General features: G+C 39.8%; 1 protein-coding gene across 12 annotated transcripts; it reads left to right on the forward strand.

Annotated features, from left to right (window-relative positions):
* Positions 1–18,351: 18,351 nt before the first annotated feature.
* FMR1 (fragile X messenger ribonucleoprotein 1) lies at positions 18,352–60,717 on the forward strand. Of its 12 annotated transcripts, none has more exons than XM_081081310.1 (17): positions 18,352–18,724; positions 30,470–30,522; positions 34,337–34,430; positions 37,016–37,087; positions 37,366–37,514; positions 38,577–38,670; positions 38,759–38,875; positions 39,869–40,039; positions 40,132–40,210; positions 46,608–46,717; positions 47,389–47,526; positions 48,031–48,093; positions 50,341–50,427; positions 52,841–53,036; positions 54,585–54,767; positions 55,906–55,988; positions 58,209–60,717. In XM_081081310.1, exons 1-17 carry the CDS (start codon positions 18,674–18,676, stop codon positions 58,368–58,370), a joined length of 1,902 nt encoding a protein of 633 aa, XP_080937436.1. In that variant the 5' UTR covers positions 18,352–18,673; the 3' UTR covers positions 58,371–60,717. The 12 variants fall into 12 exon arrangements, with proteins under 12 accessions (XP_080937436.1, XP_080937440.1, XP_080937443.1 ...); XM_081081314.1 differs by having other exon boundaries at positions 58,260–60,717; XM_081081317.1 differs by having other exon boundaries at positions 54,621–54,767; positions 58,260–60,717.
* The last annotated feature ends 3,173 nt before the right edge of the window (positions 60,718–63,890 follow it).

Here is a 63,890-nt window from a genome sequence, read left to right on the forward strand (position 1 = left end):
CTCTCTCCCTCTGCCTTCCTCTCTGAAATCAATAAAAATATATTAATAAAAATAAAAATAAATAGGTCATGAACCAAACATCTCTGTTCTCCATCCATCCAGTCCCCTCACACCTTCTTTTGTCTTTGCCTCCTCCCCCACCTCACACACACACACTCTGCTGGGGTCTTTAAAATGGGGTCAGGATTTCTACTTCAACCAAGGGTAACACTTCCGCACAGCCCACCTTCCCCGCCCATCTCTGTCCCCAGTTCTGTGGGGTCTCTCCCTCCCTCCTCTCCATCTAACTTGGTGGGCCCTACTCTGCCCCCTCCTCCTGAAACCTCCTGCCTGCAGCCTCCCCCTTTCTCCTCTGGGGGCGGAGCTCCCCAAAGGCTGTGCAGGGTGGGACAGGGTGGGGCTGTGTGGGGCAGGCAAAGTGGTGAGGGTGAAGCAGTGCAGGGCAGAGCTGTGCAGGCCAGTGTGGTGGTGCAGACCTGTGCAAGGCAAGCCCAGGAAGGGCCTTGGAGGAGAGCTGGGGTGACGGGTCACAGGGAGGAGGAGGGAGGGACATGGAGCCTGTCTTGTGGGAGAGGCACCAGGCTCGATGACTGTCCCCATCCAGCAGCTTGGCTAGGCCCCTGAACAGCTGTCACCCTCAGCCCCTCACTGCCTCCTGCTTCCTTTCAAGTTTTGGACTCGGTTTCTCTGACTCAGCCCCACTCCGCTCTCTGCTGCATCCCCCAGAGCCCAAGGCTGCCCCTTGGCCTCAGGCAGGCACACCTGGCCCATCCCCCGTAATGGTGCTACCCACTCTCCTGGAGTAGTTAGTGAAACTTAACAAATAAAAAGAAGCAGTTCTGAAGATTATAAATTGTGCACTGAGAACACCAAAGGCTGCGGAGGGTTGTGTAGTCCATGGCTCTCAGATCACATGTAGCAGCCTATGGTGCCACCTGGTCCCTCCTGGTCCCCACCCGCCTCCACCTGGTGCTTGCTCCACACCCTGGAAGCTTCCTGAGGGCTCTCACCTCACACCTCACTTTCTAGTCCAGTCCACCAGCACCCACAGCAAGCTAACCTATTGGTTGGAGCATCTGCCCCCTGGTGGTCAGTGTGCATCATAGTGACTGGTCAAGCAGCCAAACTCTGGTCAAGGGGACAATTTGCATATTAGGCTTTTATTATATAGGATACTTAGAATCAGTCCTCCTGTCTCATAGTGGCCTCAGTCCTTGAAACACATTTGCTTGATATCTCTACTCCAAATATAAGTTATTCCTAATAGGCTTCTCATCCATTGTGAAACACAGAATTATGATGGGTCTTTTTCCCATTGGTCTTCTGGACATGCTTAAATTCCAACTGTGAAAATACCTTAGGCTCATACCAGTACATTTTTATCTGATTGGTACTACTTACAACTGCAGTAATTAAATGTAACGTTTAGTTTGTCATGTAACATTTTTTTCCTCCAACATTTCCTTAATATTTTGATAATTTTTTATGTTGGAATAATTTCCATTTACAGAAAAATTAGAAAGACAATACAGCAAGTCCTCAAATAACATTTTTCTTTATATATAATTTTGTTATAATGTTAATAGGAAAAAATCAATTTCTAGTCAGGGCCACTGTCTGTATGGCTTTCACATTCTCTTCATGTCTGCGTGGGTTTTCTCTGGGGACTCTAGCGTCCTCCACATCCCAAAGATATGCATATTAGGTTAACTTGTGTGTCTACATTGTCCCAGGCTGAGTGAGTGTAGATGTGTGTGAGCAGCCCTCTGATGGAAAGGCATCCTGTCCAGGGTAGATCCTGCCTTGTGCCCTGAACTACTGAGAGAGGCTCCTGTCATCCATGACCCTGAACTGGAATAAACAGTTGGAAAATAACCATATGACTTGCTTTTATCAATCTTTCCTAAATGTATGTATTGCTCACATTTATTTCAGTGATTAATATGAGAAGTTTTTTTGGCCTTTGTTTAGAAGTTTGGTAATGTTTTGTGATAAAAAAATGTCAACTAGCCTATGATAAAACTGGTTTTGCTATGTTGTTTTGATTAAACTCAGTTTCTAAGACCATGTGAATGACATTAATGAGGACCTACTGTATAGGGTTCCCATATAACCCTCGCCCAGTTTCCCTTATTGTTAATATATCACATTACCTTGTTATATTTGTCACAACTAAGAAACCAACTTCTGTATGTTACTAGTCACTAAAGCACAGATTTCATTTGGATATCTATAGTTTTCCTTCTACCTTCCTTTTTCTCTTTGAGAATCCAATCCAGGATTATCTCCTTTGGTCTATTAGCATTCCTCAGTCTTTCCTTGTCCCTTTAATTTTAAAATGGTTGAAATATTTTTATGGCAGTTCTACATGAAGAGTCTAAACGCTCCTTTGTCTAGGACTCTAGATAGTAAGGTTATAGACAATTTTCTTCCCATTGATTCTGAAAAGACAGGTTTGCCAATAAAGAGGGTGTAAGAAAGGTTGTTGCTTCATAATAAACAAACACAGATTATATTTCTGAGGTTGGACTTTTCTTTACTCCTTCAAAACAGGCAACAATTTCATAGAGGCCAGGAACAAATATCTCTATACTTTACTCACACCTTTTGCTTGACTGACTAGTTTAAAATTATGAGCCAAGAGCTCCCCAGCTATTATTATTCTACAGTAGATATTGAGGATGCAAAGTGTGGTGCTCACAGCTCACTACATACCCAGCACCATTATTATCTTCTTCCATAAGAAACCCAGTTTTGTTTAAAGCAGCAATGTGTCTGGCTTAGAAAGGTAATCCTCAGGCTTCCTTGCGGCTATGTGTGGTCATATAACATCATCCTAGCCAATTATATCTAAGCAGAAGTCTACTGGTGAAGCTTCTGAGAAATCTAGTACTTTCCAGGTTAAAAAAAAAAAAAAAAGGAGTATCTTCCATGTGCCTTGTGTACGCTATCTCCTCTATTTTTCTGCATAAAATGTAAACTAAGGTCTGAGAGAAAGAGCAGTCAATTTGCAAGCATGGGAGTGTCAAGACTTGTAAGTGGGAAGCAGAAAGAGCCCACACACAACCTTCACAGTGCTCGTCTCCAGACTTCTTGTTACATAAAAATAGTGAAAAAAATATATAAAAAATAAAACCATTTACTTAAGTTAATATCTGTCAGGTTTAAGTGATACGTAAACAATTTAGTCATACTGATAAATAGCCACATTTGTAGCATGTACTGACCCAGTACTGCAGTAGACAGTAATAATCAGTAACCACTCTAATCTCTGAAAAATCAAGATGAGAAAAATGCCAGGAGATTGGACATAGGCAATATTTCACATTTCAGAAATGGACATAAGGACCTCCAAGAACTCTAAACATGATTCTCACTAGACGTATTCATGCTTCCAAAGGACTTTGCTTGCAGCTCTTCAGGTTAAACTTCACTTAACATTGGCAGCTTATCAAGCCAAATGAATGATCAAACCAGTTTAGAAACATTTCTCTGCCCCAGTATCGTGAGCCCTTTTTGGAGTGACCCTTGGTGTGAGAAGAACAAGCCAATCATGTGTACTGTTTCCCAGAGTGAGAAAAGTTCTGGGTGAGTTTGTGGCTCATGATGGCAATGCAAGTAGAGGGCTAGGTCCATAGGCCAGCTGATACAATACTTAACTTTGTTCAGACATTGGTTAAACTCTTTACAGAGATATCACATTTGATGTACACAATGCTCCAATGAGGTACATACTATTATTATCCCCATTTTACAGATAAGAAAACTGAAGCACAGAGAGAGCAAATAACTTGCCCAAGAAGACTGGCTAAAGGAGAGTATCTTGTCCCTAATTCAGAAAACTTTAGAAATATATTATTTGATCAGTTCCCTCTTTGCAGCATTGGGACATTGCTATACACCTTACCTCCCTGAAAATTGCCCTTTTCTCATGCTACTAGCCACTGGCACTTTGAACTTAACACAAAAACAACATTCCCTCCACATCTCATGTAACACATGTGCATAACAAATGGCAATCAACAAAGCTCTAGTCCTTGGTATTTCAACATTAAGACTAGTAAACTTTGCTTTAATTCTTTGAATAGGGGGTATCAGCATTACTCTTTCACTATAGCCAAACTTATACCTGTTTCTCCTATTGTTTACCTATTAGACGGATACCTTGATTTTGTACCTCAGGTTGCAAATAGGTTAGATGCTCCATAAGTTAGAAGTGCATATGGGTGCGGTTATAGAAAAGCTACCTTTTAAAGGCAATCAAATAGAGGTTTATTTTTCTTACACAAGAAGTCTGGTGGAAGGTGGCTGCTAGCAATCATTCAATGATGCTACTGAGTCACATACAAGGAGGAACTGGATTGTCTGGTATCAGGGCAGGAACTAGGGAGCGGCTTTCTCCCAGATGGAGGTGCTCACAGCAGTCTTTGTTCCTATGCTGGGACCTCCACATCACAGGCTGACTGGCAGCCATTTCTGTTTGCTCCACCCTGGTGCTTCTGTAAGACCCCACCTCATCCAATTTATAGCCCCACCCAAGCTGTGTGCAGCAGCTTTTGCATAAATGGACTGCCTTGCTCAGGCTAAAACCTGTCAAACAAAGTGAAGCTGGGAAAGGGAGCCCCAAATCCTATATAATAATCTTATATAATAACAGGCTAATATGCAAATTGTCCCTTCGGGAGTTCAACCTGGAGATGGGGAGTTCGATCACTCACTATGATGTGCACTGACCACTGGGGAGTGGCACGGAACATGGCGGGTGACCAGCAGCGGCAGCAAGGTGCTGAGGGAAGGAGGAGACGGGGAGGCCAGGAACCGCACAGTGGTGGCGTGCGGGTGGTGAGGAAAGGAGGAGGTGGGGAGGCTAGAAGGCAGGGAACTGGGGAGGGGGGGACCATGTGGTGCAGTGGTAGAACATGGGTGGCAAGAGGAGGAGATGGGGAGGCAGAGAGGCAGGGAGGCAGGGAGCCTGATTAGCCTTGATCGCTGGCCAGGTCTAGGGACCCTACCCATGCACAAATTTCATGCACCAGGCCTCTAGTGCAGTGATGGTGAACCTTTTGAGCTCGGCGTGTCAGCATTTTGAAAAACCCTAACTTAACTCTGGTGCCATGTCACATATAGAAATTTTTTGATATTTGCAACCATAGTAAAACAAAGACATATTTTTCATATTTATTTTATATATTTAAATGCCATTTAACAAAGAAAAATCAACCAAAAATAATGAGTTCATGTGTCACCTCTCACACGTGTATCATAGGTTTGCCATCACTGCTCCAGTCTATCAATAAAAGGCCCAAGACCTGGCACCAACACCACCCTGCTTTGCTTCACAGCTGGGCCTCGTCTGGGCACTTCCAAACCTGATACAAAGAGGAAAAACCTGCAGATCACTCTGTAGCTCCTGCTGGGTGGCCCCAGACAGTGGCTAACTTTGCACCTCCCTGGAGACCCAAGAGCCAGTGTACCCAGTGGTCAGTGTCAGACCATACCAGATTACAACTCTACACATGCATATGCTACACACTCAAGGGGCAGCCTCACTGAAGCAAGTCCTGCTCCATAGGGGTGTCTCCTGCACAGCAGCTCTTCCATTGTAGACACAGCTGGTCCTCACAGCCAATTGGCCTGGAGGTCAATTCCTCCCAGTGACACCAACAGCAATCAAGTCTTAACTACAACAAGACTGCTCACAGCCCACAAAAGGGTGCACCTAGAGCTCCCAGCTCAGGTGACTAGGTAGGCTGAGCCACTGGGCCCTATAGAACACCTACTACACAAGGCCAGTCTACCAACTTAAGGAGACATAACAGCTCTACCCAATACATAAAAACAAACACAGGGAAGCAGTCAAAATGTGGAGAAAAAGAAACATGTCACAAATGAAAGAAATGGAAGAAAGCAAACCACTCGATATAGAGTTCAAAACCACAGTTATAACTTACTCAAGGATCATCTAAAAACTTCCAAAAATGAAAAGGGACCAGAAATTAAGCATACACTCACTGAAATAAAGAATAATACACAGGGATTCAACAGTAGAGAATTCTGAGAATCAAATCAATGCTTTGAAATATGAGGAAGCAAAAAACACCCAGAAAGGAAAAAAGAATCTAAAAATATTAAGATAGTGTAAGGAGCCTCTGGGACAATTTCAAGCATACCAACATTCACATTATGGGGGTTCCAGAAGAAGAGAGAGAGCAAGATATTGAAAATCTATTGAAGCATACATATGTCGTAGAATATCATTATTAATACTGCTCCTAGGGCAATGGAAACTAAAGAGAAAATAAACAAATGGGACTACATCAAAATAAAGAGCTTCTTCACAGCAAAAGAAACCATCAACAAAACAACAAGAAAACCCACTGCATGGGTGAACATATTTGCTAATGTTATCTCTGATAAGGGTTTAATCTCCAAAATTTATAGGGAACTCATACAACTTAACAAAAGGAAGGTAAATAATCCAATCAAAAAATGGGCAAAGGACCTAAATAGACACTTTTCAAAAGAGGACATACAGAAACCCAAGAGAGATTTGAAAACATACTCAAAGTCACTAATCATCTGAGAGATGCAAATCAAAACAACAATTAGGTACCATCTCACACCTGTCAGAATGGCTATCATCAACAAATCAACAAATGACAAGTGCTGGAGAGGATGTGGAAAAAAGGAACCCTCCTTCACTGCTGGTGGAAATGCAGACTGGTGCAGCAACTGTGGAAAACAGTATGGAGTTTTCTCAAAAAATTAAAAATGGAACTGCCACTAAATCCAGTAATCCTACTTCTAGGAATATATCCCAAGAAAACAGAAACACCAATCAGAAAGGAGATATGCACCCCTATGTTCCTAGCAGCACAATTTACAATAGCTAAGATTTGGAAACAGCCTAAATGACCATCAGCAGATGAATGGATTAGAAAACCATGGTACATCTACACAATAGAATACTACGCTGCTGTAAAAAGTAGGAATTCTTACCATTTGCAACAGCATGGATGGAACTGGAGAGCATTATGCTAAGCGAAATAAGCCAGTCAGTGAAAGATAAATACCACATGATCTCACTCATTTGTGGAATATAAAGAACATTATAAACTGATGAACAAAAATAGATACAGAGGCAAAGAAGCATCAAACAGACTGTCAAACTAAAGTGGGAAGGCAGGGGAGGGTTGGAGGGGGTAAGAGATCAATCAAAGGACTTGTACGCATGCATGTAAGCATAACCAATGGACACAAGACACTGGGGGGAGAGGGGGGAGGGCATGTGATGGAGGATAGGGGAGGCCAGGGGGAGGTCAATGGGGAGAAAAGGAGACACATGTACTACTATTTGTAATACTTTAAAGAATAAAAAAAAAAGAAAAAAAGAAAAGCTATTTGAAGAAATAATGACAGACACCTTCCCCTACCTATTAAAAGAAATAGATTTACAGTCCAGGAAGCACACAGAGTCCCAAACAAGAGGAATCCAAAGAGAACCACACCAAGACTCATCATAATTAAAATGCCAAGGGTTAAAAACAAAGAGAGAATCTGAAAAGCAGCAAGAGAAAAGCACTTAGTTACCTACATGGGAATGCCCATATGACTGTCAGCTGATTTCTCAACAAAAACTATACAGGCGAGAAGGGAGTGGCAAGAAATATTCAAAGTGATGAATAGCAAGGACCTACAACCAAGATTACTCTACCCAGCAAAGCTATCATTTAGAATTGAAGGTCAGATAAAGAGCTTCACAGACAAGAAAAAGCTAAAGGAGTTTATCACCACCAAACCAGTATTATATGAAATGTTGAAGGGTATTCTTTAAGAAAAGGAAGAAGAAGGAAGAGATAAAAAAAATATGAACTAAATGGTAACAAATATATGCCTATCAACAATTGAATCTAAAAACCAAAATAAATGAATAAGAAATTTAATGAACAGAATAAACTGGTGAATAAAATATAATCAGAGGCATGGGGATGGAACAGACTGATGATTCTCAGAGGGAAGGAGGGTGGGGGACGGGAAGAGATTAAGCAAAGATCTTATATGCATACTAGAGGCCCAGTCCACGAAATTCATGCAAGGGTAGGGTTCCTAGGCCTGGATGGCGATCAGGGCCGATCTGTGGGGTGACTGGTGGATGATGGGGGCCCCCGCTTGCACCCGCCTGGGCCTGGCACTGCCCACTCTCCAATTGCCCCACCAGTCGCCCCAGGGATGGCAACTGGCAGGCGATCAGAGGCCCTTGTTCACACTCACACCCACCTTGGTCTGGCACTGCCTGCTCACCAGCCTCGTCCCCTGCTGCTACTGTCGGTTGCTGTCTTTGGGGCAACTGGCAGGGTGTTCGAGGCCCCCACTCACACCCGCTTTGGCGTGGGGGCATCCGCTCACCGGCTCCAACATCCCTCTGCCATCCTGCTCTTGTCAGGGCTCATTGCCGACGACCGCCATGTTCCATGCCACCTACTGGTGGTCAGTGCACGTCTAACTCCCAGTCGTTGGAACCTCTGCCCGTGGGGACAATTTGCATTTTAGCCTTTTATTATATGCATACTAGTATATGCATTACCTATGGACACAAACAATAGGTTGGTGAAGGCCTGGGGCAGGGTGGGAACTGAGTGAAGGTGGGGCAATGAAGGGAAAAAAGAGGGACATTTGTAATAATCTCAACAATAAAGATTTTTTTAAAAAAGAAAAAAGTTGAGCAAATAGAAAAGTAATATTTTTTCTTAGACACACAGAGAAAACTGCTAGCCCAAAATGTGGAGGAGAGTCAAGTGAATACAAAGAATCATAGCAGAGATCTGATTAAGGCAGAAGCTGCTGGAGCCAATTATTGCAGAAACACTTAAAGGGTGATTTTGATGAATTACTTCAAGGTAGGCATGGAGTAGGCTGAGAGCTGAAAACACCTGGGGGACCAACCTTAGGAGGAAGCCTACATTTTCTTAGGTTTTGCCTCCAGGAAGCCCACCAGGTCCTCACAGTGAAGATCAGAGAAAAATTCTCTCATGTTTCCTTTAGGAGTCTAGGAGGTGGTGCAAAACAATTGTTTTTTTAAAATATAATTTTACTTATTTCAGAGAGGAAAGGAGAGGGAGAGAGAGAGAATATCAATGATAAGAGAGAATCATTGAACGGCTGCCTCCTGCATGCCCCCTACTGGGCATCAAGCCCACAGTCCAGGCATGTGCCCTTGACCAGAATCAAACCTGCAACCTTTTAGTTCACATGACAACGCTCTATCCACTGAGCCAAACTGGCTAGGGCAGCAATCATTTTTTCAATATATCCGGTGTTTTCCATAATAAAGGCCTATTCTCCAAAGGAAATACCTTACCAGAACCCTTCCTGAGAGAATTTGTAACCATTAGATATACCTGCAAGAAATGTTCAAAGTTGTTTAAGAAGTATAATGACATAGGTCGACACTCAAATCTACATACTAAAGAAAGGGAGGACTTTTGAGGTGGGAGAAATGAAAGTAAAATAAACTCTTATGTTGCTTAATCATAATTAATCTAATCCTATATAATAAAAGGCTAATATGCAAATAGACTGAACTGAGGAACTGAACAACTGGTCACTATGATGTGTGCTGACCACCAGGAGGCACACACAGAACATGGTGGGCATCGGCAGCACACAGCAGAGTGTGAGACATGGCCGGCGTTGGCTGCAGTAGGATGGTGGAGCAGGTGAGTGGGGGCACCAGGCCAAGGCAGGGCTCTGGTCTCTATCATCAGGGTGAGCCTCTGGTGGTTACTTAAAATTCTCTGCTATCACACACTGCAGTCCTGCCAGGTGCATGCACCCACTGCCGGCACTTGAGCTGCTGCTCACACCTGCTGTAGGGGCAGGCCCCTGCTTGCACCTGCTGCTGGTGCTAGCTGATCACTCTGCACCGTCAGTGGGTGTGAGCTCTGGGCCTGCACTGTCAGTGTGTGGGAGTGATGGTGGGTGCAGGGCTGCTGGCAGACAGGGGACTGGGGGCTGTGACAGGAGGGGCCAGGCAGGGGCGTGGAGGATGGGCCAAGACCCTACCCCCCATGCCCATGGCAGCCTCGTGGCCCACAGTTCCTTTCAAGTTGCACAAATTCATGCATTAGGCCCCTAGTAGATATATAATAGCAACAATCTATTGGTTGTTATAGTATAGGTATAAGTGAAATTAAATGACAGGATGGACAGGAGACAGGAACTGGCAACACTCTGTAACAGGTATCTGCTCTGCCAATGAAGCAGTATAGTGTTATTCAAAAGTAAACTTAAACGTAAATATATATTGCAAATTCTAGGGAAACCACTAAAATTTTTAAAGAAGCATAATTGATATCCTCAGAGTGGAGAGAACATAGAATCATATACCATCTTTATTAAAACCAGAAAAGGCAGAAAAACTGAGGAAGATTTAAAAAGAAACAATGTTAAGAGCAAGAACAATGAACACAAAACAGTTACAAACATGGTAAAGTGGGCCTAGCCAGCTCAGCCAAGGGTTCCACAAGCCTGAGTGAGGGCGGTGAAGGATGGAGAAATGACAGACAAAGAGAATAAACTGGGTCTAGGTGGATCTTCCTCTGCCTGGCTGAAGTCACAGAGAGAGATCCAGAGGCAAGCTGAGCCTTTATTTTATAGCCAGAGGTAAACAAGGTAGTGGTCACCATAGTTACAATGTTCTTAAGAGTTTCACTTGTTTTGGCAGCACTTGCTGCACCTCCCACAGCCCATTAGCTTCCCAGATAAGATCTAGGGAGCGTCATAAGGTCAAGCCTAATTACGCGAAGAGGACTTGCCCTCTAAACTGGGACTTGTTTGTGGCTTTGCCAACAGGTCAGTCCGAGGCTTAATCCTATAGCCGCACCCTATAGTATACTAATTTAACTATATCAATAATTACTTTCAATGGGCAAAATATATTTAAAAATAAAACAAAACTATATATTGTCTCTAAGAAATCCACTATAAATATAAGACACAGCTAGATTAAAAATGAAAGGATGGAGAGATACAAACCATGCTAACAGTAATTAAAAGAAAGCTGAAGTAGCTATTTTTATTTCAGATAAATCAGACTTCAGAACACAGAAAATTATCAGGAATTAAAGGAGGGCATTATATAATGATAAAGAGATCAATTCTCCAAGAAGGTATAAAAATTCTTACTGTATATGCACCCAACAACCAAGTATGGAATACATGAGGCAAAAACTGATATAACTACAAGGAGAAATAGACAAATCCATTGTTACATTTGGAGACTTCAATACCCCTCTTTCAGTAATTGATAGATTGAGAAGGCAAAAAATCAGTAAGAATATAGCTAAACTGAATACAGTGGGGCCTTGACTTACGAGTTTAACTCTTTCTGAGACCAAGTTCATTAAGGAGCTTGTTTAAGGAGCTTCAAACTACTCTATCAACTCAATGCAAAAATTCGGCCAAGAGACAGCTGGTATCTCAAAAAACCCATTAGTTGGGACACTCGTAAGTCAAGGCCCCACTGTAGTTCCATCAATCAACTTGATCTAATTGACACCCACAGAGTACTTCATCCAACAACAGTAGTATACATATTCTTCTCAAATTCATATGGCACATTTATGAAGACAGACCACACTCTGGTCCATAAAACATACCTTAAATTTAAAAGAACAGAAATCAGAAGAAGAAAGATGGCTGCCGACAGGAAGGCAGACTGCAAGACAGTGTGAGAGTGAGAGAACGAAAGGAGAGTGTGTGGACGTACTGAGAGTGTAAATTTGTGGGTGAGCGATAGCTATACTCCAAGGGACTGCTGGAGACTACCGGATCAGGCTCCCCTAACCGGGCAGCCTCCACTTCTGCCGAAATCTCTCCCGGAGTGGCCAGCTCTGCTGCAGAGACCCCGCCGTCTTGAGTGGCTGTTACCGGACGCATATACATCCAGGATGGATGGAACTTGAGAGCATTATGCTAAATGAAATAAGCCAATCAATGAAAGAAAAATACCACATGATCTCACTCATTTATGGATAACAAAGACCATTATGAATTGACGAACAAAAATAGATACAGAGGCAGAGCAGCATCGAACAGACTGTCAAACTACAGCAGGAAGGCCGGGGAGGATTGGTGGGGGGGCAGTAAGAGATCAACCAAAGGACTTGTATGCATGCCTATAAGCATAACCAATGGACCAAGACACTGGGGGGTAGGGGAGGCCAGGGGAATGTGATGGGGAGGGGGGGAAGGAGACATATGTACCACTCTTTGTAATATTTTAAGGAATAAAACAAAATTTAAAAAATTAAAAATAAATAAAAGAACAGAAATCATACAATATCTGCTCTAAAACACAATGAAATTGAACTAGAAATCAATAACAGAAAGATAATTGGGAAATCCCCAAATATTTGGCGATTATAAATGCGTTTCTAAATGACACATGGATCAATGGAGAAGTTTCCAAAAATTTTAAAAATATTTTGAACTAAATGAAAAAAATACAACTTATCAAAATGTATGGGGTGCATCAAAAGCAGTAAAAGGGGATTGATATGTCAGCAATGAACAATTGGAATTTGAAATTAAAAACACAATACCTTTCCCAATAGCATCAAGGAAACCATCGACAAAATGCAAAGGGAAACCACTGAATGGGAGAACATATTTGCCAATGATATATCTGATAAGGAATTAACATCCAAAATTTATAAAGAACTCAACACCAAAAACAAACAAACAATCCAATTTAAAAATGGGCAAAGGACTTGAATAGACACTTCTCCAAAGAGGATGTGCAGATGGCCAATAGGCATATGAAAATATGCTCAACATCACTAATCATCAGAGAAAAGCAAATTAAAACCACAATAAGATATCACCTCACACCTGTCAGAATGGCTATCATCAATAAATCCACCAATGACAAGTGCTGGCAAGGATGCGGAGAAAAGGAAACCCTACTGTACTGTTGGTGGGAATGCAGACTGGTGCATCCTCTGTGGAAAACAGTATGGAGTTTCCTCAAAAACTTAAAAATGGAACTGCCTATGACCCAGTGATTCCACTTCTGGAAATATATTACAAGAAACCCAAAACACTGATTCAAAATAATATATGCACCCTTATGTTCATTCCAGGGCTATTTATAAAGCTAAGATTCGGAAGCAGCTCAAATACCCGTCAGTAGATGAGTGGATAAAAAGCTGTAGAACATTTACACAATGGAATTCTATGCAGCTGTAAAAAGAAGGATCTCTTACCTTTTGCAACAGCATGGATGGACTTAGAGGTATTATGCTTAGTGAAATAAGGCAGTCAGAAAAAGACAAATACTATATGATTTCACTTACATATGAAATCAAATGAACAAAATGAATAGACTCATAGATACAGAGAATAGACTGAAAGCTGTCAAAGGGGAGGGGGGATGGGAGTCTGGGTGAAATGCATGAAAGGGTTAAGTAGAAAAAAAAAACCCTCATAGACAGGTACAACAGTACAGTGATTACCAGAGAGAAGGGGGATGGGAGTAGGTAAAAGAGGGTAAATGGGGGATAAATGGTGACAGAAGGAGACTAGACTTTGGATCGTGAACACACAATACAATATACAGATGATGTATTATAGAATTGTACACCTGAAACCTATATAATTTTATTAACCAATATAATCTCAATAAATTCAATTAAAAAGAAGATCAGAACAGGGAATATATCAAAGAAGATATTCAGAGGGCTAATAAGCATATAAAAAGATGCTCAACATAAAGTCATTAGGGAATTGCAAATTAAAACATTAAGATTCCAGGAGACACCTATTAGAATGGCCAAAATTCAAAACACTGACAAACAAAATATGAGGATATGGAGCAACATGAATTCTCATACATTGCTGGTGGGATTATAAAATGGTACAGCAATTTTGAAAGAGAGTTTGCAGTTTCTTACAGAACTAAACATACTCTTACCATATGACCTAGCAGCAGTTCTGTACCTTGGCATTTACCCAAAAGAGTTGAATACTTATGTCCACAGAAACTTCACATTAATGTTTATAGTAGCTTTATTCATAATTGACAAAAAACTGGAAGCAATCAAAATATCCTTTATAAATTAATGGATCAACAAACCATGATACATACAACAGACAATGGAATATTATCCTATATAATAAAAGACTAATATGCAAATTGTCCCCTTGGGAGCTCAACCGGGAGACCAGGAGTTTGATTGCTCGCTATTATGTGTGATGACCACCAGGGGCGGCACAGAATGAAGGAAGGCCCCAGCCTGCAGCCAGCAGCCAGGGAAGGAAGGCCCCAGCCGGTAGCTAGAATGCCCCGACCAGCCCTGATGGCTGACCAGGCCTAGGGACCCTATCTGTGCACGAATTTCATGTACTGGGCCTCTAGTTCCCCAATAAAAAGAAATGCACTACGAAGTCATGAAAAGACATGAAGAAACCTTAAATGCATATTGTTAAGTGAAAGAAACCAATATGGAAAGGTTACATACTGTATGATTCTATTTTATGTGACATTCTGGATAAGACACATATATGGAGACAGTAAAATCTCAGTGGTTGCCAGGGATTAGAGGGTTGAGCTAATGACTAAGTATTTTTAGGGTGATGGAACATTATGCTTTTGTCCAAACCCATACACTGTACAACACAAAGATTGAATCTTAATGTAAACTATGGACTTTAGTTAATAATAATGTATTGACATTGGCTCATCAATGATAACAATTATAGCACAGTAATGCAAGATATTAATAGAGGAAACTGGGAGGGAAGTGTCAGGAAACTGATATGGGAACTCTATCTTTTCAATTTTCCTATAAGTCTAAAATTGTTTTAAAACTTAGAGACGATGTAATTTTTTTCTACTATCTAGTTCAAAGGTGATGTCAAAGTAAGGCAAAATAGACAGAGAATGTGCTATGAGAGAAATGAAGCTTTAGCGGGGTCCTACAGGGTATGTAAGATTTCTAGAGTTAGAAAGGACAAGGAATTTTAGCTGGGATTGAGGCATGAAAAAGACTCAGAGGGCAAATTGAGGAGCAGGAAATATAACACAGAATAAATCAATGCAAAGACAACAGGCAGCAATTTGATGGAGGCAAGGAACCAAGGCTTACAGGCATGGAAGTGGACTTGACCAGGGCTTTGTCCTCAACACATATACATTCAATAAATATTGAGTAAGCACCTACTATGTTCCAAATATTGTGTTGTAGTAGGCACTGGGGACAAGCAGTGAATAAAAGAAACAAAAAGTTCTGTTCTCACTGAGTTTACATTCTAGTGAGAAGAGACAGACAGAACCTGCCTGGTGTTTTTAAGAAATAGCAAAGAAGCCAGTATGGCTGGAATGGAATGGAGGTAAAAGGTGAGATAGAGGAGATAATTGAGGCCAGTATGTGAAGAGCACTAAGACCAGAATAAATAAGGACTTTGAGTTTTACCCTGAGGCATTGAGAGAACTGGAGGGTTCTGAGTGGCCAAGGGTCTTGACTGAATAAGGTCACCCTCTATTCTGCTGAGAGACCAGCGAAGTTGGTGCAGTAATATAGGTAAGAGACAATGGGGGCTTAAACCATGGTTTTACCAGTTCAACCAGTTATAAATAGATTGTGGACTCTGAAAGAATTTGCTGATGAATTAGATGAGTGAGAGAAAGAGAGTCAAAATGAATCAGTTTTAGGCCTGAGCAACTAATTCCAAGAAGAGGTTGCCAGTGACCGAGAGAAGGATATGGGAGGAGCAGGGTCACAAGCAGGGTTGAGCCTGAGTCTGAATTCAGCATTCAGTAGAGCTATCTTGAAATGGGGCATTTCAAGAGCTAGAGATTAGAGAGAGGCTGAGATGCAGAGTTAAGTGGGCAAGACTAAGTCACAGTATATACAGGTATCCAGGATAGTCATGTTGATTCACTGGACATTTCATAAAATCAGCCACATTGTATGTGCCAAAGATACAAAGGTGAACAAGATATCTTTCCTGACCAGAAAGAAGTCACAGTCCAATTAGGGAAATATAAATAAGTGATCCTAGTCCAATAAGCATAATAGTAGAGGTAGTCAACATCTACTGAGTCCCTGCTATATGCCAAACAGTATGGTGAGGAAGCAGGGTGTATGAATAAAATTCTATAAGATCATAAAAGAAATTCTTACAAAGGTTCATAAAGACATTCACAAGGATTTTCACCATACTGTGACATCAGGGAGTTGGCAGTGACCTAGACACCCATCACCAGGGAAATGTATTAGTAAAATCTATGGAATACACAGCAACAGTTATAAGCAAAAACCAGGTGTATGCACAGCAATGTGGATTAGCTCAAGAACATAGTGCTGAGTGGAAACAGTGGGAAACAGATTTACAGTTCAAAGCTACCTCTATAAATGTAAAAGGCATACACAAAAAACAGTGCATGCCTTAAATTTTCAAAGATCTATATCAAACATATTTCAATTGGTGTCTAGAAAAAGAATGAGAGTGGGGATTGGGAAGGTTGAGGAAAAATAATATTTACAATATAAAATAATATAAATAATAGAAAGGCCTTGCAGGGATTGATGATACTGTGCTGAGAATTGAAGAGCAAAGTTAGCTAAAATCTCTGCACCTGAGTTAAAATAACTAGGTAATAGGAATCTAGATGATAACCCAATGGAGAAGGGTATTTCTGGGGGCCAGGAAGGGTGTGAAGAGACATGAAGGCATGATAGTGCATCATAGGTTCAGGGAACAGCAGCATGTTTAATGTGGTTTGCAGTGGTTGTGGAGAGCTGATAATAACTGGAAGTTCTGGGTAAAGGGAATAACACCTTACACATGGAAGGTATTATCATTCTCATCAATCCGTCCCTTTTTACACCATTGGGGTTAAAGATCATGCTGTGCTCCCATCCAGGTTATAGTGAGATTTTCTTTCAGCCCTACTGCAGTCTTTGCTTCCGTGACTACTCCAGAAACCCTAGTCCAATAAGTCATTCTTATTTACTCTGGCCTCAAGGAATGTGACCCTTGGTCTGTTGCTTTTTCAAGTAACACTGATGCTCTAGCTAGGAATGAGGTAGGAAGAGAACTGGAGGCCCAAGGATGCCTCTCATTTTGGGGCACTTACTTGGGACAGTTCACCTTGCCCCCCCCCCCCAAATCAGTGCTACGAGTTAACTCTCACTGGTCATATTCTAGGTGGAGTCTGGCCACCCCTCCTTCACCCCAGACTGGATCCTTTTCCATTATCATAGGTGTACCTATCTTTATCACAGTTGCAACTCCACATTAACTTTTCTGATGATTTGATTTCTGTCCATCTATGCTTCTGGGATCCAAGTTCAATGCCTACAGTCTTTTCTTTCTTTTTTCTTCACCAATGATTCATTAGCACTTAGCATAGTGCCTGGCATATGGTAGAGGCTTAATAAACTTCTCAGTTGGATACAAGCCTTCCAAAAGAAAACTAGGTTAAGGTGGATCCAATTATACTGCAGAAGTAGGAATGAGAAAGTTGGGGTTTGTTCTTCTGTGGAGGGTAAGGCAGAAGACCTGCAAGGAGTGCATGGGCCCCTATAGATGGGTTGCCTGGCTGCTGCTATACATACGCCCACCCCACCCTTTAGGGAAATAAGCTGCAAGTAAATGAACAAATGTTTAACACATTCTTCTTCTTCTTTTTTTTTTTTTTTTGTATGTCAAGTAAAACAATGAAACTAAATCAAGGGAAGGGAAGTATATGGGTAAGTGCTGGGTCTGTGGAAGGACTAACATTTCCAGTGGTCCAGTCACCATCCATTGCAACTCAGAGAACACAGGATGTATCTACAGGACAGCCCAAAACATCTTGGGGAGGAGGCAGCATTACTCTCATTGTAGTTGCCACCTTAACTAGTTCAAAGTCTTCAATCTAATGATTCACCTTTATTCTTGACCTCCTCCCCCCCAACACACACTTCACCTTCACCTCAATCAGGCTTTGCCCCACTTTAAAAAAACAAAACTCAAAACAAAACAAAAAAACTCCAAACCAAGCCCGCCAGGTTTCTAAGTGAATGCACTCGATCGCTATGGTAGGCCCTTTCCCACGCCTCCATTTGCCCTTCTATACAGGAATGAGCACTCTAGCTGTCCCCTAGAGACGCCAGGCGGCCTGACCTCCACCTTCCAGACGACTAGTCGCCGCCCTTCCCACCTTCCCGCGTTCCTCAGAGTCCAGGAACCCTAAGTCCGCGCGCGAAGCAGATTTCAGGTTACATGCAGCAGACTTCACGCTGTACGCAGGCGCGCGCTCCAAGGCCCGCGCAGAGAGAGGGCGGGGATGAGGGGCCGAACCCTGGGGGGGGAGGGGCGGTACCGATCACGTGACGTGGTTTCACTGTTTACACGCGGAACGGCCGGAGCGTTTGGCCTCAGTCAGTCGTTGGGCTCCGTTTCGGTTTCACTTCCGGTGAGGGGCAGCCTCCGACTGGCCATAAGCCGACGGTGAGAGCAGGCGGCAGCGGTGACGGCGGCGCCTCTGCCGGGGGGCGTGCGGTAGCGCGGCGGCGGTAGCGCGGCGGCGGCGGCAGCGCGGCGGCGGCGGCGGCGGCTGGGCCTTTAGCGCCCACAGACCACCTCTCCAGGACGGACTCCAGGTGCCAGCAGGGCCGTCGAGAAGATGGAGGAGCTGGTGGTGGAAGTGCGGGGCTCCAATGGCGCTTTCTACAAGGTACTTGGCTTCAGGGCAGGCCCCATCTTCGCCCTTCTTTCCCTCCCTTTTCTTGTCGGCCTCGGCGGGAGGCAGGCCTGGGGCCCTCTTCCCTAGTGCTGCGCCCTAGGGGACTGGACGCTCTAGGCGGGATGTTGTTTGGAAGGGAAGGACCGGACTTGGGGCCTGTAGGAAGCCCCTCGAGCTTCGCTTCCTTTCCCGTTAGCGGCCCTGGCGCCCTAACAGAATGAGAAGCGAACCAGGAGGAGAGGGTCCCCTTTGGGGGGCCGAGCCGCGCCAGGGAGAGCTGGGAATGGGCGCGGACCAGTGGCAGGTTGGAGATCCTTGCAGGAAGGGCCGATGTCTATGTGAAGGGACTGCATGGCTTATTTCTCTTTTCCTAAATATCCTCTCCCAGTGGGATCAGGGCCTGACGTGATGGTAGTTGCTGAGGAGCGGGGGGCGCTTCGGTGGAGCCACCTTCTGCCTTGCAGAGGGTTTGATATCTCCTTTGGCTTCTCTTTTTCGGTCCAGCATTGGGACTTCGGAGAGCTCCACTGTTCTGGGCAAGGGACGTGAAGAAAGCAGTAAGAAGCTGTAGCCACTACCAAATCACAATGGCAACTGATTTTTAGTGGCTTCTCTTTGTAGATCTCAGAAGAGATTTTTAGATCCAAAACTTTCAGGAAGACACTGACATATCCAAGTAATGTATTAAAGAAGTTAGTAATCTTGAATATTCGTGGCCCCTCTACCTTGTTATAAATGTGAGCAAATTCAGGAATAAAGATGCTTCAGTAACTAAAAACATTAGCTACTGTACCACTTAAAAAACAAAATTTTAACCCTCCAAAGACCTGAATATATGCTATGAAACTAAAGGAAATTAACTGAATGTTATTATAGGGAATTTTTTTAAAATGAGTAAAAAAATTGTTTTGTACTTAACTGTCTCTCTGAATGTGCAGTGTTGCAGTAGATAGTATTGTTGAGGTTTTAAATCGGCATGATGGCTTTACTGTGTGTTTTTCTTTTTTAAGTTATGCCACTGCAAATCAACTAATATCTTACATTTTCAAAAGGAAGATTAAAAAATATTTGAGGTATTAGTAGTGCATCTGTTGTTACACACCAACTCTAGATCTAGTAATCTATAAATTCTTGTTTCCTCTTCAGTATCCTTCTGTAACTTCTGCAGGTAATATCTCACCTTGCTATACAGTCTTGGCAATAGAAGGTGTGTATGACAGGAAGCATGGAAAGTAGCTGTTGCCATTGTCCAGCATGATTCTTAAATTTATTATAGAACAACTTAAATGTTTCAAATGAGACTGATTTGGCTGAAGGAAAATAAACAATTGACTCAATTATATATGTGTTTACCAATTTTATGGAGATATTTGGAAATCAACATATTTCATAAATGAGTAAAGTATATAAAGTGTTCCATTCCATACTTTTAGCAAAAAGATAAAACATTTTGCTGTAAAAGGAGGAAAAAATAACCCAACATTTATGTTCTTAAGTCTCACCAATATAAAATTGTTTCTGTTGACTCTGCAGTCAAAATTTTGATTGCATTTATTTCAGGGGTCCATAATATCTGCTAGTTAGTTTGTGTGGAATTTTCTCTGGTTCCAAGATGGGTAGTTTTGCTTACTAGATTTGTGGTGCTAAGTATTAATAAATATAAGCAGGGGCTAATGGTTGAACAATATTCTAATCTGGGTTATTAGCTTAGATTGCATGCCACTCTTATTGTTTTGTAGTGGAGTTTGCTTGCTATACAGGGCAAGTAGCACATCCTGGTCGTGAAGGATTTATCATTCTCTTCCAGCAACTTATGATTTGTTCCCATGATTTTGCTTGCAAACTTATTGGAGTATAAGAAGCCACCACATAATTTTATACAAGAAACATAAAGTGAATTAAGCCTGCTAAAAAAATACCCTCTGTCTTTCCTATCAACCCCAGGTTTTTGTTTTGTGTGTGTGTGTATGTGTGTGTGTGTGTGTGTTTGTGTGTGTGTGTATGTGTATGTTTTTAACAAAGTTGCTTAATTTGAAGGTGAATTAAAAGAATGGGTGTCCTGTCCCATAGTTTCCTGAGGGGAAATTTGAACAAATATGTGAAGTGCAATTGCTGTTTTATTTAGTTAATTAGGTTTAAGAAAACCTCAAATGATCTGTATTGGTGGAAAAATAGTTTCTATAATGAAAAAGGTTTAAACTTTTATAGGATTCATTGTTGTGAGTTATAAAAGTAAAGCAAAAGTAAACTAAGTTGCTTATCCAGTGGGATTGGCAGAAAAGATGGGAAATAAAGACCAATAAAAAATAAACTATTGTGGAGAAATGTTAAATTTATGAAAAAAGGAACCTGGTTCATTAAATTGATAGAAAAGCTCTTAAAAACAAAACAACTTCAGTATAATTTAACTCAGACTTAATTTGCCTAACAGAACCACCATATTCCAAGGGACAGTTCTTCATATTCTGTGAGCATATTATACACAACCTTGCAATACAAACTGGGTAGATATGGCAACAGTTGAATTATTTTTTCTAAAAAATAACTTACGCTCAGGATGCAGAATTAACAGAACCATGAAGCCTAAACCCTAAGATAATAAAAGCTCATTTCTATTTTTCCCTCTGGTATTTATTTTTAAAAACTTGAAAGTTAGATTTATTAATTAGCAAAACCACTATTATTATGCTTAGCTATTTCTTTGACTTAGAAAATGATAGTCACATGTACAACTTATAGAGCCTTAAATTTAAGACATGAAAACACTTGCATTATACCTCACAAAATCTTTACAAAGCAGTTCCTAAACGAATAATGTTGAAATATAGTCTTTATTCTAGGGCATCTGCCTAAAATTGTGCAGTGGGAGTTTTGTTGATATTGTTGTTGGGTTTTTCTTTTGCCGAGTTTATATATTGAGAATGGTAATGAATTAACTCCATTTTAGATGTAGAATGTATGTCATTTCAATATGAATGTACTAATATATCCCAAGATATGTAGGTTTTGTATACTAGTATGGAAATTACTAAAAATGACTAAGTCGTATGTTGGAAGCATAAGATACAATACCTTTTTGTTTTCTGAAAATACAGGGTTTCTCAAAAAAATGTATACACACTTTAACAGCTGATAGCTCAATTTTGAAAATGAACTGTATTTTGCCGAAACCGGTTTGGCTCAGTAGATAGAGCGTCGGCCTGCGGACTGAAAGGTCCCAGGTTCGATTCCGGTCAAGGGCATGTACCTGGGTTGCGGGCACATCCCCAGTGGAGAGTGTGCAGGAGGCAGCTGGTCGATGTTTCTCTCTCATCGATGTTTCTAACTCTCTATCTCCTTTCCTCTCTGTAAAAACTCAATAAAATATATTAAAAAAAAAAAGAAAATGAACTGTATTTTAATAAACACTGCCTTTATAATTATTCAAAGTTTGTATATACATTTTTGGAGGTCAACTTAAATACTGACTGATAAGTAATATGGTGTAAATATAATGAACTACATTTTTATTGCTAAATTAAATTTTAATATAATTTATGTTTTTAAGTTTGGAATCTTAGGATAGACATTAATTTGGTAAATAGTGATATGGAGCTAGCAGCTAAAGATGGCAAAATCTACAATCCAGGATTTTTTTTTACTGAAGACATAAGTGGTCCAACATGTCATATCAGCTACATAACCTGCTAGAAATCACTGTTTTACTAAACGTGCATAAGGCACTATTCATGTTTCCTCTGAAGTCTCTAAATCTAACTTTGCATGCTGGTGATATTCTGTACTTCGAGGAAATAAATTATTCAGTTCAACCACATTTTTTTCTTCCAAGAGTCTAAATAATTTTTTTTTAATGTGCAGTATCTTTGTGGATGCATTGTTTTCCCCTTTGAAACTGTGTTTTTTTCCAACTTCATACTCAAACATTCTGAAAATCTCCAAATAATGAATTAAATACAAAATTCAGTTCTGTAATAACTGGATTTCTGATTCCTGCCCACTATGGAATGTACTTACAGATTGATAGCTGTTAACAGATGCTGAGAGCTTGGATTTGAGTCACAATTTTTTATATGATTTTTAAAATATGTTTTATTGATTTCAGAGAGAAAAAGGGAGAGAGAGATAGAAACATGAATGATGAGGGAGCTGCCTCCTGCATGCTCCCTACTAGGGATTGAGCCTGCAACCTGGGCATGTGCTGTTACCTTCTGGTTTATTGGTCGATGCCCAACCACTGAGCTACACCAGCCAGGCTGAATCATATTTTATCACATATTTTATCTATCCTCTATCTCTTATAGGTTTTCTTTTGAAGGATTATTTTGCAATGCTCTTAAGTTTTCTCTAGTGAGAATTATCACTGCATTACATGTGGTGTCTTCAATGATAATATAGAGGTTATATTTATTAGTGGTCAGGGGCTTACAATGAAATTTCGCTACATGATAATGTCTCTAGTGACCAGTGACTCATATCTGTGAGAGTTTACTAAACCAAAGGGTGTGAGGTATAGGGGGGGAGTAAGAGTTCACCCAGATGGGATGGATTTTCATCTTAGTTTCATCCATCCTGATAATGTAATATTTGAATTGGATTTCTAGTCATTATACACTTTGGTAAGTATGACTTTTGTGATTGTCTCTTTGGGCCAGTAGCCAATAACTTGGGAATCCCGTAATGATTTTTTGATTTCTTATTTATTACCCCTGATGGGGAACCAGTGTCTGCCTTTAGCTGCACTTAAGCACCTTTCTCAGACCCCAAAGATTTTCATCACAGTTTTTCTTTCTCAGAGTCTAAATAACCTTTTAGTATTTACTATCTATCTTTGAGGAAATAGCCATTTCCTTTTCTGTCTCAATTTTTAAATCTTTAAAAGTATGATTTTGTTGAGATGTAACTCTGAAATGTAAGAGCACTTATGGTTCTGCATCTTTTATAAAGTATGTTCGTCTATGCTTTACCTCTAAATTATTTAATGACAACTATGTGCCAGGCATTGTGCAAGACACTGGACATGTGTGATTTTATTACTCACAACAGCATTAAAAGGCAGGTTCCGTTCCCCTGTATCTGTTCCTTACTTGCAGATGAATGAGAAATCTGAAGTCTAAACCACTTTCTGGAGATTCCCACAGCTATGATGTGGTAGAACCAAGATTTTGAACCTGGATATCATTCACAGCAAAATTTTTTAAAATATATTTTATTGATTTTTTTACAGAGAGGAAGGGAGAGGGATAGAGAGTTAGAAATATCGATGAGAGAGAAACATTGATCAGCTGCCTCCTGCACACCCCCTACTGGGGATGTGCCCACAACCAAGGTACATGCCCTTGACCGTAATCGAACCTGGGACCTCTCAGTCTGCAGGCCGACTCTCTATTCACTGAGCCAAACCGGTTACAGCAAACAGCAAAATTTTTAACCACTAAGTTTATTGACTCTTACAAGAACTCTAGCTCTCATTCAGTACAGCTCCCTTCGTTCAAACCCATTCAATCAACCTTCTTTGGTAATCTCTCAGAAATCCCCTCCCCAAACACCAACTTGACTATCTTCTCCCCAAACACCAGTTTTGCTTGATATAGGTAGGTAGGGATTACAAAAAAATGTAGTTCTCCAAGTTGGTGGGGGGGGGGGTATGATAGTACTCTGGAAGTGTCCAGGGAAGGGAGAGTATGAATGTTGGGGTAAGGGAAGGACAGGGCCAGAAGGAGGATTATTGGAGAAATCATAAGAAACAGAAAGATGGGACCCTTGTTGGAAGTGACACTTTAGCAAAAGGCCTTAGAAGTCATAGGAGGCGGTTGTTCTTGGTGTGAGTGCAGAAGAAACCAGTTAGTTTCTGTTATTTCACTTATTACAGCAGCAACGAGAAGGTATTATTACATGCCTTCTGTATTTACTTAATATGCAAACAGTGACCAAAAATGACTGATTTTGGAATAATCATACAAATATCCATCCATATACAGATAAGCCTCCTTAATTCAAAGGCAGTGGCCCTGGTAGGCTGTGATGATTACTCAAACCATTTCTGACACTACATCAGAATTGCTTTCAGAGCCTTTGAAAGCATTCTTGTTTTGCTTTGTTTTGTTTTAAATAGTCACAACAATTGTACATCTCCCTCCTTTGAGGGAATGTTTGATTTAGGAAATAGACAAATGTGAATGAATATGATTAAACTGTGCAATATCTTTTTGGCAAATAGAAAAAATATATAGCAATGAAGTAACTGATTTTCAGAGTACTTTTAAGGTGGTTTTGAAAATAATCCCCAACATTTGTAAATGTTTTAAATCAGTATAGTCCAGCGTAACTTTATTCGATGAAAGAAATAGTTTCTACTTACACTGTCCACTACAGTAGGCACTAAGCCATGTGTGGCTATTGAGCAATTGAAATGTGGTAAGTATGAGCAGGAGACTGATTTTTAATTTTATTTCATTGTAATTAATTTAAATATAGAAAGTCACATATGACCAATGGCTGCTAAGGTGGACAGCACAGTTTTATACAATGGCAATAGTATTGGAAAGACACCTGATTTAATGACAACAGTTTTTCACCCAGCAGTAATAAAGTTATCTTACCTAACTAAAGGATTTAACATTTTCAGCATCTAATATACAGTAAAGAATTAATATTAATTACAGTTGACCTTTGAATATCCCTGGGGTTAGGGGTGCAAACCTCCATGCGTTAAAAAAATCTGTGTATAACTTTTGACTCCCCCAAAACTTAGTTTTCCTTTGGTATTTGTGGAAGATTGGTTCCAGAATTCCCCACGAATACCAAAATCCTTGGTTGCTCAAATCTGCTATATAAAATTGTGTAGATGAATGCATAATAGGCCCTTTACATCCGCAGTCTCCAGTGTGGATTGAAAGCAGTACAGGTACTTATTGGAAAAAAAAAATCCATGTGTAAGTGGACCCATGCAGTTCAAACCCATGTTGTTCAAAGGTTAACTGTACTGCCAAAATATGCAAACATAAAACTTTAGACAGAAGCAATGGCCCTTCTACCACACCCATTTCTCCAATTCTAAGCCTTTGTTCCTGCTGTCCCTTAGGCCTGTGCCTCCCTAACCTCCACTCCCTTTTGTTGGGCTAATTCTTCCTTTAAAGCTCAATAGGAACCTCATCTTCTTGTGTGTCTTCCTGATCAACACATCCACACACCTTCCCTCTAACACACATACCTTTCCTCCAAGGCTAGCATAGGAACCCCTGAGGCAATGATCCACTTAATAACTACTCATACAGTTTTTAGTAGGCACTCAAGACCTGCCCTCTCACCCCCAGGAAGTTTGCTGTTAGTGGGAAAATGGTCAATACTGTAGTAATAAAATGGGATATGTTTATAGAAGTGATAAGCATAGGATGTATAAGAATGCAGAAGACAGAATTTAACTTAGTCTTCAGGGTTTTCTCATAGGAGGTGAGATCTGAGCTGAAACCTAAAAGACCAATAGGAAGTAGCTAAGTTAAAAGAGAGGGAGGACAATTGGAAAGAAGGAACAGCATTTACAAAGAGAGGCCCAAATAGTTTAGCGCTGCTGGGTCACAACCTCCAAGGATGTGAAAGATGAAGCTTGGAGAGATAAGCAGTGGGGCCAGGTCATGAAGGGACTTTTACAGCCAGAGGAATTTGGCCATTATCCTTGCAGGTAGGGAAAACTACGGAAGAGAAAGGTACAGAACAATATTGAGTAAGAATCTTAAGTCTCTCAAGCCATTATAAAATGAATTAAGATATAAAGCTCTTTGGGTTTCTTTAGTTTGTCCTACTCCTTTACTTTTCAAAAAACAAAAACAAAACCTTCCACACCTATTAAAAACTTAATTTTACAGAATTACGGACATGCTGATTAACAAATTCTTCATTATAAATTAGCTGTTACATTTGTTACGTCATTTTATAGAATTATGGACAGCATACTGATTAAGGAATTCCCCATAATTAGCTATTATTTTTGTTATGTCTTTCTACAGGTTACTAGCAATTGTGGTATCAGAGTTTAAAGAGTTATTACCTCTGTGCTTTATATTACTACTAGTGACCTGTTGCACGAAATTCTTGCACATTAAAAGGGAATGAATTAGAGCAGTGGTTCTCAACCTTCTGGCCCTTTAAATACAATTCCTCATGTTGTGACCCAACCATAAAGTTATTTTCATTGCTACTTCATAACTGTAATGTTGCTACTGTTATGAATCATAATGTAAATATCTGATATGCAGGATGGTCTTAGGCGACCCCTGTGAAAGGGTCGTTTGACCGCCAAAGGGGTCGCGACCCATAGGTTGAGAACCGCTGAATTAGAGGAAATATTTTAATATTGCTATTTTGCTTCCATCTCTCCATCCCAATCTCTCCCAGTCTCTGTCTCTCTTTGTTTTTCTCAGCAGTCCTCCAGACCTCCCTGCCTCCCTCTCTCCCTCTTCCTCTTTCCTGGCTGGGAGGGGGCAGGGCCAGTGGGGGCAGCTCCACCCTCTGCCCGCCCTGGGGCCTCATTCTGAGAGAGGCTCTGAGAGTGAGCTGGGAGGGAGGGAAAGAAAGGGAGAAAAGGCTGTGAGCTGGTGGGTGCTGTGTGTGTTTGTGCGTGTGTGCGGTTGTGAGTGAGTGTGAGTGCCAGCCCTGCCTCCCCTGGCCCCATCCCCGCTGCCACAAATCCCCACCCACCAGAGCCTTCTGCACGCACAGCTTGGGCATTAGGTTGAGCCTTTGGTTGTTTTGGATGTAACAGACCCTGGCTCTTTATATATATATACTAGCAGCCTGTTGCAGGAATATTCCTGCAAGATTAGGGCTTCCTCTGGCCAATCTTGCTGCCAAGCCCCGCTGCACAGGGCCGCACATGGGGCTCCTGGCTCAGGGCAGGGCTTAGGCAGCTTGTTTGCGCCACCAAGCCCTGCTGCGCGCAGGGCCGCACATGGGGGTCCCGGCTGGGGGCGAGGCTTAGGCAGCACACAGGGTCCTGGATGGCAGCTCACGCTGGCCTGCCCTGCCTGCAGTATGCAAATTAACCGCCATCTTTGTTGGCGGTTAATTTGCTATCACACTGATTAGCCAATGGGAGGCGTAGCAAAGGTATAGTCAATTACCATGTTTTTCTATTATTACATAGGATACTAGAGGACTGGTGCACGAAACTCATGCACGGGGCGGGGGGGGGGGGGCTGTGTGTCCCTCAGCCCAGCCTGTACCCTCTCCAATCTGGAACCCCTCGACAGATGTCAAACAGCCCTCTCATAATCCAGGACTGCTAGCTCTCAACCACTCGCCTGCCTGCCTGCCTGACTGCCCCTAACCGCTTCTGCCTGCCACCCTGATCACCCCTTAACCACTCTTCTGCCAGCCTGATCAACAACTAACTGCTCCCCTGCAGGCCTCATTGCCCTTACTGCCCTCCTCTGCAGGCCTGGTTGCCCCCAACTGGCCTCCCCTGCCAACCCAATTGCCCCTAACAGCCTTCCCCTGATGGCCTGTTCACCCCTAACTGTCCTCCCCTATAGGCCTGGTTGCCCCCAACTGCCTTCCCCTGCAGGCCTTGGCCCTCCCAACTGCCCTCCCCTGGAGGCCTGGTTCCCCCCAACTGCCCTCCCCTGCCAACTCGATTGCCCCTAACTCTCCTCCCCTACAGGCCTGTTTGCCCCCAACTGGCCTCCCCTGCTGTCCCGGTCACCCCAACTGCCCTCCCTTGCCAGCCTGGTCACCCCTAACTGCCCTCCGCTGCAGGCTTGGTTGCCCCCAACCACCCTCCCCTGCAGGCCTAGTCCCCCCAAACTGCCCTCCCCTGCAGGCCTGGTCGCCTCTAACTGCACTCCCCTGCTGGCTATCTTGTGGTGGCCATCTTTTACCACATGGGGGTGGCCATCTTGGTGTTGGTGTGATGGTCAATTTGCATATTACCCTTTTATTAGATTAGATAGACTAGAGGCCTGGTGCACAATATTCATGCACAGGGTGGGGGTTCCCTCAGCCTGGCCTGCACCCTCTCCAATTCGGGACCTCTTGGGGGATGTCCGACTGCTTCTCACAGTCCGGGACCGCTGTCTCCTAACAGCTTGCCTGCCTGCCTGCCTAATCGCCCCAACCACCTCTGTCTGCCTGATTGCCCCTAACCACCTCTACCTGCCTGCCTGATAGCCCCTTACTGCTCCCTTGCTGGCCTGATCGCCCCTAACCACCTCTGCTTCACTCCGCACCCAGGACCCAGGATTCCCTCCTCTGGCAGGTTGCAGGCACCTGGGACCTGGGCTTCCCTCCCTCTGGCCGACCATAGGCACCCAGGACCCGGGCCGGCTTTGCCCGGGCTGGCTGCAGCCGCAGGGGACTGTGGCCCGGCGGCTTTACCTGGGCCGCAGGCGCTGGCTCCCTAGACCATGGGGCGGGTGGCTTGTCGTCTCCCGTGCCACAGTTGCAGGCGAAGCCGCTGGCGCCCGGGACCACAGGGCGGGCGGCTTGTCCCTCTCCTTGGCTGCAGCCCCAGCTGCTGGGACCATGCGGCGGATGGCTTATCCCTCTCCCGGGCCTCAGGCGCAGCTGCTGGCGCCTGGGACCATGGGTTGGGCGGCTTGTCTCTCTCCCAGGCCACAGGTGCAGCCACTGGCTCCCGGGACTGCGGGGTGGGTGGCTTGTCCCTCTCCCGGGCCACAGGCGCAGGCGAAGCTGCTGGTGCCTGGGACCATGGGGTAGGTGGCTTGTCCCTCTCCTGGGCTGCAGCCCTAGCTGCTGGCACCCTGGACTGCAGGGCAGGTGGCTTGTCCCTCTCCCGGGCTGCAGCCTGGCTGGTCCCCATTCTTCTCTTGCGAGCACATTTGTGCCTGGCTGGTCCCCATTCCTCTCTCTCCATTGTTGAGTGTCTGAGCTGTTATGGCATGACAGCATGAGGGTGTGACATTCATTTGCATATTAGCTCTTTATTATATAGGATATTTTTCTCCAAGTACATATGAGATTGAGAATTTAATTAAACTCTGGTAATGGGACATTTTAGTGGTATTAGAAGTATATTGTTGTTAAAGAAAATTTAGTGTACTTGTGTATATATAGATTTTCAGTTTTTGCAGTTACATTTAGTTATTTATTACTGTGTACTAACATTTTGTTAAGGAGAAAAAGATATGTTACAGCAGATCTATACCAGCTGGCATAGGGCTCTGGAACAAGTTTCATAGTCTCCAGCTTTGTACTCACTACCTCTCCTATTAGATGCTGAACTCTGGAGCAGTTTTTTCATGTTTTGTTTTAACTAGCCAGTATTCCCAGGGCCTAGCACAGAGTAGGTGACTACATATAGATGTGATTCATGAATGAGTTATCCTCATGAAATGAACAAACTTTAATTTGAATTTCCATTTTATTATTTTTTTTAATATGTTTATTGATTTTAGAGAAGAAGGGAGAGGGATAAAGAGACAGAAACATCAATGAGAGAAAAGCATCGATGGGTTACCTCTTGCATGCCCCCCACTGGAGATCGAGCCCACAGCCCCTGCATATGCCCTGACTAGGAATCAAACCGGAAACCTCTTGGTTCTTGGGTCAATGCTCAACCACTGAGCCATACCAGCCGGGCTCCATTTTATTCTTAAATATAAAATATTTGGTATCTGTGATTTTTATTTATTTATTTATTTACTTATTTATTGGTATCTGAAATTTAACTAAAAACAAATGATCTTCAAGTTTAGAAGGTAATTTAACTCTTTGTTTTTACAGGCCTTTGTAAAGGACGTTCATGAAGATTCAATAACAGTTGCATTTGAAAACAAGTAAGTGTCGATATAATTTTAGTGTTCAGGTTCTTTAATATTTTATGCTAATTATTCCTTTTACTCCTCATTAAAAAAAATTCAAGTTTAGTTTGAGTGTTTTTCAGGAATGCATCTTCATGTTTCTGACCAGGAAGTTCCTGAACAATTCAGTATTAAACCAATGGAAAAACTGTTCCTGCTAATGACCTCAGAGATTCCTTTTGTATATTCTTGATCCTTATATCTCAGTTTCCTTGAATGTGAAGAGAGAAACCAGATCCTTCTCTATTAATAACTGAGAGTTTGGATAGGAATATTTGTAATTGTTAAAAGATGAAAATGAATGGATTCACAGGTATTGGTAAAATTGATGTGTTTTGTAAGGTTAAATCTAAAATTAGTGGCTTTAGTTTTCTAGTATATTTTGTTGGAAATAATCATGTTTACCCCTTATTTTTTATTTGTTTCATATATTTATATTCAATAATTGTGGTAACTGATCTTTTCTGCTTTCTTCTGTTAGATGAGTAAATAAACATATTATAGGTCTAGGAATATTAGCTGTACAAAAGTATCAGTAATATAGATGTTACCATTTTATTTGGGGAGACCAGTCTCTTGCTTAAAACTTGTTTTCAATTACAGTTTATATTCAGTGTTATTCGGTATCGATTTCAGATGTACAGAAAAGTGGCCAGAAAAATCCTGTACTTTACAGAGTGGTCCCCCTGATGCCCCAAGCACCCACCTGGCCACACATAGTCATTATGACACTGTTGACTATATTCCCTATGCTGTAATCCACATCTCTGTGACTATTCTGTAACTACCAATTTATACTGCTTAATTCCTTCACACTTTTCACCCAGCCCACCTTACCTCCTCCCATCTGACAACCGTCAATCTGTTGTCTGTATCTATGTTTACTAAGATTTTTGATTGCTAATAAAGGCTATTTTCAGAGTAGCCATTCAAGATTCTAAAATACGAACAAACTCCTTGACTGCAGTGTAGACATGGTCATGATATTAGAATTTTATTGAGCTCTGAAGAATAGTCAACAATGATAACATTTTGACTTTTATATACCAAGAGAATTAATAGTACATCAAAAGCAAATTACAAATTTACAGAGAGAAGAAATAGATTAGTGGTTGCTTAGCACTTGGGGAGATAGGGAGCTACAGCTAGAGTATAAGATTTCTTATTGAGATGCTGAAAATGTTCTAAAATTGACTTTAATGGTTGCACATATCTGTGACTATACTTAAAACCATTACATTGTATGTACACTTAAGTGGATGGATTATATGATATGTGAATTATATACCTCAAATCTGTTAAAACATAGTATCTGACCCAGATGTACTGTAATTAGATTGTTCACAGATTCTTTTAGCTACCAACAGGGCAGAGTAGTATTCTCTGATCCCTAAAACACATTTAGGTGACAGAGATAAAAGGATTTAGTGTATCTGACTCTGTTCTTAGTTCCAGACTAATAATTTCAGTCCAAATTACAGTTTACATGTTAGAATACCTTTCTCTGTATACATAGAGCCAAAAGTTCTAGAATCTGCGTCTTTGCTGTTTCTGGTATCCACGGTTATACACTAGACCAGTGATGGCGAACCTTTTGAGCTCGGCGTGTCAGCATTTTGAAAAACCCTAACTTAACTCTGGTGCTGTGTCACATATAGAAATTTTTTGATATTTGCAACCATAGTAAAACAAAGATTTATATTTTTGATATTTATTTTATATATTTAAATGCCATTTAACAAAGAAAAATCAACCAAAAAAATGAGTTCGCGTGTCAGAGGTTCGCCATCACTGCACTAGACAATAGCATCACACCTCTAACGGAAGAATCTTTGATAACTTGGAGAGTAATTTTTTTTCTCATAATTATACTCTTTACTGCTTGCTCCAATCACTAGTTAAACACTGTTTCCCATAAAAGGAGAATTATCTTTCTTTGCCACTTTTAGTTTCTCCTGTAGTCCTTAATCTAGAGTATTAAGCAAACAGTCATTTCCTCTGTATTTAAGAATTATCTAGTTTACACACTGCTTTATCAGATCATTTCTCTTGTTTTCAATCAAATTTCTACTATAAACTTAAAATTATTATATCTTTGGACCTACTACTTCTCTTGTGTACTATAGCTGTATAAAAATTTCTCTTCAAACTATCTGCCATCTCTGGAATTTGAAATAGATAAACTGTTTTTCCTTGAATTCATAGAGTATATTTTAGAGTCAACTTGCTAGGTCCCTACCTGAGTAGTCTCTTTGCCCTTTTTTGTTTTCTTTTTAACAGAAAAGCAACTAATATTTTATGGAACTTCGGACTATATTTACCCTTCCTTTCAATCATAACCTCCTATTACTGTAATACAAAATTATTTTACATGCTTTTTTTGTTTATTTGTTTTTTTTACCTTCCCTATTTCATGTATTTTGAATAAAGAATTTGAATTTTTCATTCTGGCTGGTTTGGCTCAGTGTTTAGAGCTTCGGCCTACGGACCAAAGACTCTCAGGTTTGATTCCCAGTCAAGGGCATGCACCTCAGCTGTAGGTTCCCCAGCCCTGGTAGGTTGTGGGAGACAACCAATTGATCTGTCTCTCTCACATGGATGTTTCTCTATCCTCCTCTCTCCCTTCCACTGTCTCTGGAGATCAACAGGAAAAACATCCTAGAAACCAAGAAAATGACATTATGTATTATTACTTGCTTTACAAATCAAATTTAGCAATGATTTGTAACATGTTAAAAGTCACTGGTTTTCAGTAAGTTGAAAAAGGCTTTTCTGAAGTAAAGACATTTTTTTTTGTTTTATAGTTTTCAAGTATGTATAATACTAGAGAAAGGGCTCAGTCTAACATAGGTCCTAATCAGATTTCTACACATTCTGACTTAATTACCTACTCTCCTGTCTTATATAATAGCTCTTCTTTAAAAAAAAATTGTACTTTTCTCAGTAGAATTTTACTAAGAAAGCTCTTCAGTAAAAAAAACAGAACAAAACAAAAACCAGACATGACTGCTCTAGCAGTTGAATCCTCCAGTGTTTTTTTTTTAAGTTTGTCTTTTAGTATTTTATATCATTGTGAATATAAAAGAGTAATTTGATGTTTTTCAAAATTGTTCCATATCATTTAAAATTAAAAACAAACAGGCAACTTACTGAACTCCTATAGGCTGTCTCCATTGGGTTTCTGTGGTTTAGGAGACCCCATCAGGCCCCACCATACTGATCAGCAGCCAGCTATCCATGGCAAGAATTGACCACCTCGTGGGATCTAAAATTTAAATAGGGAAAAGTGAGTTCTGAATTGCTAATGTGCTGACTGCCCCATTTTGCTTGGGAATTAGATGGCATTTAGTACCAGTTTCTGTGGTAATTGGAATGTGGTTAAAATTCCTTTGCAAGTAGAAGTATGGTGATGGTATTACTAACACTTACTAATACTAACATATTTAATTTAAGCATCAAAGGAAATTGCTGTTGTGACCTTACATTTAGAACTCTTAGAGGTTGGAATTAATGAAAAAAGACTCGTTTGGAAAATTGTAATGTTGATCTGTTTTGTTTAAAGAAATATTCCAAATGGAACTACAGGGCTCCTGTGCTGCATGCAGGCTTTGTTGAGATGTCTCTATATTGCCCTTGTGCCCCACTCAGCAAAACACTGACAGTTTTAAAGCATTTGCTTCTTTAAATTAGAAAAACAGAGGGTCACATTTAACCAAAGTTGTTGGCATCGTGGTCATTGTTTCTATTAAACCCACAAGCTTGTTAAATAATTGTGTTTGCTTATTTGCAGCTGGCAGCCAGAGAGGCAGATTCCATTCCATGATGTGAGATTCCCACCACCTGTAGGTTATAATAAAGATATAAATGAAAGTGATGAAGTTGAGGTAAGTTTCCCATGTCATCAAGTTATTGAGCACTGAAGGAATGGGAGCATTTAAATTCCCTGTGCCTTTTGTACTCCTTGTTTTTAACACTGTTTAAACTACCTTGAGAATTTTAGCTGTGATGGACATTTGTTTTTAATTTGAAATATATGTTGCTTAAATGTGGCTGCCTGAGTAGCGGTTTTGGGCCCATTTTTGAAAATCACCACTGATTTCCTTTGTCCACTAGTACTTCTTTTCTTTCTTCCCTCAATCTCTGAATCTTTGGATTAGGAAAATTAGTTTTACAAAGGAAAAAAATCATAACTTCATAATAGAGCATCATCCTTGAATTTCTTTAAGTAGTAGTAAATCATCCTGGTATATTTTTTCAAAGCCATGTATGTGTTTTAATATATACATATGTAGGCAAAACCTTTTTACAGGGCATGCTGTGAACCACCAGCTCATGTACTATTTATGTCTTTGACCAAAAGGTGCTGTGGAGATGTAACACATTAACCGAAACATTGTGTTTGTGTTTTCTCTAGTTACAGAAAATTGGGGGGCATGGCTTAAGACACTTAGAGTCTGGCTTATGTTATGATTGATCTGTGTAGTATCCTCTCTTTCCTCATCTTTCACACACTCCATTTTAAGTTTCTTCTTTCTCCACAATGCCTTGTTAGTAGATGCCACTTTATGAGTATGTGTGTATTAAGGAAGCAGTTAAATAGACATTTGTACAGGTAAGGTAAGTATACTAGGTCTTTGAATTCTTATTTTTTGTACTAGGTACAGATGGTGCAGTGAAACAGAAGAGTCCCTGCCTTTATGAGGTCACATTCTAGTGAGGATTGCTAACATGGCAGGTGTAAGTCCTAGGAAGAAAAAAAAGTTCAGGATAGAAGGTGATGTAGGGGTAGGAGTGCTCAGAGAAGGTCTCTGGATGTTCAGGTCTGTGTTCTTTTCTCTACAATTATAAATTAGAAATAGAATAAAGTACTATTTATTTACAAAAAATGTACTCAGTACCTACTAGGTGTAAGGAACTGGACTTGGTTTTATGAGGGATCCCAGTAGAGAACTAAACACTGTTTATACTTGAGAACCTTTAACTGTTAATTTTCCCCAGGAGACTACAAGCTTCCTGAAGGCACGAATCAGGACTTTTGGTCCGTTTATATTGGGAGTGCTTATAATATTTGGGTGGATAAATGGGACCTTTTTTTTCTTCAAATGAAACACATGGCAGGTGGTAACCAATGAGACCCTGTTGCCACGGTGACCTCCCTATATTGCCTAACAATAATACCTAACTGAGGTTACTGGTCTGGCTAGAGCAGAGTTGAAAGGGACTGATGGTGGCAAGAGGGGGAAGGTAGGTTAAATTAAGCTGTATTTAGTCACTGTATTGTATTACTATTAACTTAAGTTATAAAAGGGAAGTAAGATACCAGGTCTTTTGGTCTGTCTATATCAGGAATGTTCATAATAGTGAGGGATAGAGCTTTTTTCCCCCCACCCCTCACCCCAAACTTAGTCACTTGACAGGGAGACCAATGAGACACTGTTGCCAGGGCAACCTCTTTGTTTTACATAATAATGACCAAGTTATATCTCTGGCTAGGGCAAAGTTAATAGGAAGTCATGGAGGCAAGAGGGAAAGGTAGGTTTGGTTTAGTTGTATTTAGTCACTGTATTGTATAACTATTACAATTGTAGTTACAACTATTAACTTCAGTTGTAAAAGAAAGACAAGAGTTGGAGCTTTGTGTTGCTTGTTAGCCTTAGGCTCTGTACCTTTTTCAGTTCTCTCCTCCCCACCCATCTTGTCCTCCTCCCTTCTGCTGCTGCTTCTGCTTCTTAGTATTTTTGTTTCTCTCCCCATGTATACTGTATTGTCTCTTTTCCTATTAACTTTAATTTGCTAGTGTCTTCACAAAAGGTTCCATGCTGAACATAGTAAGTGAACTTGAAGTGGTCATGAGGGAAATTGATGTGAGAGCATGAAGGTGGTATCCAGAGTATTGCCAGTGTGGAGTTGTCCATTTTAGTAGAGAGCAGACAGGAGAAGAGAGAGTGACCAAGGATCTCTTTATTTAGTCCTTAGGAGACATGAATGCCAGGATGGTATTTTCAGTGGGCTGTGAGTGGTCAGCGGCCTTACCCATTTAGTGACCATGCAGCCAGGTGTAGACCAGAATCAATAACTTCCAGTTATTTGCTTATTAGAACAATACAAAAACAAGATTGTACATTTTAGATAACTTTTTTAGCCTTCAAAGTATCTAAGGAAAGTATGCCCAGGTTTATGGTCCGTTAGCTTTTCCTGAGCATTCATATTCAGAGTACTAATTATTATTGAATTAGAGCAGATAAATAGGAAAGCTCTTTTTACAGGGCTCTCCGAGGTAATCAGGCAGCTTCTGATTATGTATCTGTGTTTAGCTGTAGGGGTACAATCTGATTTAAGGATACAGGATACAGGATATGGGTTCAAAAGACACCTAGAGTCCTTTTAAGAAATTTTCCTCAATGTCTGATAATCTATAAATTTCTGAGTGATGTTAATCATGAAATATTCTCTTGCAATTTTTGTGTAGGTTTATTCCAGAGCAAATGAAAAAGAACCTTGCTGTTGGTGGTTAGCTAAAGTGAGGATGATAAAGGGTGAGGTAGGAAAATGCATATTTAAAATTTTTTCTTATACTATTTCCCTTTTCTAAATCCAGGTACTACATTTCAGTCTGGATTTTTATTTTAAAGTAATAAGTAACGTGAGTCATTTTATTACAGTGTTTTCTGTATATTTTAAGTATGTTTCATGTGTTTCAGTAAGTTGATCAAAAAGTGTTTTTTAATATCAAGAATTTAAAAATTGCTGAATTGGCAAAGCTTATTGTTCTTTCTATAAATACTATGACCAGGAATGAATTTTATTTATTTCTCTCAGTTTTATGTGATAGAATATGCAGCATGTGATGCTACATACAATGAAATTGTCACAATTGAACGTCTACGATCAGTTAATCCCAACAAACCTGCCACAAAAGATACCTTCCATAAAATCAAACTGGATGTGCCAGAAGACTTACGACAAATGTAAGTTGATGGGCAAGATACTCTGAGAATTTACAGGTGATGTGCAATGAGTTTAAAAGAATATACATGTTAAAATAATAAAAATCAATTTTTAAATTCAGTGAAAATGGTTTTTAAAATGTAGTGAAAAAAAGTGCTTAGCTTTTTTGAGTATATAACTATGCCAGCATTGCACTTGTTTAAACTTACTTGGCTAGATACCTGGCTCATGTACATTTGTTTTCTAAAATAAACTAACTTTTTTAACAGACTTTTAAGGTTTTGAAGCTGATTAATACAAATTGTCATAAGTCACAAATAAAATTCTAGACAATGAAAATTACTCCAGGTTTTTTTCCCTTTTAGCTAATATTTTCAGATAAATATGTAATAACTAGGGCTAATGAAGCTTCAAAAGGTCATCTCTATCTTTATCTGTAGTAATGCTTAAAGATTTTTAGTTAAGAGATTCCTTTTTAAAGATTGCATCAAAGGAATATAATATGTTTTATTTGTACATGCTGTACTTTAAACATTAACTTGCTGTTCAAACTACATAGGAATCTTACATTTTGATCATAGAGATTAAAATAGGCATGTACATTTTTGTGCCTTCTGATTCATGTACATTTCCTTCTCTTCCTTAAATTGGTCAGCAGTTTTTCTTTAGAAAAAAAACAAAAACAAAAGTTGGGTACCCTATAGCTATCCCAACAGTTTTCAACAGTTAATTCAAGAAAATAACTTACTTATATGTAAATGAAATGAGGAAGTCTTCAGAGGAATAATGGCTTTCCTAAATATGTCACCTTTAGTAATCTAAGACCATCTGAAATCCCTTAAGAACATAACTGTGTGGGTTTTTTTTTTCTTTTTCTATAATCTCAAATGCTTGACTGAGCTGAGTATTGCTAAGGTGAATAGCAAAGGAACTAAACCTTTAAATGGATATAAGTATATCTTGCATAAATCAAATTTAATATGAATCCACAATTCTAATTGGAAATCTCTCTGCATATATTTATGCCAGTAGTTGGTAATCATTCATTTTAACTTCACAATGGATATTTATTTTATTTTTAGGTGTGCCAAAGAATCGGCACATAAGGACTTTAAAAAGGCAGTTGGTGCCTTTTCTGTAACTTATGATCCAGAAACTTATCAGCTTGTCATTTTGGTGAGTGTTTTTGAGTTATTTATTTTGGTGTATATCATTTGGGGTATTTGCTTTGATAATAATGTTGTTATATAATAATATCTTTTAGTCTATCAATGAAGTCACCGCAAAACGAGCCCACATGCTGATTGACATGCACTTTCGGAGTCTGCGCACTAAGCTGTCCCTCATACTGAGAAACGAAGAAGCCAGTAAACAGCTAGAGGTAGGTTGAATAATGAGAAACTAGTATGCATGCCTATCTTTCCTCACTACTATTAAAGAGATACACATATTCAGATAAGAAATTTTCGTTTTTCAACATAAGTCACGAATATGTTTGGGCTTCATTAATGGCATGCTAGAACTAAATATTAAATTGTGATAATAATGTTTAAAGAGAGTGCTTATCCACAAGTTTTGGGTGTCATTTTAACTTAGTTCAGTCATCACTGAGTATTTGAAAGAATTCATAGTATGTGTGGATCCAGATCATTAGGTCTTAGAGACTCTGATCTCATTTTAGGTTGCAGGTGCATATGTAAGATAAGTTGTAAATCACTGACATTCTATAATTTTTCAGTGTAATTTAATTACTGTATCAACAGTTTTTATAAATCCCTTTTTTCAGGTTGGGGGGTGAGATGAGATATCATTTTAATGCTTCCATCACTTCATCAAAGGGCTGTCTAGACCCTAGTATCTAGTGATAAGTTATATAAATGGCACTGTTTCTAGAATATATAAACCAATGTCCACTAATAAAAGTGAAACTAATACAATTTTCTGTGGAAGTGCTATTTAATTTTTTTTTTTTTTACTTGAAAAACATTGAGTCTAACAGACCCAGTGAGCTGGTTTTTATTTAGGGAACATTTGATCTGATTCTTAATCCTACATTGTTTTCATCACTACATTGTTGATGTCATTGGCTAACTAAGGCAGCCTTGCAAATAGGTTTTCAAAAGTTACCTTGGAAAATTGTCAACAAGCCCTTTCCTGTTAACAAAAATATCTCAAATAGCATAAAGACCTTCAGTAACCTAAAAAGAACTTAAGCTATGGGTGGGTGTTATTTTCTAAAACCTGTTAATTTCCAACATAAATGAATTTATAGGCCCCTGGTATACAGGTTCAAGATAATTTACATGGCTGACCTAAATACAGTTGTCTCAATAGTGAAAAGCATAATATTAATCAGATATACATTTCCCACCAGAGTTCAAGGCAGCTTGCCTCAAGATTTCATGAACAGTTTATTGTACGAGAAGATCTGATGGGTCTAGCTATTGGTACTCATGGTGCTAATATTCAGCAAGCTAGAAAAGTACCTGGGGTCACTGCTATCGATCTAGATGAAGATACCTGCACATTTCATATTTATGGAGAGGTAAATATTTGACTAGTTTTTTTTTTCTAAAATAAAATCCAGTATTTCAAATGGTTCATCTTTTGGCTTAAATCTTTTCCCCCTTTTATTAGGATCAGGATGCAGTTAAAAAGGCTAGAAGCTTTCTTGAATTTGCTGAAGATGTCATACAAGTTCCAAGGAACTTAGTGGGTGAGTCAGAAATTGCTGTTGAGCCCTGGCCATATGCTAAGTGATTAAAACACCGGCCCTCGCAAGGAAAGGTCATGTGTTGGATTCCCGGTCAAGGCTACATACTTGGATTATAGGTTTGACAATTCTTGTCCTCGTTGGGGCATGTGTGGGAGGCAACCAATAGATGTGTCTCTCTTACATTGATGCGTCTCTCCCTATTCCTTTCCCTCTCTCCCTCCCTTTCTTTCTCTGCCCCCTCCCTCCCTTTTACTCTCTCTAAAAACCAATGGGAAAAATATCCTGTTGACATACTCCACAAAAACAAAAGTTTGGTAAATCATTTACACCAATAGAATTTCATTTTAATTCATTTAATTGAAATATAATATTTGAAATATGATCTGTTGCTGTAATGCACAGAAAATATTAGGTAAATGTGATACTCCAAGATTACATTTCAGAAGGTGTACAAAAGATACTGCTTTGTTAGTTCAAACCAATTAGTGCTGAGAAAGATACATTTTGCACAGCCTCTTCACTATATTTTACATTTATTAAAATTAAGTATGTTTTTTCAAAATGAATGACATTTTGGGTGCTTTATAATTTGGAATAGATTCATATTTGATCCCTCTAATGGGGCTATAAAACAATAGCATTCTTAATTATCTCAGAGTTGAAAATCTGAATGTAGGCTTAAATCTAGTAAGTTTCAAAGCTATAAATATCTCTGTAGGTCTTGGGCTTTCTGCAACATCAATGGTAATTATATTTTTACTAGAGGCCCGATGCACAAAATTCGTCCAAAGGGCTCAGCCCTTGAAGCCCTGGCTGCCGCGGCCCTCGCAGCCCCAGCTTTATCTGAAAGGTCCTCCAGACAGTCGTTCTGCTGTTTGACCGTTTGGTCAATTTGCATATTATGCTTTTATTATAGATTCTACCCATTTCCTCCTCTCACTTGGCATTAGCTTGTTCTCTGTACCTATGGGTCTGTATATGTTTTGTTTTGTTTGTTTTGCTTACTTCAGTTTCCACATATAAGTGAAATCATGGTATATGTCTTTAACTTCTTTCATTTACATAATACCCTCTGGGTCCATAGGTTCTGTTACAAATAGCAAGGTATCATTCTTTTTAATGACTGATTCCATTGTGAGTGTGTGTGTTTGTGTGTGTTTGTGTATTTAGCACATATTTATCCATTCGTCTATCCATAGGCACCTAAGTTGCTTTCATATATTTTTTAAAATATATTTTTATTATTTCAGAGAGGAAGGGAGAGGGAGAGAGAGAGAAGCATCAATGGTGAGGGAATCATTGATCAGCTGCCTCCTGCATGCTGTCACTGGGGATGGAGCCCACAACCTGGGCATGTGCTCAAAACACATTTTGTCTTCAGTTTTACCCCATCCCTTCCTTAGATGAGATGGTGGGGCAAGCACATGATGAAGGTGGTCAGTGCAAGGGTGCTTTAGGTACTTTGTGAGAGCCCTTGGAGTTAGATGTAATTTACATGTAGATTACTTGAATCAGTATTTCTTACGTATGTAATTTATGATGATGTCTATGAAAGCAGTCACTTCTCAGTTAATGATATGACTGAATTTTATAAAATGAGTGAAAAAATAAAGTGCTTGAAGTCTATGGAGTTTTAACAGATGTATTGAATAATAATCTTAAACTGGTGTTGAGCTTTTTCATAGTAGTTCTGAGTTATTAAAGTGTGATTTCTTAATCTTTTACTCTGTGACGTATCCCTTCAACTTTTAATATACTGATATAATTTGTGAGTAAGGCACAGAAGAATATTCTGTTAACACATTGGCCTAAAGAATGTGCACTTCTTTTAGATGTATCTGTAGCTGCTTAAGCTGCTTTAAAATTTAAAGGATCATTTATAAATCTGTCATATAAAATTCTAAAAACACATTCATATGCTACATATGACATTTTGGTCAACAGCACTCCACATATACTTCAGTGGTCTCATGAGATCATAATGGAACTGAAAAATTTTTGTCGCCTAGTGACACTGTAGGTATTGTGACATCATAGTGCAATGCATTACTCACATGTTTGGGTGATGCTAGTGTAACCACACCTACTGTGCTGGCAGTCATATAAAAGTTTAGCACATACAATGATCTACAGTGTATATACTTGATGATAAATGACTGTTACTGGTGTATTTTCTATGTTATGTTCTTATTATTATTTTAGAGTGCTCTCTACTTACTAGAAAAAAATTTGCTGTAAAAGTATACCGTGTTATGCCAGTAGCAGCCTCATACATCTCCTGTTCATTGTGTCTCAATTGCATCATTTTCTCTTATGCTTTATTTAATTTATTTTTGTTTTATATAATAACACTAGTGGCCCGGTGTACGGAATTTGTGCACAGGGAGAGGGGGTGTCCCTCAGCCCACCCTGCACCCTCTCCAATTTGGGACCCTTCGAAGGATGTCCTACTGCCGGTTTACAGGGATTGGGCCTAAACCGGCAGTCAGACATCCCTCTCGTAATCCGGGACTGCTGGCTTCTAACCACTCACCTGCCTGCCTGATTGCCCCTAACAACTCTGCCTGCCGGCCTGCTCGCCCCCAACTGCTCCCCACCACTGGCCTGCTCGCCCCCAAATGCCCCCGCTGCTGGCCTGCTTGCCCCCAACTGCCCCCCCTGCTGGCCTGCTCACTCCAAATCCCCCCACCGCTGTCCTGATCACCTCCAACTGACCCCCACTGATGGCCTGCTCGCCCCCAACTGGCCCCCCTGCTGGTCTGCTTACCCCCAACGGCCCCGCCCCTCATCAGCCTGATCACCCACAACTGCCCTCCCCTCTTGCCCTCTAACCGCCTCTACTTCAGCCCAGCCACCATAGCTTTGTCCAGAAGAACATCTGGAAGGTTTCCTAGTCTGATTAGCATATTACCCTTTTATTAGTATAGATAGAGGCCTGGTGCACAGGTGGTGGCTGGCTGGTTTGCCCTGAAGGGTGTTCCGGATCAGGGTTGCGGGGGGCCGCTGGGGTGCCTGGCCAGCCTGAGTGAGGGGTTGAGGGCTGCTTTCAGGCTGGCGATGCCCCCCGGCAACCCAAGCTCCCCACCTCTCCTTTTCTTTTTTTTTAAGCACCTCCTTGAGCGGAGGCCAGGATGGGCTGGACGCAGGTATCTGGGATTTATTTATCTTTTATAATTGAAACTTTGTAGCCTTGAGTGGAGCCCACAGCCGGCCACGGCAGGTGGGAAGCTCGGCTTCCTCCATCGCCGGGGGAATCCCAAGCCTCCTCACTCCAGCTCTGTGGCCGCCGCCATCTTAGTTGGGTTAATTTGCTTACTTGCTCCTGATTGGCTTTTGGGTGTAGAGGAGTGGTGGAGTGATGGTTAATTTGCATGTTTCTCTTTTATTAGTATAGATGCTGTAGAGACTCATAGCCTAAGGGTTGGCTATAACATAGCCTAGATTCACAGTAGGCTATACCATCTAGTTTTGTGTAATTGTACTTTAGTTTTTGCACAATGACAAAATTCCTCAGCTAAGCATTTCTCAGAACATATTGTTAAGTGGTGTATGACTGTATTTGCCATGGGCAAAGAAGCAAATTTAAATCAGGTACAGATAGAATTGAAATTGTCAAATAAACATGCATATATTTTTATTTGTTAATACATTTCTTTAAAATATATTTTTTATTGATTTCAGAGAGGGAAGGAGTGGGAGTGAGAGAGAGAAAAACACCAATGATGAGAGAGATTCATTGATCAACTGCCTCCTGTATGATCCCTACTGGGGATCGAGCCTGGACCAAGAATCACACTGACTTCCTAGTTCATAGGTCAGTGCTCAACTACTGAGCCATGCCAGCTGGGTGCAAAGATATTTTTACTAGAGGCCCAGTGCATGAGATGCGTGCACTTGGGGAGGGGAGTTTCCTCAGCCTGGCATATGCCCTGTCACAGTCTGGGGCTCTTGCAGGCCGGGCCCCCTCACTCCTTACTGCCCGCCAGCAGTGGAGGCAGGAGAGAGGCTCCTGCCAACTGCCGCTGCACTCGTCAGCCATGAGCCCAGCTTCTGGCTGAGCAGTGCTCCCCCTGTGGGAGTGTACTGACCACTAAGGGACAGCTCTTGCATTGAGCATCTGCCTCCTGGTGGTCAGTGCATGGCACAGCAACTGGTCATCCCGCTGTTCGGTCAATTTGCATATTACCCTTTTATTATGTAGGATTATATATCCTTTTCCTTAACTTTTAATAGAACGTTGAAGAAAGATTGATATACACCACTGTACTAGCAAGTTTAAAGTGTACACTTTTGTGCAAAATAAGAACCTATCTTTGAAATGCTTTAAAAATTCAAAATTCTCCAATCAGTTTATGAGTATTAATCAATTCTAATACCTAGCCATGGAGTTTAAAGAATAATAGCCTAGTAAAATGGAAAGCCAAGTTTAACTCTATCTATTCATTTGAAGAGTCTCTGTTTTGGTCTTTCAGTTTTATTTAAAACTAGAAGCCCGGTGCATGAAATTCATGCCGGGGAAGGGGGGTGTCCCTCATTCCGGCCTGTGCCCTCTCGCAATCCGGGACCCCTTGGGTAGGATCCCCAGGCCTGGCCAGCAATCAGGGCCTATCGGGACTTTCCTTCCCCTGGGCTGCTAGCAGCTGGCCCTGCCCCCGCCACTACCACTGCTTGCCATCTGTGTGGTGCTTGCCCGCCACTGGTCACCTCCCTCTGCAGGCAACAGGCGGGTGTGATCGCTTGGCTGGCCTGGACCTCCCTCTGTGGGATGATTGATCACGGGGCCCCCAGATTGATTGTCCTGCAGAGAGAGGCCCCACCCACCCGGCGAGGGCTCCACAATCAATCGCTACGCAGAGGGTGGTCTGGGTCTCCCTTTTGGGGGCAATCGTGGAGCCCCCTCCCCCAGTTGATCACCCCGCCTGGGCCCCTCTGCGGGGCGCCCAATCATGGAGCCCCCACATCGACTGCCCTGCAAAGGGTAGCCTGGGCCTCCCTCAACGGGGTGATCATGGGGCGATGGCAGTGTCCTCCCGACCAGTCACATCACACCTGCCTTGGCTGACCTGGCACCAGTCTGTGTCATAGTGTGGTTGTCCAGAAGATCGTCCAGACGGTTGTTCTGCTGTTCCATTGTTTGGTCGATTTGCATATTATGCTTTTCTTATTATAGACTAGAGGTCCAGTGCATGAAATTCGTGCACAGGTAGGGTCCCTAGTCCTGGCCGGCTATCAGGACTGATTGGAGCCTTCTGGCTGCCAGCCGGGGCCTTCCTTCCCTTGCTGCCGGCTGCCAGTTGGGGCCTTCCTTCATTCTGCGCCGCCCCTGGTGGTCAGCGCACATCATAGCGAGTGAGCGAACTCCCGGTCTCCTGGTCAAACTCCCAAGGGGACCCTTTGCATATTAGCCTTTTATATATATACTAGAGGCCCATTGCAGGAAGATTCCTGCAAGAATAGGGCTTCCTGCGGCTGGAGAAAAGCAGAGAAGGGAGCTAAACCCACTGAGACGGGTTTCGCTCCCGCTCCCAGCCACTGCAGCTGTGTTTCACCTCCCGCTCCCAGCCGCTGCGGCAGTTTTTTTTCTCCCGCTCCCAGCCGCTGCGGCCAGGTGTTTTTTTTTCCCCTCCTGTCCCAGCCACTGCGGCTGGGTTTCCCCTCCCGCTCCCAGCCACTCAGGCTGAGTTTGCCCTCCCGCTCCCAGCCACTGTGGCCAGGTTTTTTTCTTTTTTTTCTCCTGCTCCCAGCCGCTGCGGCTGGGTTTCCCCTCCTGCTCCTAGCTGCTCTGGCTGGGTTTCCCCTCCCGCCTCCCACCTCCGCAGCCTTGGCTCCGTTCCTGTCCACACCGCCTCTACTTTGCTCCCTTCTGTAGCGCTTTGCTTCCACGTTGGCTTCAGTCTTTGCTCCCAGCTGGTATATGCAAATTAACCACCATCTTTGTTGGCGGTTAATTTGCATATTGCGCTGATTAGCCAGTGGGAGGCGTAGCGAAGGTATGGTCAATTACCATGTTTGACTAGAGGCCTAGCGCGCGATTGAAATCACGCAAGGAGGTGCCCTGCCTCCCGCCGTGCAAGGAGGCACCCCGCGGGACCGCTACCCGCGCCTGACCCACGTAGCCCCTGGCCGTCATGTTGTGTCCACTGGGGTGGGGGCAGGCGTGCTCCTGTGTGTTGTGTCTCTGCTCCCTCCCGCCCCCAGCCCCAGCTGCCCTTCCTGTCCATCTGTGTGCGCAGCTCTTCCTGAGCGGTCGTGATGCAGCCTCCTCCTGAGCAGTAGTGAAGCTTGGCTAATTAGCATATTCTGTTTATATAGATAGATAGATAATGCAATTGTTTACAGTGGGGTGTAAGGTATGTGTTCTTAAAGCCAAACATGAATTATTCATTTCTTAATTTAGGCAAAGTAATAGGAAAAAATGGAAAACTGATTCAGGAGATTGTGGACAAGTCAGGAGTTGTGAGGGTGAGAATTGAGGCCGAAAATGAGAAAAATGTTCCACAAGAAGAGGTATGTTCTAATGCATTATGTTTCTGGTTTGTATAAGAAAAGTAAAAGATTTTTATTTTTTTATTTGAGATTAATTTAGAGTCCTGTGATACGCACATAATGTAGATGTACAAATTCTTGATTATCAGACATGCCAGTTAGTGGTATAGTTGTAGATACGGCCTCTGTTAATTCTCTAATGCCGTGACTTTGGATTGGTCACTTTAATCCCTTTAACTCTTATTTCTCAATCTTTAAAATGGGTTGTTGTAATTGTAAAAAAAGTACAAAGCACTTTTCAAATATCATTTAACTTTACTGATAAACAAAATTGGGACACTGCTTAGGTTTTCTGGCTTTTATGTTTTGCCTTTATTATTTTGTGTGTATGTATAAATATTTGTGTGGGGGTTGGGGCGGTGAGGGCATGCTCTTCTGTACAATGGTACTGTGTTTAAAATAAAATCTAAATTGCCATAATTTTCATATATTATCTAGTCTTCCTTTTGTGAAAGGTTCTTTTGGCTGAAATTAAATCTTTTGGGGTTTTTATTGCATGATTTTTGCATTCTGTTTTGTTTACTAAAACTGTTTATAATAATTTATCTTCTTAAAATATGACCATTGATACAATAATGGAGCTAAATAAAGACTTAAAATTAGTTATTTTTTCTCTTTTGTGTTTTACCAAGGAAATTATGCCACCAAATTCCCTGCCTTCCACTAGTAACTCAAGGGTTGGACCTATTCCCTCGGAAGAAAAAAAACATATAGATATAAAGGAAAGCAGCACTCATTTTTCTCAACCTAACAGTACAAAAGTACAGAGGGTAAGAAATATTTATCATATTGAATTACACTGAAAGTAATTTCTTCCACGCAGATGTTACAAATGGGCATTTTGGGCATTTTCTCTGGTTAGACTTACAAGATACTCATGTATTTTTTTCAAATCTGATTTTTAGGTTATGAGATATTACAAACCAAAGTGATACCTACTTTTCATTTTATTTACAGTGACAAATCTTATGTTGTAAACATAAAATATGGGGTTGCATTTAATGGTCACATTTTTCTTTTGAGGGTGGACTTTAATTTTTCCATGTTGTATCTCTTGAAATTTTGCAGGTTGTATTAGGTCAAAATGTACCATCTGTTTACATGCATTAGTTACTACTTAAAACCATATTTTAGAAACTGATTTTCAATATTTGAACTAACCTAACTGTTTAGAAATGAGTTTAAAAGTCCTACAGTGAAAGTCCTGCGTTCAGGCTTCTGCGTATCATTTGTTATAGTTAATGACATCACTTGCATTCCTTATACTGCTTTAGGTGTTAGTGATTTCATCAATTGTAGCAGGGGAATCCCAGAAACCTGAACTCAAGGCTTGGCAGGTAGGAAAACATTCCTTGAAAAATACATTTTAATTTTATATTTTAATGTTTATCACCCTTGTTAAGAGAGACTACAAATGACCTTCAGGGTTGGAGGCTGGTGGAGGAGTGTTTATGGGTACATGAATTTATTGCCCTGGGGAGAAAGCTCAGATTTCTTCCTGTTGCTTATAAGGCCTTTCTTTCATAGTAACCTGTCCAATATCATTTGTTACAACTCCTCCCCCTTGCATTCTAGAGAGACTTAAAGCCATACTGAAGTATTTAGAGGTCTCTGAACAGTCATACTGAACAGTCAGATGCATATGTTTTCTCCGCCTAGAACACTCTTCTTCCTGCCACCATGCTTTGACCTTACTCCTTATGCAGCTTTCTGTGTGTACTTGTCACAGGTCCCCTATCGTAGCACTCAGAACGTACACATTTATTTATCTACCTCCTCATCCACATTGTGAGTTCCTTCCTTGAGTGCAGGGACTTCTACATAGCTCGTGAGAACTGTTTATGGGGAAAATGTTGTGACTCACGAGATTCAAAGCAAAAATGCCATTTTATAAAGAGAAATATAACCTCAAGTGCCTTAGATATTCCTCTCTGCTGGGCAGCTCAGTTCTCACCCTAGAATAGGGAATCAATTTTCTTGGTGTTAAGTATAGAAGGCCACCATTCTACTCTCACAATTTTTTCATTTTAATTTACTATTCTGGTCCACTAGCGATAATGCTTAAATTAGAGTGGCACTTGGATACACTAACAGTTTGGATATGTTGAAAAAGAAAATGTTTTAAAATTATTTGTCCCAACATTGATCAAACTAAATCAGTGACATAGGGTTTCAAAGCTTATTTTGGTAGCATATGATCCAAAGGATCATATAGCATTTCATCATATGACATTTTAGAAAATAGTACACTTTACTGCTTTCTAACAGTCAATTGGGGGAAAAACTCAATAGTCGAGATGTTTTTGAGAAGGAGATCTGATCCATGGGCTTGATAATTTCCATAGTTCATTTATTATTTGATGCAAAAAAAAATCCATTATGAAGTCCATGGGTTTTCAATTGCACCTGATTATTCAGATGGTCATTGCTACTAGGAAACAGTTCCTTTTCTACCAGATAAAGGTCAGTCTGCAAGCTATATTTCCTAATTGTTCAGTTTTGTTCCCCATTAATAGCTATGTTCATGTGGAAGGAAAAAGAAAAAAACCTGTTCCAGCCCCACATCCGTTTAAGATGCTGTGTACTGAATGCAAGCAAGCAAAAGCAGCCCAGGAGTAGCCACACCTATCAAATGAATGCTCTTTTTAAAAGAGTGATACTTGCTAAAGAGACAGCTTCTTGGCTTCTAATACCTAGAAACTTCGCCTAGAAATTATAATATTCACATCAGAGCCATTGTATGCTTTTTTAGTTACTTGTGAATATTAGTAACCATGTGTATTTCTTCAGCAAAATGTAGAACTGTTCTCAACTTTGAACATCATAATTGCCAGCTGTTAGTTTGCACAACTGGCCTAGGCTTCCCTATAACTTGTGACAAGAAATAGTGTTTTTTCTCATTTGTACTGATGGGCTGGAAGTATAAATTTTTAGTATACAACTTTTAAAAATCTATCCTTATATTAAAGTAGTACCATAGAAAGAAGATGAAACTTAACTTATGATTCAGCTTTTTTTATAATTTTCAGAGCAAATTGTTGAAATGTATTGTAATGTTAAATTTTATGCTCATGGAAATGCCAGGTTTTTTTCCCCCCTCACAGAATAATTACTCAGTGCATTTTAATGTATCCTAATTCTGTTTGTGTGTTTTTTTGTTCTCTGTTGATTTGGTTAGCTAATTGATTTAATTTTTAATTTTGTACCATAATATCTAAATTTTAATGATTTTAAAAGAATTTGAGTTCGATAAAAATTTTAGATGAATTAAAGTATTTTGTTTATGCATCTCATGTTAGTTAAAGCCTGTATAATTTTGAATTACATAATTTGTGACTTTGCCAACATTTTTAATTGTAGTGTTTAAAACATAATAACCTGATGCATTTAAGGGGTTGCTGTATTGATCTGTCCTTATTCACAGATGTGTAAAATATGCCAGCTATTGTTGTTTTCATGTATTACTGATTATTTGTGTACCTACTGTTTGTCAGACCTTGTCCTAGGGATTTAGTCATTATTTGCATTTTTCAGATTAATCCATTATTAATTTTATGGGATCATTGTCACCATTTCTTTTCCAGGGTATGGTACCATTTGTTTTTGTGGGAACAAAGGACAGCATCGCTAATGCCACTGTTCTTTTGGATTATCACCTGAACTATTTAAAGGTGAGAACAGCAAGAACTTTAATTTTAAATTCTTTTTGCACTAAAATATAAAAACTCCATAGTAAACCTTTCAGTAGTTAAGATTCATTCTGAACATATAATGAATGACCTGTAAAAAGTAATAGATAAAATACTTTGTTTAGCTTATTATATTCGTTTTGAAAACACAAGTCAATTTTCATCATCATCATAAATGTAAGAACCAATATCCCAGTTCTCGGTAAATTCCCCCGTTTCCCATTATTCCTCTTTTAAACCTTACACTTAATTTAGGTTAATCCTTTACACAGCTTTTTCATTAGGTAGATCCTTTCTAGCCTTTGTGAGTTTTCCACTTGCTTTTGTTGTCTCTTTTATGTCATTTATTAAGGAAATCCCAGTGTTTCACAAAATCTTTTTAAATGTGTACCCTTCATATTTTTCTCTATACTCTGTTATACGAAACAAACAATTTTTGTAGCATTTATCCCCCCTCTAGATTGCAAACTGGAAAATAGGAACGAGGTTGCTACAAGGTATAAATAGAAAGGGCACTAGATTGGCAATCCAGTGATTTGCTTCTAGATTATCTTTTGTCATGGACTAGCTGTGTGACTTTAGGCAAGTTGCTTCCCTAGATGCTTTTTAAAATTTCTGGCCAAAAAGTTCTATAAATCAATAAGATGGAGTCTTATCCATGTCACTTAATAATTCCTTCGATCCATGTGTTTCAAAATATAATGTAACTGGTACTAAGTAATATTTTAAAAGTAATCCAAGTTTCTATTTCATTTATAATGCTATCTTAAGAATTTGTTGCCTGTTTCTTAGAGAAATAAAATTAAACAATTTCTACTTCTATGCAAATAAGGGGAAAAAAGGTTCAGTAGTTAGACATTTCATTCATTTTTATGGTGATTAGTTAATTGAAAGTGGGAAAGTTTTATCCAGCAAGGCTTGCATGGGTAGGATTTCCCATTGATTTGCTTATTTATTTTTGTTTTAAAACATGTTTATGTGTAATCTGTTGTATGTGTTTTTCTTCATATTCTTAGCTTACATTATAAAGACCTGGAGAGTTAGTGTTGCATTGTATTGATCCCTTGTTCTTTTGACTAATCTTCTTTCTTAGATCTTTTGATTTATTCTTCACAATTGAATATCTTTTTTGGTTATCAGCAGCTGTCCTGTTGCCATTCTTTCCATCACCAGATCTTCACTTGATTGGGCCTGGCATCTTTCACCAAAAGGTGACTGCTTTGCCCCAGTGAGATAACATGGACTACCATTCTGTTTTGCAAGATATACCCATTCCATTAGCTATAACTATACTTTTGGAGTAAGCCACTCACTCAGCTGCAGTCTCTTCTTTGTTCAAGTCCGTTGTAAAACAAATTCTAGTTCAGAGCTCAGATCAAACTCACCCAAATCCTTACCTGCCCTTTCTTTTCCAGAAAACTGCCACAACCAAGATTTTAGGAGCTTAGCTTTTCAGGGGCTTCTCCAGTGACTATTCATGTAGACAGTTTCTCTGGTGGCCTCTGCTTGACTGAGACACTCAGTACTACTATATTTATGAATCTAGCTCCCTATAGCCCATAAATGAGATGTTTATGGGTAGATTGGAAGGATGAGGCTTATAATTGAGACTGTATATGGATTTGACAGAACCCAACATATTGGAAGCACTGTATGTAAGGATCTGTCTGTGGAACCTAGGTGTATATTTTGATCAACTAAATTTATATTGTTCATCATACTTGGTCTAGCAGAGTTGTAGTGTTTAAGAGGTTTGCAAGGCATGATGTAAGACCTAACTCTTTTGGCCAGCTATTAAATAGTTTCCTGCCCTGTATAAGGAATATGAGAATTTTCAGTTCATTGAAAATAATTGTTCCTTAATTGTATAATCACATCCAAAGACCTACTGTAGTATATGTTCTTTGCAAACAAGATGGCCCAAACTCAATGCTTTGTAAATTAAGATTAACTGGCAAATCTATTTCAATTCAGAGTATTTACAATGTGTGATTTTTAGGGTTGGCTGGTTAAACCTTAAATGTCTTTTTCTGTATTCATACATTTTAGAGTTGTTTTATTCAATATCCTGTCATTAAGAAGTCCCAAAATTAGCATATCTGTACCTTAGCAGATTCCGTTGAGTAACAGTGCCAAATCAAGCAACTTTAAATTCTATTAATGCTGAGTATTTTTGTTATATCTCTAATTCTGGGCATCAGTAATCTGTTATTTAATTTTGTTTTTTAAGGAGATCATTCAATTTCCTGATAATTCTGTGTAACAGTGTTTACTATAAATTAAGAACTGAAATTGAAATATTTCCAGTATATTTTTTTATCTTATGAAAAGGAGAAAGGTATTATTAAGTAAAATGTCAAATTATTTTTACTGTTATCTTGTATATTTTAAATAGGAAGTAGACCAGTTGCGTTTGGAGAGATTACAAATTGATGAGCAGTTGCGACAGATTGGAGCTAGTTCTAGACCACCACCAAATCGTACAGATAAGGAAAAAGGCTATGTGACTGATGATGGTCAAGGAATGGGTCGAGGTAGTAGACCTTACAGAAATAGGGGGCACGGCAGACGCGGTCCTGGATATACTTCAGGTACAAACTAAGCATTTTACTCAGTAACTTTATCTGTTCCTACACTTAATAGCTGCTAACCTCTAATATTCATTAGAACCCCATTATAACTATTTCTCACTACATGGTTTCTGATTCACAATGGGTCAAATTGTGTTGCAAGAGACATAGAGTAAAAACCTGATAATGACACATAGAGTTCACAGGGCAGGTGTGAGTTCTGTCCACGTTCTGACTGGGGATAAATCTGCTTAAGCCCTTGTGTGTTGATGATTTTCTTAAGGCCTTTCCTAATTTTATTACTGTATAGCCAAAACTTTTTTACATTTGTGTACTGTGGCTCATTTTTTGTCAGGCATGTGCTGGTCATACTTGCTGGATGGACTGTGTAAATCAGGGGTCTACATCCTGTGGCTCATAAGGTGATTTTGTATGGCATGGCCAAAGTCAGCCCTAGGCACAGTCAAGAAGTCGGCAAAGTTTCTCTTTGCCTTCCCAGCTCTTCTGTCAGTGCTTCTTTCTTCTCTCCCAGTACCTTTCCTGAATGCTGTCCCCACCTGCCAGTGCCTACTGTCTTTCTTGATCAACGGTGTAACTACTATGTAACTTGCTGATGATGGTATAAGGTATAATCCATCTCACAAATATTTGCGTTTCAAAAAGGAACTCTTTAAGATGGAAAGCCTTCAAGATCCACAGGAATGAAGCTATAATGGTGAAGCTATAATTGGTCATTAGCTCCAACAAAGGAAGAGAGAGAGGTAGTAGAGTTGACATTCTGGAGTTGGGGAGAGATATACCTACTCCTATGGCCAACTTTGAACCTAACCCGTAACCCTCTTTCAAAAGTCTGTTCTTTTTGATGTTGAAGTCCCACCGCACTTTGGAGCTCTTTTCTTCCACTCCCATCCCTTAGGTCATTAATCCACCTTCTCAGGCATAATGACTGTATTATAATAAAACTTTCATTAATAATAAATTATTCTAGTGGGAATGGGAGGGAAGGTTGTGGACCAAGTATCAGGAAAGCATATCCCCATTCATCTGGTCCAATCCCTGTTCCTACAAGAGATCCTTCCCTGAGACAGTTGCCATGGTGGCCGCCTTTGCCAGTCTCTCAGAGGTGACCAAAATGTGTGCTGCATTCCCCTATGTTCCTTAGCCAAACCTTATTAAAATGAACTCTATGAGAGGTTTTGTTTCTCAAGGTATTACTTTTAAACATTGTATACAACTTTTCCTCCAGAGAGCACAGATGGTTAAAGGAGTACAGCTGTTTAATGATGTGGCATACTCAGATTTGAACTTAGATGGCTAATAAAATGCCTTTTTCTTTAAAATGAGAACCAAAAATGTTTTCCAAGATTACCTAAAAAATTGTAAAACCCTTCATTTTGAATTCAAGATAATTTGTTTCCCAAAGTAGAAGGTGATAATACCTTTTGGTAGACATATAAATTGGGAGGAAGAGTATTAGATTACCCCTGAAAGGTTTCTGGAAGCTTCTGATAACCTAACTTTTTTTTTTTTTAAGTCGGACAATGGTATATAACTTTTAACTCTCGATAGGAACTAATTCTGAAGCATCAAATGCTTCTGAAACAGAATCTGACCACAGAGACGAACTCAGTGATTGGTCATTAGCTCCAACAGAGGAAGAGAGGGAGAACTTTCTGCGCAGAGGAGAGGGACGACGACGTGGCGGTGGAGGAAGAGGACAGGGAGGAAGAGGACGCGGAGGCGGCTTCAAAGGTAGAGGTTTTCTTTTTTAAAAAATCCCTGTTGTTGAAAGTATCACATATACCTCCTTCTCCTCCCCTCCATTGACCTCTTCTAGCCCACCCTCACCCCCCATCCTATATAATAAAAGGCTAATACTAGTATGCAAATCTACCGAACAGTGGAATGACCAGTCGCTATGTTGTGCACTGACCACCAGGGGGCAGATGCTCAACACAGGAGCTGCCCACTGGTGGTCAGTGTGCTCCCACAGGGGGAGCACTGCTCAGCCAGAAGCTGGGCTCACAGCTGGCAAGTGCAGCTGGGGTGGCAAGAGCCTCTCCCACCTCAGTGGCAGCGCTAATGATGTCCAACTGCTGGCTTAGGTCCTTATCCGGCAGTCGGACATCCCCCAAGGGCTCCTGGACTGAGAGAGGGTGCAGGCTGGGCTGAGGGACCCCCCTGTCCCCCAAGTGCATGAATTTCATGCACCAGGCCTCTAGTAAGAAATAAGGTGAATTGTAACAACTGCCTGAAGTTCAGTGAAAAATCTTGGTGATTTAACACTGTATTACCAAGACCCCATTTCTCCTGTTTTGTACTGCTCATCATAGTAAAGCCTCAGCCTTTCATACAGTAATTGACAGAATATTAGCCTTTCTTATGGTTCATGTAGAATATGTAAATCAGCACTGATAACTAGTTCAGCTTCTTCGGAGAGTCTAAACATAGCATCTGAAATTAGCTCAGATTGACCTGTGACAGTTGCACAGTTGTAATGCCTTCAAAATATTTTGTTTCTATGTAACTGTAATCACTAGGTTGATTATATTTTGGATTTTTTGGTTGGTGTAAGTCTGGTCGGCAAACTGCAGCTCAGTAAACTGCGGCTCACGAGCCACATGCAGCTCTTTGGCCCCTTGAGTATGGCTCTTCCACAAAATACCGACTCTGCACATGGGCCACGAAGTTTCAATCGCACTGTACATGTGTGCCCGCACGTGGTATTTTGTAGAAGAGCCACACTGAAGGGGCCAAAGAGCCGCATGTGGCTTGCGAGCCGCAGTTTGCCGACCACTGGTCTAAGTAAATAGAGGATATGGGAATAAAGAGCTTCCAATAAGCATGTTAGAATCAATAATTGTTGAACCTTTTTAAAACGCCCCTATAGGAAACGACGATCACTCCCGAACAGATAATCGTCCTCGTAATCCGAGAGAGGCTAAAGGGAGAACTGCAGATGGATCCCTCCAGGTAAACCCATATGCCTTTTTCATCTAAATTATTTGCATTACGGTAGTTTGAAATTTAATGAGTTTATTTTTGAACATATTCAAAGATTATAAATTTGATATCTGTGAAATAATTTCCTTTTACCATTACAACTGTGATAATCTTTGTTTTCATGCAAACATACAAAGATTTCTCTAGAGAATATGTAGTTAACGTATTTGTGAAGACTTTAATTGTCATATGACTTCAATACCACATTGGTGGTCCCTCTGATTTCCCCAAGAAAAAAAACACACCCTGGAATCTACTGAGAGTGAGACCTGAGTCAACCTTGTGGGTCCCTCTTCCCCTGAGAAGCAGGAATAGAGTATCCTCTTTAAATAGAAAGTAAGGAAAACAAGGCATGTATTTCAAAAGTAATAATTATAATAGGCAGGGCTGATGATACTCAGCTAGAACCTGCTGAATCAGTTAGCTGCTTGTGTACAGCCAGCCTCTATTCTGAAACTCCCATATCAATTGGTTGTCACCTGTACTGTATCTATTGTTAAATAATTTTAAAATTACTTCGGACAATGTCCAGACACCTTTGCTAAGTGTTTTGTGTGTATTTTATCTAATTTAATCTTACAGCAGCCACCTAAGGTAAGTCTTTTTGTTCTTCTGTTTTAAAGGATAGTAAACAGAAGTTTAGAAAGATTCAGTCCTTTGCCCAAGATCACATAGTTAGCATATAGTGCAGTGATATTTGAACCCTGGTGTCTGATTCCAAGAACACATGTTCTCTTCTACTTCTTTGACTCTTAATTCTTACCCCAACTAGTTAGGATTCCTTCTCAACTATGGATTGGTTTGGGACCAACACCCTAGATAAGTGAGAAAGAACTTTTTAAAAGCAGAATCTTTATGACAAAATGTTCTTTAAAATTCATAGTAGTTGTAAGTACATGTTAACTACTAGTGGGTTCTTCAGGACCAGCATAGAAAAGACTTTAGACCTAGATAAAAATATGGATGAAATAATGTACTTACATGTATTTTACAAAGATGTAAGGCATTTAATGTACCAGTTTTGTAATTCCTTTCTTAAATGGACATATTTGATGAACTAGGCTTTCTGATCACATTGGTTAAAAGGATGCATATTTGTAACTAAAATAGCATATCAAAAGAAAGGCTGTACTTTCTATGTAAGTATGAGAATAGATGTAAATCAGACACTTACTGGCTCATTTCACTTAACATAATACTCTCCAGGTCCCTCTGTGCATGCAAAAATGAAATAAAATAAATCAAAGCACCAAACCCTTGACAACAAAACATTTAAAACATACAATCATACCCAACATTTAAACATTCTTTGAAATTAAATTGAACCATTTTGGGATATATGTAGCATTTGTACTTGAAGCAGATCAATATTTGTCATTATTTTAGGCCCATTTGTCAATATTACCTTCCCTTTGTACAGAATTCTATTATCAGTGTTTTAAGTGTCCTGTGTTAGCACTTAAAATATTGTATAAATCAGTATTTTATTTGTAATTGCATTCATCTTTACACTCTTCCTGGGATTACAGTTCCTCTGGTAATTAGTGTCTCCAAATTTCCCTGTACAGCTTTTATTCAAAGTTCAAGTTATATTATCATCTGACTTTCCTTACTGAAATACAAGCTGCTAGAAACCAATGCTCATATTCTTCTACCATAGACAATGGGAGCGCTCAGTATAGACAAACTTAATCATACCCATGATGGATATAAAGGTGTAAACTGAAGGCTAGTTAATAAGAGAGTTGAGTTATTATCCTGGTAAAGTCAGATTCGAAAGATATTAATTTGCCTCTTTTCTCCTGCATTTCATAATCTTTGAAGAATAACTCACTTTTAAACTCTGAATATTATAGCCATGTTTATTTTGTAATAATCATTCGTTTTAATTATTTGTTTCTCACTGTTTTATTCTGCTTAGAAGAAGACACAGTAGGATTGTGAGTTTTTATCTAACTTTGAATGCAATGGGATGACCAGTGTGTTCCAGTTAAAGAAGAAGAGTGTCTTAAAATCATAAACAAAATAAAGATCCTACCTGACCTGATTTCTTTCACTACTTCTATTCTCATCCCTCATTTCCCTTTTTGACATGTGGAGTTTACACTTCAGGCTTAAATTTCTTGTCAGGCCAATTACAGATTACAATAGGATTTGGTGTGTGTATATAACAAATATAACTTGTTTTAGATCAGAGTTGACTACAATAATGAAAGGAGTGTCCACACTAAAACATTACAGAATACCTCCAGTGAAGGTAATCGGCTGCGCACGGGTAAAGATCGTAACCAGAAGAAGGAAAAGCCAGACAACGTGGATGGTCAGCAACCACTTGTGAATGGAGTACCCTAAACTGCGTAATTCTGAAGTTATATTTCCATTACCATTTCCATAATTCTTATTCCATATTAGAAAACTTTGTTAGGCCAAAGACAAAAGGTAGGCAAGATGGCACAGGGCATGAAATGAACACAAATTCTGTTTAAGAATTTTATTTTTCTGGTATTGGCCATAAGCAACAATTCTCAGATTTGCACAAAAATGATATCTTGATCTTGAAATTTTCAAGCACTGCTTTTAAGTATACTTAGCACTTCAGGACAGGATTTTAGTTTGGTTTATTTTTTAAAGTACTGAAAAGTGATATTCTTTGTTAATTTGGATCATTTTCCTACATAGGTGTTAACACTGGTACATTTCAGTTTTTCTGAATAAATAGCACTTACGGTAATCATATTAGACTTCAGTTTTCAGTCTCGTATAGAAGTCAATGAAATAATATGTCATTTCATGTCCTGTGTCAATTTATGTGTTGGTCCACTATTTCAGTATTTTAGTGGACCCTGAGATGTGTGTGATGTGACGTTTGTCATTTCATTAGCAAAAAAAAAAAAAAAAAAAAAAGTTGTATGATCTGTGCCTTTTCTATATCTTGGCAGGTAGGAATATTATATTTGGATGCAGAGTTCAGGGAAGATAAGTTGGAACACTAAATATTAAAGATGTTGCAAACCCTGTCAAACATTAGTACTTTATAGAAGAATGCATGCTTTCCACTTTTGTTCCTTGCATAAACATCAGGTTAGGCAGTATAAAGAATAGGATTGTTTTTGTTTATGTTTTGTTGCACTGAAGTTTGACAAATAGTGTTATTGAGAGGGTTGTGTAATTTTTTTCTGAATACACAGGAGAAGAAGTAACTGTCTTTTCATTTGAGAGAGGCTAAAATGTTTTCAGCTAGGAGTAAATCTTTTTGGTTGAAAGTTAGTAGAATATGCCTGCTCTTTGGCCTGATGACCAGTTTTAACTTAGAGCCTTTTTTATTTTGTTCTCCCCTTGTTTTGTGAAGATTTTCATATTTTAATTTCAGGCTTAATTTGGGGAGATAGGAGGGTCATTTCTGTGTGTGCATAATAAACCTGTGAAGTACAGGTACTTTGTCTAAAAAATATTGGAAGCAGGTTAAATGTTTTGTAAACTTTGAAATATTAGGTCTAATGCATAAGCAGAATTGGAAAGCAGACTAAGATTAATTAACAAAAAACTTTTTCTTTTTTTTTCTTTTAAGCAGAATTTGAAAGCAGACTAAGATTGGTTAACAAAAACTGTTTTTTTTTTAGTTTCTTTTTCTTGTTTGATGTGTTGGGTTTGGTTTTGTTTTTGAGTCTTTTTTTTTTAAAATGGGTGAAACTTAGTGAGGCAAATTATGTGAAGGACCTTCACTCTAAGATGTTATATTTTTCTTAAAAAATAACTCCAAGCCGGGGTACCACTGAATCTGTATAGAGCCGTACAAACAGAAGTTCTGCCTCTGATGTATTTTGTGAGTTTGTTTCTTTGAATTTTCATTTTACAGTTACTTTTCCTTGCATACAAATAAACATAAAATGGCAACAAACTGCACATGATTTCAAGAATATTAAAAAGTCTCTTAAAAATATTGCCAAAATTAATATTGATTTCTAGTTATTTATTCTTGGAATGTATAGTATTTGAAAACAGAAATTGGTACCTTGCACACATCATCTGTAAGCTGTTTGGTTTAAAATACTGTAGATAATTAACCAAGGTAGAATGACCTTGTAATGTAACTGCTCTTGGGCAATATTCTCTGTACATATTAGCGACAACAGATTGGATTTTATGTTGACATTTGTTTGGTTATAGTGCAATATATTTTGTATGCAAGCAGTTTCAATAAAGTTTGATCTTCCTCTGCGAAATTGATGTTGATGCAATCCTTACAGATGATTGCTTTTAAAATTTTAAGATAGAAAAAGAAATCTATAGAAAGTGTTCTGTTATAAAATGTAACTGTTACCATTGGAAATTCACGTCATAGAAAGTTAGCCGTTATCTACCAACTTTCAATAACTTGATCATATTTAATAAGGTGAAAAAAATCAACAAAATGGTACAGAAGCACATTGTGCCATTACAATATGCACTAAGTCTCTTTTTTTACAAAGGCTGAATTCAGCAGGGCGCTAACTTGCTTAAATGTGAATTACTAACTTCTAAAACTGTAATTTGATTCACATGTTTTCAAATAGAGTTGGAGTTGATTCATATTACAATATTTGTGTGCTAAATGTGTATGTTTTTCAGTTAAAAGTTATGATGTTTTTAAAATCTTATTAAAGTTTCAAAAAATCTGAAGATTGTTTATCTAGATGTAAATTTTTATTAAAAAGTTGCACTTATGAAAAAGCAAAAAATTAGTCTGACAAATGTTTGCTCCTGGTCTTAAATTTCTAAATATATTTAAAAAATTAATGATATGTGGGGGGAAAGTTATTTACCATGCATAGCATATATGCCTTGCAAATCTTTTTTTGTGTCCTTAAAAGGTAAAAATGTTGATATTTGAAAATATAATTATCCATATTCCCAGTTAGAAGATTTCAACACATTAATTACATAGAATGCCACTAAACCATATTAAACACATACTTTTATCTGTGTAACCATAAACATACCCTGCCATTTGGAAAATATTAAAGTGTCTATGTAGCTAAAAATGAAAATAACTTTGATGTCAATATCCATTAAGAAAATAAATGACAAGACTGAGGTAGAATGAGCCTGAATTGGCTATTGTGGTCACTTCAAGGAACTCTGGCACAGCCTGGAAAAGAAGGATAGAAGTGGAGAAGCAATAGTGTCAAAGTTCTACGTGGTGTTAGTCCAAAATAATTCAACGATGCAGGACAATCTCTACATTGATGTTTTTGTTTGGTTTTTCAGAAAAATTAGCCTTTGTTTTCTGCTTGTCTAGTTTTTCATTGTGGTACTTGGTGGTTCTTTGATACTTGTTCTGCCTAGTTCTGGGCTCCTCCAGAGCCAGAAGAGCTGATCACAGTCTATTAGAGGTGGTAGGCAGAAACAATCCTCAAGAAACTTGGTTGAGTTTTCTTGGTTTCACAGTCTTTTTTCAGTGATACACATGAACAGCCTGCTGGCAGTACTGACCTTGAGACTCAACTGGGTTCACTCAGAGGCATTTCTCTCATCTGATCACGATCTTAAAGGTCCTGGTAGCTTGGAGTCTACTGCCCTTTTAGAGTCAATAGACTGATTTGATCCCTATTGAGCCAGTTTGTTTCATTACCATAAACAGGATCTTTCCCTCATAACCCTCTGATCCCTCTGATAACCAGATAATTCTGAAATAGCTATTACCAGATGCTCATCTGATTGCTTAGAAGGCTTAACAGGTACCAGCATTTAAACCTTGAGCATCTTTTCCTCTGTGTGTTTGTCTAAGGCTGTTGAAAATATTTGGGACTATTTATAAATTTTCCTTCTATTTTGCAGAACTTTAAGAAATGGGGAAATTATTTTTTATGCTGAGTTTTATTGTTAGTGGGAGAGGTTTTTTCAAAGTCTTTGCAAGTATAGCTGCTAAATGTTTAAAAACTGACCCTCAAAATTGATTGCTTAAAATTCTTGCCACCAGTTTTGGTATACCATACACTTTATCACAGGAGTAGTTTGAAAGTTGGAAAGAAGATTACGTATCAACAAAAGATGGTTCCACGGAATACTGGGAATTAGAGTCTATTATCATTATTCAGTATATACAGAACTTGAATGACTTGCTAAGAAGAAAAAAGAATGCTAGTGTTATTTCAAGTATATAGCTTTTTTTAAAATACTAAGACATCTTTATTAAATTTCTCTGGCGATCAATACTTGTAAGACAATTGCATCAAAGAACAGTACCTGTGATCAAGGAATATATATCATTGAAGGGGCAAGTGCAGCATAGATACTACATGATAGAAAGGGACAGACGGAGTTTTGCTGTAAAATGGATGAATCCAGAGATAGAGTCCACACTTGACCAGGGCATGGAATAGCTTTGTGATAACTGGATGAGTCATTTCACCTCTAGGTTTTGATCTTTTGGGTTAAATAAATGGTTGCTAAGGTATCTGAACGCCAAAGTGTGTACACATTAACCCTGTGAGTGCCAACCAATATCCTAGGAACTATGCTAAAATTGCCAAGGCATTTTTGCTGATTTTTACAGCAGTTTAGGAAAAAAATAATGAATTTCAAGTAAATGAAGTTACATGTTCAAAAACTTAAGGAAACCTTTACTACATTTGTTTTCATCTTTGACATATATTGTTTGCTGATTGTATTATAAAATACTAGTAGAAAAAAAATTGCCAATAGCGCTCCTGGCACTTTTGGCAAAAGACAGGAGGAGCACGATTGCGCTCCCAGGCACTCAAAGGGTTAATAAAGTATTCATGATTTATATGGAGAAAGCTACAGAGAGTATTAACAAACCACCCACCTGATTTCATCAGGTTCTCATTAAATATTTACCAAACATTCACTAAATAGCAGGCACTTCACAAGCTTTTTAGGGATACAAAGATTCTATTTCATGCCTTATGAAAGCTCAGTTTTTTAATAGAATTTATTGGGTTGACATTGGTTCACAAAACCATACAGGTTTCAAGTGTACAACTCAATAAAACATCTGCACACTGCATCGTGCACCCATCACACCAAGTAAAGCCTCTTTCAGTCCCCATTCATCTACCTTTGCCCACCTCCACCTAGCCTCCACTCCTATTTCCCCCTGGCTATCACCACATTGTTGTCTGTGTCTCTGTGTTACGTATATACGTTTTCTGGCCAATTCCTTCACCTTCTTTCTATTAGTTCCCCCACCGCCCTTCCCTCTGTCAGCTGTCAGTCCATGCCTCTGTTTCTATTTTGTTCCATCAGTTTATTTTGTTCATTAGATTCCACACATAAGTGAGATCATATGGTGTTTGTCTTTCTCTGACTGGCTTAGTTCACTTAGCATAATAATCTCCAGGTCCATCCATGCTATCGCAAAATGTAAGAGTTCCTTCTTTTTTATGGCTGCTAGTATTCCATTTTGTAAAGGTACCACAGTGAAAGCTCAGTGTTGAGTGCGCTTTATAAGTCAATGGGCAGTTCTGGTATATGGTATAGTAAGTGCAAAGATGCTCAGGGTGCAGTGGGAGCTCTTTGGAGAAACAGTCATGGGTTTTGTCAGGAAAGGGCTTCTCAGGTGAAGTGGAATTTTACCTATGAGGGAGGACAGATTGGAAGAGTTAACCAGGAGAAAAAGTGCTGCAGGCATTGATCTAGGTATGAAAAAGTATACTATTCAGGAAGCTTCCAGGATTTCAGTGTGACTCAGACATAGGATTTGAGGTAGAGATTAAGAGAGGTGAGCTAGAGATACTGTCAAGGAGAGCCTATGGTGCCATGTTAAAGGTTAGACTTTAGGAAGCCTTTGAAGGATTAGAAACAGATTTACACTTGTGTGGAGGGACAGATAGAATTGCTGCACAACTTGAATCCTCTGTCAAGTTGCCT

This window comes from Myotis nattereri, assembly GCF_964212035.1.
Source record: "Myotis nattereri genome assembly, chromosome: X".
Taxonomy (NCBI): domain Eukaryota; kingdom Metazoa; phylum Chordata; class Mammalia; order Chiroptera; family Vespertilionidae; genus Myotis; species Myotis nattereri.

Coding starts and splice junctions, on each gene's coding strand:
- FMR1 (XM_081081310.1), top strand. CDS start 18,674: ATGGAGGAGCTGGTGGTGGAAGTGCGGGGCTCCAATGGCGCTTTCTAC. Junction 37,088..37,365: donor TGAGGATGATAAAGGGTGAG/GTAGGAAAATGC, acceptor TATTTCTCTCAG/TTTTATGTGATAGAATATGC. Junction 38,876..39,868: donor AAGCCAGTAAACAGCTAGAG/GTAGGTTGAATA, acceptor ATTTCCCACCAG/AGTTCAAGGCAGCTTGCCTC.